The sequence below is a fragment of the Hyperoodon ampullatus genome (assembly GCF_949752795.1).
Source record: "Hyperoodon ampullatus genome assembly, chromosome: 7".
NCBI lineage: Eukaryota > Metazoa > Chordata > Mammalia > Artiodactyla > Ziphiidae > Hyperoodon > Hyperoodon ampullatus.
This window is the reverse complement of record NC_136920.1, coordinates 2,767,732-2,837,211: the sequence shown is the minus strand read 5'-3', so window position 1 is coordinate 2,837,211 and position 69,480 is coordinate 2,767,732. Positions and strand designations below refer to the sequence as shown.

At 54.1% G+C, this 69,480-nt stretch overlaps 4 protein-coding genes across 4 annotated transcripts; 2 read left to right on the top strand and 2 right to left on the bottom strand.

Moving 5' to 3' along the window:
- The first annotated feature begins 20,859 nt into the window (after positions 1-20,859).
- IFITM3 (interferon induced transmembrane protein 3) lies at positions 20,860-22,058 on the top strand. The gene is made up of 2 exons (XM_079707615.1): positions 20,860-21,167; positions 21,774-22,058. The coding sequence occupies exons 1-2, from the start codon at positions 20,910-20,912 to the stop codon at positions 21,963-21,965; spliced, it is 450 nt and encodes a 149-aa protein (XP_079563741.1). The 5' UTR covers positions 20,860-20,909; the 3' UTR covers positions 21,966-22,058.
- Positions 22,059-41,306: 19,248 nt separating this feature from the next.
- On the top strand, positions 41,307-42,316 carry IFITM5 (interferon induced transmembrane protein 5; the record flags this gene model as incomplete). The annotated part of the gene is made up of 2 exons (XM_079707924.1): positions 41,307-41,498; positions 42,104-42,316. The coding sequence occupies 2 exons, from the start codon at positions 41,307-41,309 to the stop codon at positions 42,314-42,316; spliced, it is 405 nt and encodes a 134-aa protein (XP_079564050.1).
- Positions 42,317-45,839: 3,523 nt separating this feature from the next.
- PGGHG (protein-glucosylgalactosylhydroxylysine glucosidase) lies at positions 45,840-50,625 on the bottom strand (the record flags this gene model as incomplete). Its single annotated transcript, XM_079708751.1, has 13 exons — positions 45,840-45,920; positions 46,023-46,234; positions 46,309-46,406; positions 46,481-46,576; positions 46,703-46,836; positions 46,977-47,113; positions 47,207-47,279; positions 47,487-47,598; positions 47,821-47,952; positions 48,403-48,522; positions 49,326-49,761; positions 49,838-50,048; positions 50,367-50,625. The coding sequence occupies 13 exons, from the start codon at positions 50,623-50,625 to the stop codon at positions 45,865-45,867; spliced, it is 2,076 nt and encodes a 691-aa protein (XP_079564877.1). The 3' UTR covers positions 45,840-45,864.
- Positions 50,626-53,813: 3,188 nt separating this feature from the next.
- Positions 53,814-66,836, bottom strand: NLRP6 (NLR family pyrin domain containing 6; the record flags this gene model as incomplete). Its single annotated transcript, XM_079709445.1, is given in 13 exon segments — positions 53,814-53,952; positions 54,388-54,526; positions 54,529-54,554; positions 54,633-54,785; positions 55,868-55,960; positions 56,830-57,473; positions 57,476-57,723; positions 57,726-58,601; positions 58,876-58,914; positions 59,162-59,369; positions 59,373-59,442; positions 61,710-61,839; positions 66,737-66,836. Coding segments are annotated over 13 exon segments (2,865 nt in total).
- Between the last annotated feature and the right edge of the window lie 2,644 nt (positions 66,837-69,480).

Below are 69,480 nucleotides of genomic sequence, written 5' to 3'. Positions count from 1 at the left end.
GTTGAACACTTAAATGCTGTTAGTGCATTTGTTATCAGACCCAAGGACCTGCATGTTAGGATAAGTTGGTTACAGGACGGGCTCCATCAACTCTGGGTCACCTGACAACCTCAAGAAAACTTCCTAGCAGCAAGGTCACCACGTCACATGCACTGTCCCCAGCCCAGCGGCACATCCCTTTGAGGTAATAGTTTGACTCCAAGAAACCTGAAGCCTCAGCTCATGGGATCCTTGGGCTCTGAACAGTCAGGTGCCCGGCCTTCCCAAACACCCGCTGATTTTTTTTTTTTTTTTTTTTTTCCCCGGTACGCGGGCCTCTCACTGTTGTGGCCTCTCCCGTTGCGGAGCACAGGCTCCGGACGCGCAGGCTCAGCGGCCATGGCTCACGGGCCCAGCCGCTCCGCGGCACGTGGGATCTTCCCGGACTGGGGCACGAACCCGTGTCCCCTGCATCGGCAGGCGGACTCTCAACCACTGTGCCACAGGGAAGCCCACACCCGCTGATTTTACGTCTAATAACGATGGGCCCGGAAGCTGTAAATATCGACAAAAATGGCAAAATCTCACTAAACGCAACCTAGAATTACAGTGGCCATCATGGGGAACATTCCAGTTAGATAAGATCATTCATTTAAGAGGTGCGCTTCAGAGCAAGAGTTCCCAAGTCCCACAAACAGGTGGACAGCTATTTTAATTTGTGTACAGAAGCCTCCGAAAGTCTTCAAGACTCTAAAATAGCTTCTTTACAAGCCGTGTTACAGACGGTTAATGAACAATTAAAGACACCAGAGGTACCTGGAACGGTGACAGGACTGACGTGCCCCTCCCCCTTCCCCTCCCCCCTTCACCTGGGCACTTAGGTTGTACGAATCCTCTGTCTGGACGGACTTTCCACGCAGACGAGACTCTGACACAGGTACCTTTTAGAATAAAGCCGCCCGAGGTTGCAGGTGTCCCTACTCAGATAGCGTTCACTCTCTGGTCAAAGACCAAACCGAGGGCCGGAGTTTAAAAATTTCCTAAACCAGGGAGGATCCCCCAAAGTTTTTTGGGTTTAGAGTCCTTATTGGAGCCTCTAACCCCAGCTGCCAGATCTTTATCAGCTTGTGCCTGAGTTGGTAGGACCCTAGGGACACCCCAAACTGGATTCGGGAAGCAGAATGGTGTAGTCCTGAGGATGACATTCGAGATCCGTGGTCCTCTAATGGACCAGACAAAGCTCATGCAGTAGCAGCTGAAAGATCTTCCTATGGCATCCCAGTTTCTATACAATAAGCAAGGATGCCTAGCCTGCTCTGGCTGCCCTGTTTGTAAGTGGATTATCCCATGAGATTAGAGCGTTGATAAAAAGGCAGAAAATAGGATCGGGGGAGGCCACCCGTCTGACGGAACTCGTAACTGTGGCTGAGCACTTTGAAAGGACTTTGGATCAAGGTCATAAACAAAGGTCCTTCAAACTAATGGCCTCACAGCTACAACAGCTCCAAGGCCAGAAGCTGAAAATAATGCCCGGCCCTCACATCATACCCTTGGGGTCCACCATCAAAACGATGGCCCAAGATTGATATGATGTTCCATTTGTAATCACTGAAAAAGACTGTCCTCAAAGGTCCTATGCAAATTCATCAACGTCCACTCAACTGACCCAGTGTGTGTGGGGGCCCCCACATGGGCCCCTCCCAGGACTGACAGGGCCCCAAGGGACCCTCCAGTAAACTGCTACCAGGAAAATATCCTTAGACAGCCAAGGGGAAACTAGAATTAAAATGAATGGGAAACCTTGACAAATTCTGGTAGATACTGGGGCTGCCCTTTCTACTTTAAGCCCTACCCTCATAGGACAACAAACCCCTCAGAGTGAAAACAAGTTTCCATAGTGAGGTATCGGGGTCACAGGGAGATTCTACCTCAACTGGTACACATGACTCTGGGACCTCTTACTGAAAACATTCCTTTTTGCTACGTGACACAGTGCCAGTCAACCTATTAGGCAGAGGCCTCCTTTCTAAATGGAAAGGACTGATTGGCCTGCAGTGGAGGCCTCACCGTATAGTTTCCTGACCAACCTGAGCCTGACCTTTTATGGCCTTCACACTCTGTCCTTGATGCGGAAGAGGACGAAGTGCAGCAAAGTTCCCCTGACCTGCAGGCTACCTCTAACACGGACACCGGGAGAATAAAAAGGGCTGAGCCTATAAAAGTCCAGAGACGTAACCAAACCTCTCCTTCAATGACCTCACTGTCCATTAAACACTCAGGCCATATGAGGCCTCACACCTAGGAGAAGACTTAACCGCCAGGGGCTTCTTGGACCGGGTCCTGTAGCTGCCAGTCTGGAAGCCTGACCAATGGGGATGGTGGTTTGCCTGGGGTCTGAGCGCTATTGACAAGTCAGTGACGCCCCACCTCCCAGTTGTTCGAAACCGGAAGACCCTTTGCTGCATGTTCTGCCGGATTCAAAATGGCTCACCACTGTGGGCCTCTGGTCAGCCTTCTTCCGCATCCCTCAGACCCCAAAGGCCAATATCTGTTTGCCTTTGCTTGGAACAGTTAATCAGCAATGGGCCTGGACAGTCGTGCCTGAGAGGTTCACAGAGGCCCCTCCTGGTTTCTCCCAATGGCTCCACCATGACGTAAGCAGCCTCCAGGCCCCTTTAACAATATGCAGGTGACCTGCTGTGCTCAGTTACTGAAGAGCCGTCCATAAAAGACTCCGTGTATCTGCTGTAACAGGTGGCTGGAAAAGGACACAGAGCTGCTAAGGGAGAATTACAGTGATCTCTGGACACTGTCCATCACCTCGGTCATCACTTAAGCACCGAGGAATCCAGCCATCTCTGAAAAGAATGAAGCTAACCCAAGTACTTCGTAGACCCACAAGAAAGGGGCAGCCTCGTGAACTTCTAGGCCTGGCTGGATATCATAGACTGTGGGTTCCTAATTTTTCTCTATTTGCTTCCCTACTTTATGAACTTACATTTCAGTCCCCGAGCCCCTTCCCTGGGAAGATAAATGTAAACAGGCCTTTCTGAGACTGAAATGAGCAGTGAGAACCACGCTCCCTTGGGTACCCAACTCTCCCAAACCTTTCACCTTATTTGTGCAGCAGAGAGTGAGCCAGGCCCTGGGAGCCTCAGGCAGAAATGGCCATAAACACTGGCCTGTGGCCTCACAGCCTAACTCAGCGCTGGCTCCTCCCTGGAAGCTGCAAATTTGGCAGAAGCAGATTTGACCCTAGGAAATGACGTTTATTTGTAAACTCCTCACACTGTCCAAAGTCTTAACTCTGAATTGACTCAATATTTCTCAGCAAGGAGACCAACCCCCATGAGATCCCTCTGCTTCCACCTCCTAATCTGCTTCTTAAATGTTGCCCCATCCTTAATCCTGATTTGTTACTGCTCTGCCTGACAAGGGGACCCCCGTGACTGTGGGGTGATGACGTCCCATTTCGTGACACCACGTCCTGGTTCATGAGACACCCCTTTAACCAATCCTGATCTACTTTTGTTTGTTGACGGGCCATACCGTGGAAACCAGAAAGGGGATTTTCAAGGTGGTTATGCTGTTACTACCCTAGATGACCTACTGGAAAGCAGAAACCTCCCACCAGCTGAATCAGCCAACAGGCAGAGCTTCACGCCCTCACCTGAGCACACCAGCTCTCAGAAGGACAAACTGTCAATGTTTATACTGACAGCCAGTGTGCCCTTGGGGTCGCACATAATTTGGGGATGTTATGGAAGCAAAGGGATTTTCTTTCATCTTCTGGGACTCCAATAAAAAATGGGCAGAAAGTAAATGACCTTCTTACTGCTATTCTCTTATCTTATGAAGTTGCTGTCATCGAAATTAGGGTTCCCACTGGAAAGACTGACCCTGAGTATCAGGGGATGCCCCAGCTGATCTCCGCGCAAAGGCAGCAGCTTAACATCTGTGAAGACTGTAGCACCAGGTGGATGAAGTCATTCTGCTTCTGCAAAAAAACGGCCCTTTGTTGCCAGACTGTTTTCACCCTGATATCCTTGTAACATGGCAACAATCTGTTCCTGCATCAGAGAAATTAAGATGGATAAACAATGGCTGTGAATTAAGGGAACAGTCAGGGCTGTGGGAAACCCAAGACAGCCTCTTGGTTCTTCCCGGCTCCCTGGCGAACCCCATGTTCAGCTTTTGCATTCCTTCACCCCCATAGTGCATTTAATATGATTCAAATTATAAATAAGCATTGGTGGAGAGGCATCTATAAAATGGTGAAGACACTTTACCATCAGTGTCCGACCTGCCAGGTGCATAACCCTGGGAAAACTAGTTCTGTTCCCAGAGGCCTCAAACCCCCTCCCTCTGAACCCTTTGAACACCTGCAGCTGGATTCACTCAACTGCCACTCAGTAGGGTTATCAATGTTCTCATTATCACGTGCGTGGTTTCCTGAAGGGGTGAAGCCTTCCCTTGCTGCAGGGATGATGCCCTCACGGTGGCAAAGAAACTGTTAGAGGACGTGTCTCTCCACCACTCGGGGTGGACCTTCCACAGTTTCCAGTGACTGAGGGACCCACTTCACCAGTCAAGTTGTAACTGCTCAGGACCCTATGGGGCCCCCCTGGGGCAGGCCCTCCCCCTATATCCTCTGCTGTAGCTCCTCTCCGCAGTACCTGCCTAAGAGTATCTGATGTACATTCTTGAGTTGTTTTACAGATGTGAAAACCCCCACCAAGTGGAAGATATTAACTACATGGTGACCAGGAGCACGTAGCCCCCAGTCATCCTGGAGCCTCAGGGCTGATTATGTCACCCCCTGTGACCTCGCCATCAACCTATCAGAGAATTGCGCAGAAGCTGTTCACATATCCTGCGACCCCCTTCCCTCATCTGGGCTTTAAAAATGCTTTGCTGCAACCCTTCAGAGAGTTTGAGGTTTGGGGGGGCACGAGCCACCCATCTCCTTGCTGGGCCCTGAAATAAACCTCTCTCTGCTCCAAACTCCCACTTTTCAGTTTGTTTGTCTTCACTATGCATCGGGCACAGGAACTTGGGGTTGCTAACAAAATCACAAAAGCCTTAATGAAAACCTTGCAAACTACTTGGAATTAGTGAAACTGAGCAGGACCCTATGGGGTTCCTGGCCATGACAGCCTTTCTGTGTCCCCCGTTTCTTGACCTTCCCTGATTTCCAAAAAGCAGCTTCAAACCGTTGTTGATCAAGGGAGGGAGGGGATGCAGAGACAGGGGAGGAGCAGCCAAGAAACACTAGTGCAGCCTGGGGGCGGGGTCCTGGTCCCACCTCAAGGGATGCACATAACAATACCTTTGAGCTCTTCTGCAGAACTAAAACCCCCAAGAAATGGAAGATGTTAACTACCTGATGAAGCATTCTTCAATCCAGAGAAGGTCACAGTTTGATAACCTTGAGAACCAGAGAAGCTCATCAGGAGACCACCTGAGGCCAGATTAAAGGAGTGCAGGCCCTGCACACACCCTGGTCCTTATCAGCAACCCTGCCCTTGAATCACTGTTATAAAACTCCTCACCAAATCTGCCTGAGTTGGGACACAAAATTTTGAGGGGCACAAGCCTGCTGTGTCTCCCTTTACCTGGCAAAGCAATAAAGCTATTCTTTTCTACTTCACCCAAAGCTCTGTCTTTGAGGTTCAATTCAGCACCAGTGCACAGAGGCCAAGTTTTTGGCATCATTATCACTGTCCCTCTCACTCTCAATCATCAGACAAAGTTGAGAGAACTAAAGGGATCCTCAAATGTCTAAATTTGCCAAACCTACTGGACTCCTCTGGCCTAAGGTCTCACTGACTGTTCATAGGACCCCCTCTGGGAAACATAAACTCACTCCACAGGAGACAGTCACCGGCAGACCGATGTCAATTGGTATCCGACCTTCTGCTGATCCCTTGTCCCATGCTAGTGCGATCAGCTACTGTAAGTCTCCAATGTCTTAGGCTCAAGCTTCTCATCAACACTTTAAAGAAGATTTCCCAGTCCCAATTCAAAGAATCCTGTTGGTCAGTCTGGAGCCCCATGACTGGGTCTTCTGGAAACTTCACCAGAGGAATACAGCCCTCGATGTTGGTGGAAGTGACCTTACTAAGTGCTCCTGACCACTGACACTGCTGCAAAATTAGAAGGTACTGAGCCTTGGGTACACACCTCACAGCTAAAGAAGGTCCCACCTGACATCTGGTCCTGTGCAGACACTGGGGACCTCAGGATCAAACAGACAAGGAGAAGCAGCGGCTGCCACCCAAGACGCTGGATCAAGGTTTCTAATTAAAATGCAAAACCCTTTCTTATTCTTTCCTTTACTCTGGCATTGAAACCAAGTCCCCCTTAAACTGAATTTCTCTGCAGACTTTATGATGAACCTCTCTATCCAAAACTTTACTCCTTTTCTTGTCCCACCCCTTGTTCCCCTCAGGATAGAGGAGTATCAAAGAAAAGGGGGGATTGAAACTAAGCAGGGTCCTGTGGGGCCCTTCCAAGTACAAAAACCCCTCTGTGTCCTCCTGTTTCTTGTTTGTAGAAAAAGGCTTTGGTCTCCCAGGCCCTCCCTGAGTTCCAAAGAGCAGGGACAGGCAGTTACTAATTAAGGAAGTGAGGGAATGCAGAAACAGAGGAAAAGCAGTTAAATGAGAAAAGTAATGACAATAGTCCAGGATAAAACAGAGTCATAGCTTCTCCTCAAGGGATGTACACAACAGTCTGACAGAATTCTTTGTTCTTCAGGAACTAAGCCCTTGCCTTCCTCTTGTTTGTGGAATCTGGACATCCCCCTCTTCTGCTGCTTTAACCTCTGAGTCATAAGCCTCTGCTCAGCCCTGCACATACACGTTAGTCACTAAAGGAATTTTGCCCACAGCTTAGGGTGTATGTGACAGGCCCCTTTCAAAGAAACCCCCATGGTGATAAGGAAATATGAACAAGAAAAATTAACATTTGTCTTATCTTTCTCTGAAGGAACATCATGACCAGGCCAGGTTAATGTCAACCGGAGTCAGTCAACTGACCAAGAACAAAGACCTTGGACTGCAGCCTTCTCTGCTTCCTGACCTCACCTCTGCACGCTTACCCCTTCCCTGGCATGAAAGAAGCCTGGATTAAGATGGTTCTTTAGGACATTAGTTTGCCATCTTCTCAGTTTGCTCGCTCCTGAATAAAGTCGCTATTCTTCCCCAACACCTTGTCTCTCAACTCACTGGCCTGTTGTGCAAGCTTGGACTCGGTTATAGCTACAGGTGTCACCCTCATCTGTATCTCCCGGGCTTTGCTAAGGGGGTGGCCTTTTAGACGGCTGGCTCCGTCATCAAAGATTCTGACCCCGCCATGATGCTGGAGACCCCTGGTCCTCCCTGAGGCCAGTTTCTCTTCTATTCCAAATGTCACCACAAACTACAATTGACCCCTTAGAAATCTCTTATTGACTTCAACTCTTACTGTTACCGAGTCCAATCTCATACTGCTTACCACATGACAGGCCAACACATCAAGACATGAGGTGTTGGGACAAGGAATAGTGACTTTATTTGGAAAGCCAGCAGATTGAGAAGATGGCGGACTCGTGTCCCAAAGGACCACCTTCCCTGAGTTAGAATTCGGTTTTCTTTTATACTAAAAGGGGAGGGGGTGTGGCTGGCTGTTGCAAACTTCTTCCAGACCTTGGAGGGGGTGTGAAAATTCTTTGTTCTTGCAGCTGCCTGTGTAGGTCTGGTCACAATGTTTCTATAACCCTCCAACAAGACAAGTGTTATTCTCTGTTTGGCAACTTTTTATCTCTATATGAATGAAAACTTGTTATGCCTTTAAAGTTCAAACCTGGGAGGCAGAGCCTTGAGGAAGGCTCAAGGCTCAAATATTATGTATATTTCAGGCTACAGGCAACATTCTTTTATTTTTTTAATTAAAAAGAATTTTTTTTGGCCGTGCTGCTTGTCTTGAGGGATCTTAGTTCCCCAACCAGGGATTGAACCCATGCCCTCAGCAGTGAGGGCACTGAGTCCTAACCACTGGACCAACAGGGAGTTCCGAAGGCAACATTCACTTAGTGTTTGAGGAGACAGGATGCAGAGCCAGCATGACTAAGAACAGGCAACAGAGCACAAAGGTTAGAGCTAAAGGAATAGATCTGACACAGAGTCAGGTTTGTTCTTCTCTGTGACCTTATGCCAGAACACCTGGGCCTTGTTTTTAACCATTCTCCAGTTATAACTATACTTGCCCAGTTAGACACAAATACCTAACTAAATCTTAGCACTTTTGCATCCTCACCGTCTCATGATTATCTAGATCAGGGCTGCCCCCACCAACTAAGAGATCTCTCCAGCAGCACTCATATTTGCAAGATATTCAGAATGACGCCTTATTTCAGACTAGGAGATTTCTTACCACATGTGCTAAAAATCTGGCTGACCCCTAGCGTAAACGGGTAAACACAGCCAGCAATTCCTGTGAACAAATCCATGAACAATGGGCCCTAATGGGAATGGTCTGGGTTTATCTCTGTCTGTGATGGTTATCATTCTTCCTGGGTCTTTGGTTGTCCAGATGTCTGGCACACAGCCAGGTAATGCCGCTTAGGTTATGTAACTGTGCCCTTAGCTTTCCACAAACAAAGACCCCTCATTGGTGACTCCCCTGGGTTCACATTGTAGTTAGGGAGGACCTACCAGGAGGACTTCATGAGTCAGGATGCGTACCTCCCTGGTCAGGAGTAAATGTAAATGAGGATATGATCAGAAACCTCTCCTTAATGCTTGAAGATATTGCAGAATCTGTTGTTAGGTCAATAGCTGCCCAACAAGCATCCTTAGACTCTCTGGGCAGTGTTGTTCTTGGTAATAGGAAAGCCCCTGATTATCTTTGACCTGAGCCAGGAGGTGTCTGTGCATGGCCATCACCACCCCGCCCACCCAGGTTCACACTTCTGGGGAGGTTGTAACTCAGTTACATAAGATCACTGAGCAAACTGCGTGGCTTAAAAAGGTGACTTCTTCCATGGGTCTTTGATTTATGTGATTTTGATTTGTTTGGGTCTTAGGGACCAAGCTCCAAAGTGCCCTGCAGACACTGGAAATATTCCTGCTTATAATAATCATAGTAATCTCCCTGGTGCTCCATGTCCTCTCAAAAGCTTTAAATACATGTTCGCAGCTGCTGACCACTGAGCACTGATCTTCCTAAGACTGGACTATCAAAAAAGGAACAAAGAGCATTAACGACTCAAAAATTGTGAATCTGAAATTGTGACCTGTGAATATCACAGACACTGAGCAAAAACCATCAGGACCTGTGAATATGACATGAAGGATCCACAAAAACTGCAAGAACTTCAGAGTGGTAGCTGGGAGTGGTGTTTAAATTTTAGTTACATCTCCCAGTTAAGCTGAGAGTCTGAGCAAAAGGGGGGACTGTTAAAAAGAAACAACAGGCCCCAAATGGAGTCATTTGTGCTAAGCCCCACACCAGCCAACCAAGACTCAACACCCAACCTAATTGCAGTTTCAACCTTCCCCAGGAGAGTAATTTTTAACCAGTCAATTTGGAATTTCCTGGTCAGTCCTAGGAGGAAGTATGCTGATAGACCCCTTCCATTCCCCTTAGGGGGGCAACCTTGCCTAAAATAATGCATTCTTTGCTAATAATTTCCTTTTTTCTGCTCCCTTCCTACCTTTAAAAACTTTTTCTTTCTGCAGATATAATGGAGTTTCTTTCTATTGCTGGATGTGATGCTGCCTGATTCACGAATCACTTAACAAAGCCAATTAGATCCTCAAGTTTACTTTGTTGAATTTTTGTTATTAGCACCTCATTCCATACACCACACAAACACAAACTGAGGAATATTCTACACAATAACTGACGGATACTCTTCAAACGTTTTAGGGCAAGGCAAGAGTGAAGACTGTTATAGGCTGGAGGAGGCTGGGAGAAATAACAGCTCAATGCAACACGGGATCATGGAACAGAAAAAGGATGTTAGTCAAAAAACTGGTGACACTTGAATGAGGTCTTCAGTTTAGTCAATAGCATTGTACCAATGTTAATTTCCTGGTTTTGATCATGGTACCACAGGGAACCTGGCTGAGGAGGTACAGAAGCTCTCTCTGTATACTCTTGCAATTTTTCCATATGTCTGAAATTTCTTGAAAATACAAAGCCAGGAAAAAGTCAATGTTAGGCTTGTTCAAATAAGTAATAAAGAGGTGGGATAAGGCAGGTAGCATTGTGGCTGGAGCCTGGAGCCAGCCTGCCTTGGTGCCAAAGCCTGCTCTGCTACTGTCCAGCTGTGTGACATTGGGCAGTTTACCTAATGTCTCTGTGCCTCCATTTCTTCTTTTCTAAAATGAGGAAAATAACAGCACTTATCTGATCAGGTTGTTATGAGGTTTAAATCTATCAATATATGTGAAGCATTTAGAACAGTGCTTGGCACAGACTTACCACTCTTATGATGACCAGAACTGTAAACAGGGATGGACCCCCCGAAGGGCAGGTTAGTGTGTCGGACATCAATCTAGAGCGGTCCTGGGAGGTGATGTGGGAGAGGCAGATAGTGGGGATGACAAGGGAGCTGAGCCGTGTCAGGGAAGAAGTACCTCACGTCCTGGGACAGAAGAGGAAAGGAAATGAGAGGAAATATTCTTGAGGAAACAACGAAGCTAAGCTTCCCAGAACTGAAGAAAGATGAAGGGCTTCAGCCCACAAAGAGGCAAGATGAGCAATAACCCACACTTAGATATGCTGCAGTGAAATTTAAGAGTATCAGAGAAAAGTTTCCAAAAAGAGAAAGTTCCACAGAGAAAGAACAGACCACTTACCTGGGAACAAGAATCATATTGATACCAGATTTCTGAGCAAATCATATAAGAAGATACAGGGTGATATTTTAAAGAACTGAATTTAATCTAGAATTTAATATCCAGCCAAATTATTATTCAAATGTAAGAATATAATAAAGATATTTCCAGAAAGCCTCAGAATGTGCCCCCCTGATCACCTACACTGATAACATTTTTGGAGCAGGAACTGAAAATAGGAAAAACACACCCAGGAAAATCCATGAGTCGTAAAGGAAGTGAGGGAGCCAAACGCCTTTGTGAAGCCTTTTCCTATTTTAGGAACAAACCATCACCAATGAAAAGGTAGGAACAAAGGGCAAAAGTGCAGGATGTGGGCTTCCCTGATGGCACAGTGGTTAAGAATCCTCCTGCCAATGCAGGGGACACAGGTTCGAGCCCTAGTCCGGGAAGATCCCACATGCCGCGGAGCAACTAAGCCTGTGCACCACAACTACTGAGCCTGCACTCTAGAGCCTGTGAGCCACAACTACTGAGCCCGCATGCCACAACTACTGAAGCCTGCACGCCCAGAGCCCGTGCTCTGCATCAAGAGAAGCCACCGCAATGAGAAGCCCGCGCACCACAATGAGTAGCCCCCGCTCGCTGCAACTAGAGAAAGCCCGTGCGCAGCAACGAAGACCCAACGCAGCCCCCCCACAAAATAAATAAATAAATAAATAAATAAACAAATTAATTAATTTTTAAAAAAAGTGCAGGATGTGCAGCCATACAAACCCCACATAAAATTCTGGGTGATGCCAATGTGACAGGAGGGAAGATAAAGGGCCACAGGAAGGGACACCAAAGAGCAAAGGTGTCAGGGGCCTGGATGCTCAGTGCTGGGAGTGGACAGAGGCCAGCAGACACACCCAGAACATTCGTGTCCGCCACAGCTCTGGGCAAAGTAGGTACTTAGCATTTGGTGAATAAATGAATGAATATATCTTCTTATAAAAGTTATAAGAAGAGGGCTTCCCTGGTGGCGCAGTGGTTGAGAGTCCGCCTGCCAATGTAGGGGACACGGGTTCGTGCCCTGGTCCGGTAGGATCCCACATGCCGCGGAGCGGCTGGGCCCGTGAGCCATGGCCGCTGAGCCTGCGCATCCGGAGCCTGTGCTCCGCAACGGGAGAGGCCACAGCAGTGAGAGGCCCGTGTACTGCAAAAAAAAAAAGTTATAAGAAGAAAAAAAAATCCACCAAATGACAATCAACAGAAATGATAAAAGAAACAAAAAAGTAGAGCAAATAGCAAATATGAAAAATATGACAGAAATAAGTCCTAACAGAAGAATTATTATGTGAATTAAAAGACAGAGATCCAAAAAGGGATACAATTTAAGAAAAGACCCAGAAATATGGAGAAATCTCAGTCTCTGAAATTGGATTTCTTTTTCTTCTTTTTTTTTTGATGTGGACCATTTTTAAAGTCTTTATTGAATTTGTTACAATATTGCTTCTGTTTTATGTTTGGTTTTTTTTTTGGCCCCAAGGCATGTGGGATCTTAGCTCCTTGACCAGGGATCCAGCCCGCACCTCCTGCATTGGAAGGTGAAGTCTTAACCACTGGACCACTAGGGAAGTCCCTGAAATTGGATTTAGGTGATTCCTTGCCAGAATCATCAGGATCTTCTCTGGGGTGAGACACCATCTCAGGCCTGAAATTAGCTCTGAACCCAGAACCCAAAGATAAATAGGCACCCAAAGAGACAAGAAAACTTGCTTGGGGATCAGCAGGAAAAACAGATGATGGAAACTCTGGATACTGGAATTTCCAGATAATGAACTAGCTGTGCTTGCTAAGCTCTTGGAGGTGAAAGGTAAACTTAAACATTTTAGCAGGAATGGGAAGCCATAAAAAGTGACATTGCAGATCTGAAAAGGAATTAATTAGAAATCATAGTACTGCAAGATACGGTAACAGAAATTAAGAACTCAGTGGGTGGTTTACAACATGTGGAGCACACCTGGAGAGAACATGCAGTGAGTCCTGGATCTCTCAAAATACTGCTCCCAGGTGAGGCCAACGCTGCTGCTCAAGGACCTCACTTGGAGAAGATGGATGAGAAGAAACCATTCAGACAGTGGAGGAAACCACAGACAGCAGGAAGAGATACTGAGGACAGTGAAAAGCTTTAATCTATGTTTAATTGGAGTTCCAGAAGGAGAGGATGTGGAAGATGGGGGAAAATCAATATCTGAAAATACAATGGATGAGAATTTTCTATAACTGTTGGAAGATATTAACCCACAGGTGTAAGCAATTCAAGAAGTCTCTACTAGAATAAATAAAAATGAATCCACACCTCTACACATCACAGTAAATCTGTAGCAAACAAAAGGTGTAAACAAAATCATAAACAGCCTGATAAAAACCCAGATTTCCTAATAAGGAGTAACAGCTCATTGGTAGCTGACTTCATAGTAACTGCAGAAGCAGAAAACAGTGGATTTGTATCTTCAGCGCTGACCTAAAATTCTTTATCGAGTGAAAACACTCTTCAAGAATGAGGTGAAATAAAGATTTTTTTTTGGAAAACAAAAACTGATGGGCTTTGGCCACCAGTAAGCCCCCACTAAAGGGGGCTCTTCACGCTGCAGAAAACGACCTGGATGGACTGGGCATGAAGGAAGGGGTGAGAAGCTGCGAAACCTGCGTGTCAGTAAGTAGTAGTTGCACCAAACAATGACAACATCTTGATTTGTCAGAAAATGAAAAATTAAAGAGCATGGCAACAGCGGCATAAGCAGGAGGGAGGTGAGGCCCTTGTGTCGTTGGACAGTAAAAGCACCTAAGGGTCTCAGAGTGACGTCATAATTTACTAGTAACAAGTAAGATAATAGGAAAGGAGTGTTGAGTATCCACACTATCAGATGAAATCATAAAACAATAAACACCAGCCAAAGTAGAGATATTACTGGAATTAGTAAGAGAGTCTGGCGAAGTTGCTGGATGCAAAGTTCATATCCAAACACTGGTTGTATTTCTTTAGCCAGCAAATGGCCATCAAGCATAAGGAAAGGTGTCAAACTTCTTCGGTGGGTGGATTGCAGAAGTGGCCCCTAGTCTCCAGCCCACCCCCTTCACCCCAACAAGGGTCCTGGATGCAGGGCTGGGAGCCACTGTGGCCATTTTTGCAAACTGCCTTCAACACTTGTCTGGTTAATGAATGGACGAAGTGACACGACCAGTTCCCAGACCGGACTCCAGAGCCCCTCACACACCTCTGCTCTCTGTGGGGACCCTGCCATGGCCCTAAGAACAAGCCCAGCCTGACATCCTGGAAGGTGAGGGCTCCCATAGGAGAGCTGGCATTGTCCCCTCAACCCACAGCTGACAGCAGAAAATAAGGAGCCTGGTCAAGGCCAACCGAGGCAGTCCAGGTCAGCCGAAGCTCCTAGACTCTCGGGCAAAAGCAAATGCTTAGTGGTATAGACCACTGAGGTTTTGTGGTTTGTCATTATGCAACCTTATTGTGACAATAGTTAACTGCTACAATCTCATTGAAATCACAAAGAGACAGCATTACACAACCCCCAGAGCGGCTACCCTTGGGGTCAGGGGCACTCTCAACAGCAGCAGCATCCCTCGTAGCCACAAACGGCAAGTGACACTGCCCATGGACAGGAGAGCAGATAAGCTGTTATACAATGGACACAGTTATACAATGGACACAACACAAATCAGAATAAATGAACTACAGCTGCAACCTCGGCGAGGCTCATGAATGTAATGTTGAGTGAAGGACTATGGGCACCAAAGAAGACAGCATCGTTTCATTTACATGAGTTCAAAACAGGCAGCAGTAAACCATAGTGTTCAGATTCAACCTCCACTCAATCAGGTTCAGTCTAACCCACACTTGGGGGTTAAACCTCGTATGAAAAGCAAGAATATACACAGCATAATGACCCACAGAGTGGTGACCTTCCTGGGGCAGGCATGGCAGTTACCGGCAGGGTGGCAGCAGTGCACTACTTGTGACTTGGTAGTTTTGTAGGCATTTGCATTTTAGCAATTTGCTAGGCAGAACGTTCATGTTTAATGCATTTTGCTGTGTATTTGTGAAATTTCACAATAAGGAAAGGTTAAAAGTATATGCACCTAACAACACAGACCGAACACATCAGGCACCAACAAATGGAAACGCTGGGAGCAGTGGATTTGTTAGTAACTGTGCTTCTGAAGTCATCAAAATTCTGCCAGGAAAAGGCCTGGGACACATGTGAAGGCAAGGCTAGGGTCTCCCGTGGGTGGGGGATGAGCTGGGGGCCTGCAGGCGACCACCTGGAAGGACGCATTGCTTAGGACAGGCTGGGTTAGGCTGTGGAACGGACAACCCCAAATCCCTACGTCCTGACCTGACTACACCCCCAGGAGGGGCACGGGGGCTCTGCTTCCCTCGGTCAGGCAGGGACCAGGGGAGGTGCCACCTCCAGGTTGGAGGCACAGGAAGGCCACTCGGGGACTCACACCCTGGCTACGCCTGGACTGGGTGGCACTAAGGAACCCCACATTCACACCTGGTCAGGAAGACCTGGGGGCACTCCTTCCTGTGTGCGAAATACACTCTCCCCCAGGGGGACCATCCCAAAGTCTCCTCCAGCCCCATGAAGATCAAAAGTGATGCAAAGGAGGCCTAGCCATGCCTCCTGGCAAGCAGCATGGCTAAAAGGCCAAATCACTGACCCCCAAACCCGCAGTGTCAACTGATGAGCAGAAAGGCAGTGGACACGGACGTGGGGTCCCGAAGTCCCTCCGGGTGGCTGTGCTGAGGACCCCGGCCCAGGGTGGATGCATTCCTGGACTAGACTGGCGGGGGCACACCACCTGCCGTTCTCCATGGCTTTTGGCCATGGGGTGGCCGTCCTCGGGGTGCTGAGGTGGGCACTGGAGACCCCAAAGCTTTCCCATCCCCTTTTCGCCCACAGAGGGTCGGGGTCCCAGGGTTATTTTAAGTCTCGAGCCAGCACAGTCTCTTCGGGTCCAGGCCGATGTTTTTGGGGGGACAGTATCACTCTTTCATATATGTAATCGACTTTTAAACCTTTGACTTAATTTCAGTCAGGTTCAGATGTCAAAGTCATGCCCGGAGCTCCTTTTCCCACAGTTCTCGATTCTGCTGCTTTTCTTGGCATTTTCACCCCCTGCCCCTCCCGCCCGCCTTCCCCCTGCGTGAGGCAGGTGACCGGGCGTGTCAGGCTGAGGTGGACAAGCTGTGCCCTGACTCGAGTATAACTCGAGAGCTTTGTAATTTTATCTTTTACTGCTTCTGGTTGAGAAGCTATCGCTCTTCTAACCCCCCAAGTCCCTGCCCTGGACTTTCTCTATTTCCGTTCATTCCTGCCCACCCGCCAGCCCTTCTCTCTGAGCCCAGAGGCCAAAACACGCAGCCAACAGTGAACAGCATGAGATGGGCCTTTGGCAGCCAGCGCCTGGGGGTTCTAGGGTTACAGGGTTCTAGGTTCTTGGTCCGCCTTCCAAATATCACAGGGAGCCAGCTGACCCTCCCTTTCCTCGCTGCTTGTATTAGTCGGGGTTCCCCAGAGAAACAGACCCCTGTATACTAAGAAGAGACTTGTCATAGGGAGGGGGACCAGGGTAGCCGCGGGGCCGCCAGGCTGAGGCCAGGGCCCAGTCGGAAGGAGCTTCTCCCCTCTTCCGCCCTCTCCTACTTGGCCCTCGGAGGGGTTGGACAGACGGCCCGCACCGTGGAGGGGGTCTGCTTTACTCAGCCCACCTTTCAAAGTGAAGCTCATCCAGAAAGACCCCCGAGACACGCCAGGATAACCTCTGACCCAGCGTCTGGGCCTTGCGCCCCAGTCGGGCTGACACAGGAAATTCACATCACGCTTTTCCACGTGGGTTGAATCTTTCCCGCCTCGGGAACACGGCTTTTCGTTGCGGTTACGGCGGTTACGGCGTTTACGGCGTTTACGGCGCTGCGCCGCGGCGGTCGGGGCGAGCTGCACGTGTTCTGACGACGAGTGATCTCGGATCTTAACGGCGTCCAAGAAAGCTCTGTTCCTGCTTCTGCCGCCGCCTGACGTGGGCTGGCGGCCGTCAGCGGCGGGTCCCCCTCACCCCCCGGGGCCCAGGGTGAAGCTCCCATCGCGGGCTTCGTGACCGCCACAGGGATGTGCGGAGTCCGCGTGATGCCCGCGAGTGACCCCGCACCTGCGCCCGCGTCCCAGGTGCTGCGGGACTTGGGTGGGGGAGGGGTGGCGGGGGTGGGGGAGGGGTGGCGGGGGTGGGGTGTTGGCGGGCTTCTGGAGGAGACGATGCGGCTCCGCGCTCCGCGCACTGGGAACGAGGGTGTGAGGGGCCAGAGCCTCCCCCCAAACTCCCGGAAGACGGCGGCCCTGCCGACCCTGCCTCCAGCTGCTCTCAGGTCTGTGCCGATTGCCCGCAGTCCCCGGGCAGCTGGTCTGTGAGCGTGGGCTCCCTGCCCTCTGTCGCTCCGCCGTGTACCAGCTGCGACTGGGCGCTGCAGCATCAGCACCACCCCGAGGGGCTGGACCTCACGCCTCCAAGAGAGGGGACCTCCTCAAGGACAGCGTGTCAGAGTGCCTGTGGCCAAGACGGATGCTATGTGCTCCTGATTTCTCTGTAAAGCAAAACTCTGTTTATTCTCTACTCCGTTTTGGCCAGCAAGAGGCCCTGTAGAGACTTGCTTTTTCCTTAAAATGTTAATTCATGAAACTCCAGAGGCTAGGCTTAACAAAAGGAAGATATATCTTTCTACATCCTAGACATGTTCAAAAATCTGGTTTTATACCGTGTTAATCTGAGCAGGTTCACAGGAGTATGGATCTTACTTCCCTGTGTAGTTAGAAAGCTAGGTGACCCTAACTGTTACAGGTTGTTCTGGTCTCTCTGATTATTGGTCCTTGGAAATTCATTGGGAAAAGTCATGTAAAACCCCTAAAACTTTGCAGAAGAATGGCACCTTCCAAGGGGATCAGACAGTGTGGGCCAGCTGTACCATCCCTTCCTGCCTCCACCACCTTGCCTGCTGCACAGGGACCCAGCACAGACTCCGAGAGACCCTGCCCCGCCTGAGAAAGGACCTCAGACTTGGGCAGCTGGCGGAGGGGGATCTCCACAAGATGACATGTCCCTGCTGGGGCCTACCGTTGCAAGTAGGAGGGGTCAGGCCCTCTTTTCTATTGCCCACAGATCACCAGGGCATGAGCATAGTAGAGTGTGAGCTGCAAACCCAATTTAAAATATTCCTGTAGCCACGTTAAGAAAGAAAAAAAAGGTGAGATTTATTTTAAGGATCTATTTTCTTTGAACCGATATATAGAAAATATTATAACAACATATAATTAATGAAAGGTATTATTTTTAAATAAATAAATAAATTTTTTAAAAATTTAACTTTGGGGCTTCCCTGGTGGCGCAGTGGTTGAGAGTCCGCCTGCCGATGCAGGGGACACGGGTTCGTGCCCCGGTCTGGGAAGATCCCACATGCCGCGGAGTGGCTGGGCCCGTGAGCCATGGCCGCTGAGCCTGCGCGTCCGGAGCCTGTGCTCCGCAACGGGAGAGGCCACAACAGTGAGAGGCCCGCATACCGCAAAAAAAAAAAAAAAAAAAAAAAAAAAAAATTTAACTTTGCCTGCGTTGGGTCCTCGTTGCTGCGTGCGGGCTTTCTCTAGTTGCGGTGAGCGGGGGCTACCCTTCGTTGCGGCGCGTGGCCTTCTCACTGCAGTGGCTTCTCTTGTTGTGGACTAGACGCACAGGCTTCAGTAGTTGTGGCTCGCGGCTTCAGTAGTTGTGGCATGCGGGCTCTAGAGAGCAGGCTCAGTAGTTGTGGCGCCCGGGGGCTTAGCTGCTCCGTGGCATGTGGGATCTTCCCGGACCAGGGCTCGAACCCGTGTCCCCTCCATTGGCAGGCGGATTCTTCACCACTGTGCCACCAGGGAAGCCCCATGAAAGATATCATTGATGAAATAATTTATATCTTAACAAAAAATTCTTTTTTTCTCACCAAGCTTTCAAAGTCTGATATGAGACTTATGCATACATCTTTTCTCCACTGGAACTCGCCACGCTCCCGGGCCTGGTGGTGGCCACTGTGAAGCTCTGGAGCAGAGCCAGCCTGGAGGCTGTTGGAGGCATGGGAGCCGGCAGGGAGGACCCCCAGGTGGGGCAGCAGGAGGGCGGCCGCCAAGTTCACTCCCCCAGCCTGACAAGGAGGAGGGCACAGGGGACTTGGAAGCTCCCGGAGAAAAGGCAGCCACCCTGCCCTGGGTGGGGGGCTCTCAGACGGCAGAGCAGGAGGGGCTGGGGGGAGCCAGATGGATGTCGGCACGGAGCGGGGCTGCGGGAGAGGCGGGTCAGGGGTCAGGCCTACTATGTGCGTTACTTCTTTGTGACAGGGAAACAGCACAGCGCTCATTGCCCCTGAGACACCGGCACGGCCTCACCGCAAGACACACACCGCTCTCTGCTCTGATGTCACCGTTTTGCCGTGGGGTGGACAGAGTCAGTAAGAGGAAAGCGTGTAATTCAGGAAGGCTCTGGGCGGTGGAGGCATTGCCCCTTCCCGAGGCCCCTGCATGCTGCCCCTTAAGCTCCTTGGTCGGTATATCAAATGGGGTGGGGGGGCGGGAGGGAGGAGGGAACGACGGGGCTGCGCAGATATGCAGGCCCTGGGCTCCCAGCTGCCGCCAGATGCCCTGGACCCTGGGGTCTCCCACCACAGCTGCCTCCTCAGGTCGTGCGGGACCCAGTGTCCCAGCACCCGGGAGCCCTTGGGAGACCATGGGAGGCTCCTTTGGGGCAGGCCACCCAGGCTCCTGGGTGCCGACCTGCAACCAGGAAGGACCCAAACCAGCCTGGAGCAGGGACTCAGGGCCAGGAAGGCCAGTGCATTTCCGAGGGGAGGGCGGTGCAGTGAGGGGTGGGCTGTGGGCCAGGGCTCGCTCTGGGGGCTGGGGTGTGGAGGCTGAGCGAGGGTCTGGGAGGGGCCCTGCGTGGCGACAGCGGGGCTGCAGCAGGCTTGGGCCTGAGACCCCCGGGCTGGGGAAGGGTCCCGGGGCCTGACCACACCCCTAAGTAGGGAGGTGGGGTGGCTGAGCCAGGGCCTGGCTCGGGTGTGAAGGGACGCAGAATTCATGACCCCAAAGGTGCCTCTTTGCCATATTGATTAGTTCAAGCTGGTTATTGTTAAGCAATAGGACACCTGGGAGAAGGTCTGAAACTGAGTAGAAGTCAGCCTTTTGAAAGACATTTACAGGGCTTCCCTGGTGGCGCAGTGGTTGAGAGTCCACCTGCCGATGCAGGGGATACAGGTTCATGCCCCGGTCCGGGAAGATCCCACATGCCACGGAGCAGCTGGGCCCGTGAGCCATGGCCGCTGAGCCTGCGCATCCAGAGCCTGTGCTCCGCAACGGGAGAGGCCACAACAGTGAGAGGCCCGCGTACCGCAAAAAAAAAAAAAAGTGAAAGACATTTACATGTACAAGGGAAACCGCCATGTAAGTGTGTCTCCTCTTGTATGGGGATGAGGGGGACGACCACATTTCTAGAGACTCTTGTGGATGGAGAAGCTCTGCAGGAATCCTTACCCTCGTTTGTGTGCTTTTCCTTGTCACCTCCCAGAGGGGCCTCTCTTCCCCACCCCGCAACACCTTCTGTCTTTAGCTGGAGGTGGCATTTAAGGTGGTGGCTTCAGCATTTCCGGGAGTCACTCAGTTTTCCTGGGTCTCTCCCATGTACACAGGAGGTCTACGTGTTATTAAACTTGGATTGGTTTTTCTCCTGTTAAACTGTCTTTGGATTCCAGTGGGGTCTCAACCAAGACCCTGGGAGGGTAGCAGGAAAGTCTTCTGCCCCTCTGCCCCCAGCCTCTGGGATGGGAAGCTCCCTCCAGGCCCTCAGCCTCCCTCCCACTCACGCTGGTGTAACCTGACACTCGGCGGTTCTCACCCCGCCTCCCAGGACCAGCCCATCCCCAGTCCCCCAACTTCCAGGAAACGGAAACTTCAGTGAAATCGAAACTACTGGGGAAAGGGAGGGCCCCTGAGAGTGTCCAGGCACCTGGACCACAGCTGCCTCATGCCCACCATGCACCGCACATCCCAGCCCTTCATCAATGGTGCCCACAGCGGGATCTCCCCGAGCTATGAGACGCTCAAGGAGGAGCACGAGGTGGCCGTGCTGGGGGCTCCCCAGAGCCAGGCCCCCGTGACGACCACGGTGATCAACATCCGCAGCGAGACCTCGGTGCCCGACCACATCGTCTGGTCCCTGTTCAACACGATCTTCATGAACTTGTGCTGCCTGGGCTTCGTGGCTTTTGCCTACTCCGTGAAGGTGGGTGGGCGCCTGGGAGGCTCTCCAAGGAAGTGTGTGTGAGCCTGGAGAGGCCCCCCCTGCCTGGCTGGCACGTGGGGTGTGGAGAGCCCTTGTGTGTACTGTTCTCTGTGTGTGTGTGTGTCTGTTTGTGGCTTGGGGGATCATTCCCAATGAGAGTTCACGGCGAAGCTGCAGGGGCGCACATGGGGATGGGGGGGCTGTGTCTCCACCACCCCAGGAAGTTCTCCTTCCCAGCCTTGTGAGAGAAGTTACATCCTTCACACTTCGGATTCAGACCTCGAGTCTGGTCCAGAAGAGAAAAAGTACTGAAAGGACACTGACCCCTGGTGGGGTGAGTGGCCGGCACAGGGGACAGAGCAGAGGGAGGGTGAGCCCTGGGGCCTCCCGGAGAGCTGAGAGTCAGTGAGGAAGCAGATTGAGGCCCCAGGAGGGGAGGGAGGCCCACCGGGCACTGTCCTGCTTGGGCTCCAGGGAACGGGCAGGGGTGGGTCCCCATCTTGGTGAATGGGCCCTGGGGGACCAGCAGGGGACGGCCTGAATCACAGCACCTGGCTGTCACCTGGCCCAGCTCCAGGTCCCCCTCACCGTCTCTTCCCCCCCCAGTCTAGGGACCGGAAGATGGTGGGCGATATCACTGGGGCCCAGAGCTACGCCTCCACCGCCAAGTGCCTGAACATCTGCGCCCTGGTCCTGGGCCTCCTCCTGATTGCCGTCTTCATCGTTATTTTCGCCACTGGCTCCCTGATGATTTTTCAAGCAGTTTCCCAGCTCATAAAGGATCATGGAGGCGAATAGTAGCTGCCGGCAGCCTGAGGCAGTCACCCCTTTTCACTGCAGTTTATACACGCATCTGTCCACAGTTGAATAAAATAAAGCATTTGTATGTGAGGGTGCTGTGTTTTTGTTTTTTGTTTTTGGTGGTACGCGGGCCTCTCACTGTTGTGGCCTCTCCCGTTGCGGAGCGCAGCGCGCAGGCTCAGCGGCCATGGCTCACGGGCCCAGCCGCTCCGTGGCATGTGGGATCTTCCCGGACCGGGGCACGAACCCGTGTCCCCTGCATCGGCAGGCGGACTCTCAACCATTGCGCCACCAGGGAAGCCCGGGTGCTGTGTTTTGACCTGGGGAGGGGGCCCTGTTGAGAGTCCCAGCCTGCCCCTGAGACTAAGCCCCACCCCCACCCCCCCATCCCATCTGCTCTGCTGCTCTGAGTGGGACCTGACAAGTCCTCAGGCCTTGCCTGTTTTTGGCCTCGAGCTGGGGCAGCAGCAACTGGACAGGGGTTTGGGGTGGTGGCTCCCTCTGGGGAAGGGTCATGCCGGGTCCAGAACACCCTTGGCCCTGTTGACAAAATAGAAAACAAAACAAACAAACAAAAACGCTTGGAAGCCCGCAAATAAGAAAAGAGTTTATTTGGAGTTTTAGGATTTACAGTCGGAGAAGTGCAGATTCAAGTAGCAATTCAAACGTGCTGCTAGGAAAGTACAAACACTGGGGGTTCTAAACACAACAAAGACATTCCAGAGAAGTTACAGGGGTTGTTTTACAAGCCGGATCGGTGCTAGCAGGCATTGGGTCACATGTCGGCAGCTGATTGGCTGCTAAAGTGAGGTTTCCAGGGAGTAAAGACAACAGGTTCCAGGTGGTCCCTGACGTGTGCAAATTCCAGGTCCGCAGTGGCTCCCTTGCTCCCTTGCAGACCCTTTGACATGTGTCTCCACTTTGCTCTTCCTAGTCCGTGGCCCCAAGGACCCCGTCAGCTCAGGAAGGCTACAAGAGTGCACGGGCCACCGCTGCAGAGACAGCCCCCAGGAGGAGGAGAAACCCCTGCCCTGCCCTGGAAATCAGCCCCCATCCCTGGTTCTGTGAGGCCTCCAGATGTGTGGGCACTTGGGGTGCCCCAGGGCAGACCCTGCCCACAACCAGCTGGGCAGGTGCGGTGTGAGGTGGGGTGGCCCTAGCCTCCCCTTCGTCCCCTGACACCCGACCCCAGCTGTGGATCCCCTCCCGACCAGCACCCACGGCCCTTTTTCTGTCCCCAGCTGCAGTCCCCTGACTCCAGGAGATGACCGAGGGGCTGGGGTCTCAGGGTGGCCACGAGGGAGCCCCTCTCCCCAGGGGTCTGTCACACGTGAGCAGGGAGGGGACAGCCCCAAGGAAGTCCTGGAGGAGGGGCGGCAGCCAGTAAAGCCCTGGAGTCCGGCGGGGGGCGCTGCCCAGCGACTCAGACCTCTGCTGGGTGGGCTGGGCAGGGGGAAGCTTCCCGGACCAGCAGCGCTCAGGAAGGAAGCCAGGGGCGAGGCCAGGAGAGATGTTCGTCCCCCCAGGAGCGCATCTGTCCTGCTCTGCCCTCCCTCCCTCCCTCGGGACCAAACGTGGGCGGGGCATCTTCAGGAACCCTAACAGCAGACTTCCTCCAGGCCAGACTCCAGGCAAAGCGAAAACAGAGACTTCTCTCCTGAGGGCTACTGGGAGAAAGGACCAGAAACGCCTCTCAGCCTTGCTGCCGGCCCACCTGTGCGGCCCTGCCCAGGGCTCTGACGTCCCAGTTCTGTGTCTTCCCAGCTCTGGTCCTCCCAGCTCTGCGTCCTCTCAGCTCCCTGAATGCTCTCCGCCCAGCCCAGGTCACCCACCCCAACCAGCACCGCCCACCCACAGGTGACCCAGGACACTGTGGCCACCCACATCAGAACCAGAGCTGGGGTGGCTCTGAGAACTAAGCTGCTCATGACCCAGTAGTCCATGCCCAGGACCTTCGAAGGACCCTCAGTTCCCCTTCTTGATGCCTCGGGCCTCCTGTGAATTTTCGGAAGCTCCAGACCACAGGATCTTTGCTGCTGGCACCAGCTGGTCTCCCACCTAGCAGGACCCTCACCCCAAATCCGTGAAGATTGATGGGGTTACACTCAGTGCCACCACACTTCGTGACCGCTGTCCACCCGACAGGGGAATGTGGGACGTGCCTAGTCAGCCAGCCGGGGTCGGGGGTTTGGGGGGTTGCGGTCACACGTCTGTCCTCGCACCCCCTGCCTGGGAGAGTGTCCTTCCTAGACTCAGAGAGGCAGGTCTGCCAGCCTCCCCTCTTCCGGGACCCAGCTTCCCTGGGGCCGAGCCTCCTGAGCTCACATGTGGGACCCAAGAGAGAGTGGGCAACCTCGTCTGAGTCACCGTCCTCCAGGGAGGACCCCAACCTACATAGCCCCTGAGGTAGGGCCTTGTGAGGGTTTGGTGTCTATAGTCCTAGGTGCCAGGACGGAAGGAAATCCACTGTGAAGAGTGCTGAATTCAATGAGAGCCGGAGAGGACTGGACCTCAGCCCGGTGAGGGAGCCCAGAAGAGCCTGGATCCCCAAGGGGCCTGTGGAGAAGGGGTCACTGCCCCAGCACCAGCCTGTGGCTTCCTGGAGTCCTCCAGCCTCTCCTGGGTGATGCATAGCACACCTGGGATACTGTGCAGGGCGCGGTGGGTCAGCCGGTAGGGTGCGTCCCCTGCGCCCACTCTCTCTGGGGTTCAGAGACAGGAATGCCTGCCTGGGGTGTCCCTCCCTGTATTGGGCTGAGGCGGGTCCCCACCTCCCCGTGTACAGCCCAGGCTCACACCCAATGCCCCAGGGTCCCCAGTGTCTGCGAGACACTTCCACCCAGCAGGGCAGCCACGTTTGTGTGGGAGGGAGTGGTCTTTCCTCTGGGGGTTTCTGTCGACTGGGGCGGCGTCACCAGCTCTGCTCTGGGCTTCTGCTGTCAGCCCACAGCTGAGCGCTCTGTGCTTCCCCGAGGCCACCGGGGACTCACAGCACTGTCCCCTCCCAGGGGACGTCACAGCACCTTCACAGATGAGTGCACTTTATTGAATTCAGCTGTCGACAGCTCTGTCTCCATAAACTGCTGTATAAAAGGGTGGGGGGAGGGGGCGGGCCCACAGCCCCAGGCGCAGGGCCGGCCATGGACGGCGGAGGAACTGGGTTGCCTGCATGTCCAGCGGCTACTAGCCTCTATTATTCGCCATCTGTAAAGCCATCTGGTAGGCTTTCAGGTAAGCAAACACCAATCCAATGATCAGAAAGATGCCCAGGACCAGAGCACAGATGTTCAGGCACTTGGCGGTGGAACCATAGCTCTGGGCCCCAGTGACATCGCCCACCATCTTCCGGTCCCTAGACTGGGGGAGAAGAGACGGTGAGGGGGACCTGGAGCTGGGCCAGGTGACAACCAGGTGTTGTGACTCAGGCCGTCCCCTGCTGGTCCCCCAGGGCCCATTCACCAAGATGGGGACCCACCCCTGCCCATTCCCTGGAGCCCAAGCAGGACAGTGCCCGGTGGGCCCCCGTCCCCTCCTGGGGCCTCAATCTGCTTCCTCACTGACTCTCAGCTCTCCGGGAGGCCCCAGGGCTCACCCTCCCTCTGCTCTGTCCCCTGTGCCGGCCACTCACCCCACCAGGGGTCAGTGCCCTTTCAGTACCTTTTTCTCTTCTGGACCAGACTCGAGGTCTGAATCCGAAGTGTGAAGGATGTAACTTCTCTAATGAGGCTGGGAAGGAGAACTTCTTGGGGTGGTGGAGACACAGCCCCCCCATCCCCGTGTGTGCCCCTGCAGCCTCGCTGTGAGCTCTCACTGGGAATGATCCCCCAAGCCACAGGTTCCACAGTTCCCTTGAATCTGCGTCTACATCTACATGGGAACTGTAAGTGGCCGTGCACAGTTTCCCATCCGCGTGGAGCCCCCGGGCTGCCGTCCTCACGTGTGGAGTTCTTCTGGTACAATCCTCGACGAGTCCTCAGCCTCCACATTAGGAACTGTTGGTGTTTACCAGCTGGAGTCGGACTGGGTCTGATTTAAAAACTGAACAGGGTTTCGAAATGAACTAGGTCCAATTTAAGCTGGACTGGGTCCAGTGCCGGTCCACGGGCGAGTAAAATCTTAAGCAAAGGCTAACTGCGAATGTGAAATTTGCAAGTTAAAAAAAAAGGCTCAAAAATTGGTAGTGCAGGTGGAGCATTTAAAGGCTGTTAGACCACTTGTCTCCTAACCCAAGGACTCCCATGTTAGGATAAGTTGATCGTGGAACAGATTATATTGACTCCAGGTCACCCACCAACGTCAAGAAAATTTCTGAGCAGAGCAGCGAGGTGCACAGTGAACCACACACAATGTGCATCCCAGAGGCACATCCCTTTGAGGTTTTAGTTTGGCTCAGAGAGAACCCAAGTCTTAGCTAGAAGAAAGGAACTTGACACCTGCCGGCACAACCGTTTATTGTATATCTAAGAACTGTTGTCCCAGAGCTGTAGATATCACAAAAATGGGAAAAGTCTTACTAAAACAACCTAGAATTACAATGGGCGTTTATGAGGACTATTCCAATTAGATAAAATCATTTAAGAGGTGTACTTGAAAGCAAAGTTTCCCAAATCAAACAGAGCAAACGGGATACCTGTTTTTATTGGTATGTGGAAGCTTCCAAAAGCCTTCAAAAGTCCAAAATACCTTCCTTAAAAAATTATTTGCAAAAAGCTAATGAAAATTTAAAGACATAGGTCATAATCAAAAGTCCACCAAAGCATTAACGTTACAGCTACTACAGCTCCAAGACCAGACACCTAGGGGCCCAGGGAGTGATGTGTCAGTTGTAGTCAACTGTGGCAACGGAAAAGAGATTGTCCTCAAAGGGGATTTTTCAACATCGACTCGAATGCCCTCCTATCTATCCCCAAAGGAGGCCCCATCTAGGCCCCTCCCAGAACTGACGGGACGCTGAGGGGTCTTGGGTAAACTGCTACACTATTCCCTTAGACAGCCAAGGAACCTAAAATTAAAATTAATGCAAAACTGGAGCCTGCACAGGGGATCCTGGGAAAGCTGACAGAAGCCAGAGAAAGGTGAGGGTTCTTAGCAGAGTCAGCTCTCCTGAATCTTTGTCTTTATTGCCTGGGCGAGAGAGGAAAACAAAATTTCATGGTGTTCTTTCCTTTCCAAACCAGACCTACGGACTATGGATCCTTTCTCTCCCAAGGACTGCTGTTGTCTTTTTGTTTGTCTCATTTTGTGTCCTAGGAGGGTGGCTTGGCTTTCTGCCTGCCTGGGACATGCAGGTTGCCAGCTCTTTTTTTTGGCTGTCTTTGAGAGTGACTCTGGATCTTGGGGAGGTAGTAACCTGTTCCCCCTCTTTGAGGATGCCTCTTGGGTCCATGGAGTTGTTTGATATTGCCAGGAATATTTACTGTTTGTCCTGGCTGAGACCTGACAATATATTTAAAAGGATACTCTAGTGTTGATGAAAAATTAATCAGTCAAACTAAGAAAGAAATGAAAAGTCTTATTTGAGCCAAATTTGAGGCTTATAACCTGGGAAGAACGTCTCAGAAAGTACAGAGGACTGTTCTGCCCATTAGAAGTCCAGGCACAGTTACATAAGTTTTTTGAGACAAGAGGGCTCTACATTAAATGACGTAGTATCGACAGTTTACACAATCCAGAGCTCAGCGACATTGTGGCTCCTTACAAGGTCAAGAAGGAATGTTATCTTTAAGGAGCTGTCTTGTTGATGGGTGAATGTTGCTCTTTATGGTTGAACCAATATTTCTGCCGATGGGGGAGGTTGGTTGATGCGTAATGTGGATACACAATGCACAGCGCAGGGAGAGAGGAGGCCAAAGGGCAGAGAAAATTTTTTATGTTTAAATTTTTCTTGTCTTTCCATAAAATATGAATTTAACTTCACACTAGGATCAGAAATTTGGCTATATTGGAAGCTGATATTCAAAGCCTGAGAGAAATTTTTAGGCCTCCTCCCCTAAGATGCAAGAATTGGGCTCCTAAAATCTCCTGGAAGTATCTAACTATCTGAAGACCTGTCCTGCCAGTTTTTCCTAGAGCACAGAGGGCCTCACTACTGATCTCCACCCTGAACTCCTTTCAGGGGGTGTTAAATGAAGGTCTGCAGCTGCAGTGGCTCCTGATTTAATCCTCATAGAGGCAGACGGCAAGTGCCCATATGTAGTTGGCAAGTCCACTGGAGCTCCTTTCTACTTGTTGGATGGGACACTACCCCATTCGTGAATCATTCAGTAAAGACAATTAGATCTTCAAATTTACACCGTTGAATTTTTTGGTATTTAATAGGTTCCTGGACCCAATTTCAACGTGTGTGTGTGTGGAGGGGGAGGGGGCTTCCCGCAAGGTGTCTGAGAATTCTACTCAATTCAACTGAATTCTGACACTGTTTGCCCAGACACAGCTCCAGATCCCACAGGCTAGGGTCTCAGCTCCACAGGACAGTCCCCCGGCCACTTCAGACACTAGGTTATCACCTGAGCTTCTGACCCCAGCTGTAAATCAGAGGGGCCCACGAGTCCCTCCTTCGGTTCAATTAATTTGCCACAGAAGCTCGCAGAACTCAGAGGAACATTTTACTTATTTATTATGAAGAATATGACTCAGGAACAGCCAGAGGGAAGAGACACACAGGGCAATTATGGGGGACGGGGCACAGAGCTTTCCTGCCCTCTCCAGGAATCTCCATGTGTTCACCAACCTGGAAGCTCTTGGAACCCTGTCCTTCTGGGGGTTTTGGAGACTTCATTACATAGGCATATTGATTAAATCATAGATTATTAGCAATTGACTCAACCTCCAGACCCTCTCCTCTCCCTGGAGGCCTGGAGACTGGGACTGAGAATTCCAAGCGTCTAAACACATGGTTGGTTCCCCTGAGAAGCGCTCATCCTCAAGTGCGGTCCAAAAGTCACCTCATTACATATGAGGATACCTTTGTCATTCTCATCACTTAAGAAATTGTAAGAGTTTTAGGAGTTCTTTGCAAGAAACAGGAAGAAGGTCGAATACATATTTCTTAATATAAATCACAATAACTCAACAGGCAAAGTATCACTTGGCTGCCCTTTCACGCAGGGCACATGGGGCTAAGGAATCAGGGGGCTCCAGGCCCTAATCAAACTCTGAGTGGGGCCCGGCCCCGTCCAGGCATTTCCCACCCTTGGGGTGGAACGGAAATGGAAGCAAGTGGTGCTCGGCACATCCTCACATGGGGTCGGTGGCTTCTGGGTAGGAGCCACGGTCATGGGGCTGGCTGGTGGGGACACTGGAATTGCTCCCCATTGCCCACCCCAGCAGGAAGGAAAATCAAAACCAGTAAGTAAGTCCCCTACATAAGAATCTTCAAGTTGTGAACTTAAAATTATGCGAAGGTGTGTTCGCATATCCAGTCACGTAAGTTAGTTCACGTGTCTGGTGTCCATTGTCATGTGCGTGCATCCTCTACAAGTGGTGGTGCTTTTGTGTACTTTACCGTACGGTACTGTTGCTGTGCATCACGAGAGCTTACTAACAAAGACCTGATGGAATTGGAGGCCCAGAGAAAGGACGAAGAGAGACAAGAGGAGAAAGAAGTAGCTGAAGATTCACAGCGCAGGAAACAGCAAGGGGAGTTTCTTTAGTTGAGGAGGCACTGTTAGTGTTTGAGGTACAGGACCCGAATGTAGAACGGTACATGAAGGTTTCAGTAGCCGTTCAGAATGTAATCCAGTGCTACCATGTCACCTATGATAAGAAAAAAAGAGCTACTACCCAGACATCACTGGATCATTTTTTCAAGAGGGTAGATAGAGTTGAATCCAGCAAGGAACCAGAACCTGTGCCATCAACGTCAGGCATGAGTGAAATTGCAGCTTGCCCTGCGTCTCCTATGGCTGATGATCCTTCAGCTCTACCATCTCCCACCTCCTCTCCCTCCTCCAGTCAATAACTTTTCCTTCCTGTTCCCTCGATGCCAGCCCCTGTATGCCAGCTGTTGTGCTGCACTACTGTACTTTTCAAGGTATTGCACTGTAAGATTAAAAATCTTTTAAAATTTAAAAGAAAAAATCTTTTCTTTATTTTTTGTGTTTGTTTTTTATGTATTATTTGTGTAAAAAGTATTATAAACCTATTACAGTACAGTACTATATTGCTGATTGTGTTAGTTGGGTACCTAGGCTAACTTTGCTGGACTTAGAAAAAATTGGACTTACGAACACACTCTTGGAACAGAACCCATTCGTATGTAAGGGACTTACTGTATCCCAGACTGGAAGTGAAGCAGAAATTAAGCCACCTCAAAGCCTAAAGGGTGCAGGGGTGTCACCCCCACCAAACCTCCATTTCGTTCACCTGTCTGGCCCCAAACCCAGATGGACCTGGTGGAGACTCTGGGCTGCGGCAGACCAAGCCGTGGGAGTCCAAGTGCAGCTGCTGTGCCAGACATACGTCAACCGGGCCCGGGGCTAGGGTGTGTGGACAGTGATCTGGGGAAGGCGGTCTTTCCTATCCTGTCTCTAAAGCTGAACACGACCACCCAGCGACCTCGTGGCAGATCTGCCAGCCTTAGGAGGGTTGTGTCAGACCCACCAAAACAGAGCTTTGTGTGTGAAACAAAGAATATCCACCACTCAATGCTACACGGGTCAGGTTGTCAGCCACTGCAGTTGTGGACCAACCGGGCGTCCTGAAAGGAGTTCGGGACAAAGATCAGGAAGAGGCTCCTTGGATGTAGAGAAATCTCTGGAAAAAATTTTAATGAACCCAATTTCTCGTATCTTCCTGAAACTGTGCACCTCAGGTTGGGACTTGAACCCACGGTCTCTTAATTAGAATCACTCACCTGGTGTCTGGACTTACTGAGGCTCAGCACAGAAGGAATTCAGTGAGAGAGAGGCAAAGTGATAGACTTATTAATATAGGGCGCTTGTGAGGGATACAGGCGGGCAGGTGAGGGGGTTCTGCCCCAAGAATTAAGCAGGCTACATGTTTATAACCAAAGGGAAGCAGGGAGGGGGGAAGACCGCCTTCTTCCTCGTTCTGTGAGTAGACATCACTAGCTCTTCCTTCGTATCGGGCAGGAAAGTGTTTGACCCTATGACTTCAAACTACGACTGTCATAGCGCTCATTCAAATCAGCAGAAGGGTGGTAACATACACTAAAATATGTTGAATCATCTCAGATTTCCGTATAATGAAGGTCTCCTGCTTTGGAATGTCATCTTTCCCTTAAATTCCTGTCCTTGGTCCTAAGGATCACTGTCTTGCTGAACTCGACCAGCAGAATGCAGGCCTCATTCTTTCACTTAATGACCTGGGGCATATCTCATACTTTTATTTATGGCTTTAGAAGTTAAGCAAGACTGCTTCGTTCCATTAAGTTCCGATAGCTTCCTTGAGTGATCATTAACTTACAGTGGTCTCCCAAATTTCCCTAGGTTTCCCTCTCTGTCTATAATTCCCTAGTGGGACTTCTACAACTACCTGTGTAACTATCCTGCTCTATCCCTATCATTCCCATACATGGAAAAGCCCTAAATCATTAACTGAGATATCTGATCCTCTCTCGTGACTAGCAGGAACTTTTACTGTGATGTGCGCTTCACTGCATTTCCTAGCCAAAATCATGTGTATACTGGCTTCTCCCCTACCTCGTAGTTTCTCAGAGCTACTGAGAGGCTGTTTCCCAGTCTATAGTCCTCAGTAAGGTCCCTGAATAAAACTCATCTCATAGCTCTTACGTTGTACATTTTTCTTTCAGTCGACAGTTTGGGTGACCACGAAGGGACCCAGAGCAGACGTCTCTCCTTGCCTGAACTCCGAGAGGATCGGCAGCCTTGGTACTATAGCGAGGGCCCCTTGTGCCCATCCACCTCCTTGGTGAGTCAGAGGAATGGACAAGTTTCTCCTGAGTCTCAGGTCTCCCATTCTGGTTGGCAATCCTGAGTTTTACAATATTTGGTGGTTATTAAACTCCTTGTTATAAGGAGTAGTTCTTTCTTTGAACTTAAGTTCAAGAAGGGGTACCTGGATTCCCCAGTTGAAAGACACTGAAAAGGTTTAGACTGGGTGATTAGGTAGGAGGCTGGCCTTGTGTCTTTCCTTGAATTGGCTACTTTAACAAAGTTTGTCTGAATAAAAGTGATGATATCACATGAGAGCTTTCAGCTCCAAAGATAAGGGACCCAGCTTCTCCCAGACAGCTATGGCTTTGTTTTCTCAGGCAACTGAGAAAGTTATAGGAGTGGTGGAGCCGAATCTTCATACCATGCAGTGGTCCCAAAGGGACAGCCTCTCATTAAGCAAAAAAACAAACAAAAACAAAAACAAAAACAAAAAGAACTCACTCGTCTGAAGATGCGCACAGAAGGATTGGCCATGTGGTGCTGAGGGTTTAGACTACTAGAGAGAGACCAAGACACGTGAGAGAGCTAAATGACTCTGTGGTAACACCTGAAGGAGTTAAGCTCACAAATAGCACACCAACCCACACAGAGGTTTTTTTTTTTTTTTCGGTACACGGGCCTCTCACTGTTGTGGCCTCTCCCGTTGCGGAGCACAGGCTCCGGACGCACAGGCTCAGCGGCCATGGCTCACGGGCCCAGCCGCTCCACGGCATGTGGGATCTTCCTGGACCGGGGCACGAACCCGTGTCCCCTGCATCGGCAGGCGGACTCCCAACCACTGCGCCACCAGGGAAGACCCACACAGAGTTTTTAATAGCAGTTTTATCTCAACTGACCATGAAATGGGAAACAAAGCCTTCAGAACAGAAGAAAAAGGTGTGCCAAATAACCTCCAACTAACCCCCCAGCTGGGTTTATGTACTTTTGGGACTTATACTTGCAAGTACGTACTTAATTGGGAAATTCAAAATTCTCTCCCTGCAATGGCCAAGATGGAGCTCTTTCAACATTCCAAAACTGTTTTTCGCATAAGCAGTTAGAGAAAGCTGGCTTGATAAAATATCTTTTCAGAAGTCTGACCCTAAGGGAACAAAAGTCCTTCTAGAAGAAGCTTGCATTTCTCTCCCTGTGCCTTTGAGATATAAATGTTCTACCAGGTCAGGGAACACTTATCCAGGCCATCTCCAGTTCCTGATACTAACGGAAAAAAGGGGGAAGGGAAGAAACCTTTTTAAAAGCTCAAGCAAGTAGACTTAGTCTATTTCAACTGTTATTTATAAACTAGTGAGTTTTATATTTTAATACCTGATTCATGACTGTTTTAAAATGAAAATGATGAGATCTCTGTCTATCTGAATGTATGTACATTATAAATGTTTCTACCTCTAGGTGGTATTTTCAAATTTAATTTGTAAATGAGCTCTATTTAATTGACTTAAAAGAAGTTAAGTGCTTACATAAATTCTCAGAAATATAATAGAAACTAACCCAAATGCATCTCATGTTGTGTGATCAGGGAAATATCCAGTATTAAATTAATATTCAGTATTAAGTTTTGTTTGTTTCATTTAATTAATACAGACATGTCTTTAGAGTCATCAACACTAAGTATACTACTTTTATTGTACCTAGATTTACTAAAAGTCAGATAAGTTTATGTTACATCTGTTACAAAATTTGTCAGCAAGAAAAATAGCTTCAGATGATGGCTGACTTGTTCTAATGTCTCATGAAGTTTTCATGGGTAATCTAAACATAATTGTTGGGAACAAGTGAATTAAAGAGATATAAATGGGGTAAGAGCTTTCAGGTAAAACTTTTAAGAATAATTATGTTTTATGATATGTCTACTTACCAGATTTTTCATAACTTGAAACTTGAGAGTTTTGCTAAATAAAGCTACATGATGAAAATTTATTGAATGTCTCTATTATTTCCAAATAAGATAAAATACTGAAACATTAATTACAAAACATAGGCTTCCTTTTACAGAAAAATTAAAGATATTAGTAAATATGTTTGGTGCCATACTGAGGCATATTCTATAAAAAAGCACACATTTTTTGAAATTATAAATAATATTTATAAATTTGCCAATTTACAGAGTGCTAAGGTAAAAGACAGCTCGTAATTGCTTACTTCTTAGTTTTCACTAGAAATTAAGGTTTTTAAAGGTTAAGGATTCTAATTAAAAATGTAATTAAACTACTAAAAGTTAATGAGGAAAACATCTTTGTATGCAAGGAAAAAGAAAGTGTAAGTAATGGAAATGCATTTTGTTAAGGGAAAAGAAAGTAATTTTGTTCTCAAGAGAGGTTAAAAGAGAGAGAGAAAAAAGGGGAAAGCATAGGACAAAATCTGAAGGTAAAAAATTTCCGATAGCTTTCAGATCATACCACTGAACTGGGTAAGAAATGACAGAATTCTAACAAAAAACCTGATGGCTTCATAAAACTGTTAACAGAAGGTCAAGATCAAGAGGAATTAGTACATAGGGCTGAATGATAACTTTTATGAGTTTCTGTCCGAAATGTTACTGGTTTTTCATCTTTGTTTTCCAGATCTAAGGAAACCCTTCTCCTGAAGGTTGCTATGACTTATGGCAATTTGGTAAATTACACCTGTATAAGCAGAATTGAATCATTTATCTTTTCTCTCTACCTGATCCCTCCGGAGTTTGGAAACTTCTAGTGAGTATTCTTATTTTCATGGCAATATAGTTATTTGTATAAGTTCAGTGAGAATATGTTCGCCTTATAACAAGACACAATTGGGAACACTGGTTGTATTAACCTGGCTTTGAAATGTCATGTTGGACAATATGCACAGAATCAGATATGACCAGACAGCTTTAAAGAACTAAGGTGAACTTCATGGAGCCTGAAGTCCTTTGGAAAAGCAACCTGGTACCTTGTTTACAGGGTTCCTAGCAGCCTTATCAGGTGAATAAGGAAGGCCACTTCCTGGCAGGTGCAGGAATCTCAAGATATTTTGGGGGACCTTGACAAGAGAAGAATCTACCTCAATCTGTAGGTATTACAGGCAGACTCTGATGGCAACTGTTTGGTGTGATTTTCCCGGCCTTGAGAGGACTTTTAAAGTTCACTCTGAGATTCCTTATAAAAAGTTCCAGCAGGGACGTCCCTGCTGGCCCGGTGGCTAAGAATCCGCCTGCCAGTGCAGGGGACATGGGTTCGATCCTTGGTCTGGGAAGATTCCACATGCTGCGGAGCAACTAAGCCCATGGGCCACATCAACTGAGCCCGCGTGCCACAACTGCGGAAGCCCGCGCGCCTAGAACCTGTTCTCTGCAACAGGAGAAGTCACCGCAATGAGAAGCCCATGGAGCGCAACGAAGAGTAGCCCCTGCTCGCCACAGCTAGAGAAAGCCTGCGCACAGCGACGAAGACCCAACGCAGCCAAAAATAAATTTAAAAAATTAAAAAAAAAGTTCCAACAAGGGCAATTTAAAAGAGCCTATGTGATCAATTACACTTATGTAAATAATCAGGTCATATTTATTGAAACCAGGCTTATTTTGTAAACAAATTAGTCTTAATTTGGCTATATTTTGTAGAAATGAGGGTAATTTTAGAGAGAAAAAAATTATGTTTCAGTGGATATTAAGTTCTAGTGTTGTTAGTTGTCTTTGCGGTTTTGTATTTACTGCCTGAGACTCACCGCCTAGAGAGCTCCTTGTTACTGTGTTGCATTACCATAAGGTTTAATTAAATTGTTAAAAGGACACTCTAAGCTTGTTTCTGAAGCTTATCACAGTAATCTATCTTTGGATGAACATCAGATGCCCCATGACCTGCAACCAGGAGATTATACATACTGGAAAAGACATAATTTAAAGGATTCTCTCCAACCCAGATAGAAGGACCCTCAGCGGGTGCTCTTAACTAGCTCACACACAGCAAAACTGAAGGGAATTAGATCTTGGATTCATATTTCCCATTTACAAAGGGCCCTTGCACCAGACTGACTGGTCTGTAGAGGACTGCTGACCTCAAACTCACCTTGAAACGATGCTCAATCAGAAGAGAAGCCATGCCCACACGGGGACAAGAAGAAGATGACATCAGAAGCAAACAGCTGGCCCAAGATGCCAGACCTGACCCGTATGATCATTTATAGTGTTTTCTTAACTTCTTGAACTTTTGCCTATGAATCGAATGTTTTTCTATCATGGGCACAATCCTATGCAGAGTTCTAAAATCAATCCAGTTGTTGGGTTGATGGTCAATTAATGACATTCAGTACATCTGGTTATCTTGGTGGATTTCTCCTAAGGCTCTGACTGAATGGTCCTTAGGAGATTTATTCTAGAAGAAAAAAATCATAGTTCTGTTCAGGCCACTATCGAATTACTAGATGGGACCCCCTCACTTGGCTGATTAATCGCACCTGCTCTGACCGTGGCCAGAAATATGAATTTTCTGTAAAAGTTACTCACGTTCAGTCAGAGCAGTGAGCTCAATTTCAGTCAAAACCCATAACCACCTGCTTATTAGGAGCGACCCTCCCTCAGTTACAGGGCAGATTCACCAGGTCACAGTCATTTAGGCTTAAGGGTCCCCTTGTGCTGCTGGGAGCAATTAAATCGTACTAAGGATAATCAGCCTAATAACACTAGGAAATCGGGCTGACTGTCTATGAACAATGCCAATACATCATTACCCCTAGAGATAGCGACTGGTTCGGAGCAAACTGTCAGCCGACTGGGAGTGTACTCGGCCATGGCTAATGGAAATTCTTGGCCTAACTTCTTACTTACGACTTTATGAATGCTACTAGCTATAGCACTTGTTTTCTGCCTGTTCTACAAGACTGTTATTTCTTGTATTGACCAATGTGTAAATGAGCTTCCAACAAAAATAATAACTAAGCCACTTGAAATGGTTGACCAGATATATAGTTCTATATGAGGTTACAACGATCGTAATGGTGTAACTCTAGATATGGGAAGAAGTAACATGGGAGAGTCACCTTCTGGACTGTAACAGACTAGAGTGACAGGGTGTCCAGAGACTTCACGAACACCTCTGACAGGGCCTGGTCCAGCAATAGCGCATGGAGCCCTCTGGGCACCATGGGGCAGATGGTCATGACATGCCTCCCAAACCTTGGTTAAATTTATGACCAAAAGGGGCAAATTGTAAAACAAATATGATTGCCCACCATCCAGTTCTACAAGGATCAGGCCATTAGCCACTGTAGTCTCGGACTGACAGTGCACTCTGAGGGCAATTCAGGACGAAGAACAGGACGAAGAACAGGATGAAGAACAGGATGAAGAACAGGACAAGGCTCTCTGTGCTTTGGAAAACCAGGCCCCTTAGACAGAGTAATCTCAAGAAGAAATCTTTTTTTTTTTGCAGTACGCGGGCCTCTCCCCGCTGTGGCCTCTCCCATTGCGGAGCACAGGCTCCGGATGCGCAGGCTCAGCGGCCATGGCTCACGGGCCCAGCCGCTCCGCGGCATGTGGGATCCTCCCGGACCGGGGCACGAACCCGTGTCCCCTGCATCGGCAGACGGACTCTCAACCACTGCGCCACCAGGGAAGACCGAAAATTTTTTTTTAAGACTTTTTTTTGATGTGGACCATTTTTAAAGTCTTTATTGAATTTGTTATAATATTGCTTCTGTTTTATGTTTTGGTTTTTGGCCCCGAGGCATGTGGGATCTCAGCTCCCCGACCAGGGATCAAACCCGCGCCCCCTGCATTGGAAGGTGAAGTCTTAAGCACCGGACTGCCAGGGAAGTCCCAAGAAGAAATTTTAATGAACCCAATTTCTTGCACTTTCTCATATAGAAAAGCACTAACATCATTAACTGAGATGTCTGATCCTCGTGACTACCAGGAACCTTTTACCGAGCTGTGTGCTTCACTGCACGCATTTCCTAGCTAAAACCATACGTGCACTGGCTTCTCCCCTACCTCTTCGGAGCAGTTCTATTACCGAGTCCAGAGTCCAAGTTCGTAATGCTCCCGCACGACAGGCCGATGAGTCAAGAGACAAGGTGATGGGGAAGAAATAGTGACTTTATTCAGAGGCCAGCAAACCAAGAAGATGGTTCCTAAAGAACCATCTTAATTCGGGGTAGAATTCGGGCCTCTTTTGTGCGAAGGGGAAAAGGGAAGCAGGAAGATTTGAGATTAGAGGGTGAAGGCAGATTGCAGACTTCTTGGAGCCACCTGGCCTTCAAGGAAGCATAGCATTTCTTTGTTCTTCTGCTTGCTCCCGCAGGCTGGATCACAAGGCGTCTGCAGATCTTCAAGCCCTTAGCAGTTATTTTGACTTTACAGTCTTATCTCTGCTTATTTGCAAGGTTTCCAGGCTGAAAGCAAACTTACCTATAACAAGTAATGGCCATAAGTAACCCAGGACCGTGGGATGGGAACGTTCTTCAGGGAACTTAATGGGCTATTTGGGAACAAACAACGTTTCTCTACTGTTTAACTCTTGGCGTGTGCGGACGAAAGTGATGGACTACATGGGCTGAGGAATGGTGGGGGGGTGGTGGTGCCAGTTCTGTTCTTCCTGTTACAGTTTCTCAGAGGCACCAAGAGGCTGCTTCCCAGGCTCAGTGACACCGTTAATAAAGCTGACCTCACAGTTCTTGCATTGTGTGTTTGTCTTTCAGTTGACAGTTTAGTCCAGCAGCAGTGCACTCAAGGATGGAGGGGCAACATTCCAGGTCAAACAAGCAGGTTGTCCTGACCCTGTGTCATCCACCACTGCTTCCCAAGGCCTGTCTCTCTGCTCACACCTGGGGCTGCAGGGGGATCCCTTTGGGACCAGATGATGGGGAAGGAAGAATTCCCAGCCCCGTTCTCCATTGGTCAGCTCAGTGTGAGGGAGACAGCTGGCCGCAGGATGGGGTGGCCTGAACACCGGGGGGAGGGGCAGAGCTGCAAGCAAGTTACTTTCATTGGACCCTTGTCCCCAGAGGGGAAGCATGTACCTGGGTGTGGTTGCCAGTACTGCTCCCAGACCTCAGCTGCACCCCTCAGGAACTCGGAGCACTGACCCTGCACAGGAGTCCACATCATATGTCATCCCCAGTGATGGGAACACAGGCTCAGGTCTGCCAGTCACGTCCCACACCTTACCACCCCACTGGACCAAGCAGAGGGTGGGCACCCCTCCTGGCTGCAGTTAGCCCTCAGGTCAAAGGCCGTTATGAGGTGCCGTGTGGCTGTGGGTAGAATACATAGGTCCAGGGCCCCAGGGCAGGACTGGGCACCTCTGCCTCTTGTCACTTCCTGTACCACTGGTGCCTTCATGTTCTCCGGCTCTGTGGGTTCAGAAGTTCTATTTCCCAAAGCTTCCTTCAGGTGACACAAAAAGGTGCCATTGACCTAAGATCTCTGGATGCCCCTTTGTTTCTCATGCCTGGGTCACAGGCAGGGCCACTTGACTCTGGTCCGCAGGAAGAGGGAGGGCTGCTCCACACTGGGTCCCCTCTTGCTCAATGTTATGGTAAATGGCCATGCGCAGCACTCTTGCCTCAAGACGGTCATGGTGACCAAGGCCTAGGTCTCTCGGAGAAGGGGCCACATCACACAGTAATCCACTGGGCCTAGCAGAGCTGGTAGCTGAGGGTGAGCAGCATGTCGCCCTGCTTTGGACATCTCTCAAGTGTCCTCCAAGCTCCAGAGCTCCTGAGGGCTCAGCTCCGGTCTTTGCTGGGCCTTACTGCAGCTCAGCTTCTACTGCCACCCCATCGTGTTCCTTTTCCTCCCTTCTTCAGGGCTGGACACAAAGAGCCTCCCTATTCAATGTCCTTCTCCGAGTCCAGGAGTGTGGCCTGGAGTAACCCTGCAGGGCCTGTGAGCCACTGCAGTGACTCTGGATCTGGAGTGAGCGGGAGGCCCTTGCGGGGCACAACTTGTTTTCTCTTGTAACAGGATCACTCTGGCTGGAATAGTGAGAACGCCGAGGAGGGGGCCAAGCTAACCCAGGAGAAGATGAGGGTGGCTTGGTGTCAGAGGTCACAGTGGGGGTGAGATTCTGCACATTCTGGAAGGTGGGACCAAATGGATTCGGTGTGAGTGGCAGAAGGCACAGGCGTAAGCCGAGGCTTTTGGCCTGAGCAGTTGGACGGGTGGAGTGGCCACCACCTGTGCCAGCAGAGACCGGGCAGAGGGTGCAGTGGACTGAATGCTTGTGTCCCCCCCTCCTACTGAAATTCTAAAGTGACGGTGCTAGGAGGTGGTTAGGTCACGAGGGTGGACCCCTCATGGTAGGGTTAGTGCTCTTATAAAAGGGACCCCATAGAGCCCCGCAGCTCCTTCCACCAGTGAGGAGCCCTGAGAAGTCGGCCCTCTGCAACCAGGAAGCGGGTCTCAGCAGCACCCATCCACGCTGGCACCCTGATCTCAGACCTTCAGCCTCCGGAAATGTGAGAAATAAATTTCTATTACTTATGAGCCACTAGTCTAGGTACTTTGCTATGGGAGTCCCAACTCAGACAGAAGGTTTGGGAGAGCCTGAGGCTTCCTGTTGAGGAGTTAGGCTGGAGATCCCGGGAGCCCTCCTCCGCGGACCACGGCCATCTGGCCCTTTGACATAAATGTGATCGACGGGCACATAGATGGCATTTTTAGCCAAGAGGCTGCTGGGCCCTCTGGAGGGAGATGAGACCAGGGTGCAGACACCAGCTCAGCCCCGCCCTCCCCGCCCCCCAGCTCTGGATTCAGGAAGAGAAGCAACCAGCCAAGGAGCCTGAGAAGACCCGCACAGTAACAGTCCAGGTCACAGCGGGTGCCCTCACAGGCCACACCCCCTGGCTCTCTCTCTTCCCCGCTGTTCTCTCCTGAGCACCGTTCTTTTCCACCCGGCAGGGTGGACACTGGTGACCAGGTGATGCGGGCAGTTCCGGGGACAGAGGAGCTGTGCTTTCAGCAGCCCTGGTCCTGAGGAGCCCCGCCTAGCCCTGCCCTCAAGCCGAGGCAGCGGCCCACCCACCATGGCCCTGAGCTGGTGCGTCCAACTCCTTTCGTCCGCGGGGGCGGGGGCTCTGGGGGGCAGACCGCAGCCACCGCATGGCCCCACCAACAGCCTTGGAGGGGGCTCCCTAGGCTGGACTACCCGGACAGGAGGGGCTCTGGTGGCCCCGCACCGGCCCCCAGCCTCTACGGGGCCAGTTTCTCCGCGGGGGGCGGGGCTTTCTGTGGGGGAGGTGGACTCTGCGGGGGGTGGGGGGTAGGGGGTGGGGGGTGGGCTCGCTCAGGCGGGGCGGCGGGGCGGCGGGGCGGCGGGGCGGGCGGGGCCGACCGCTCAGCTCCGGGCTGTCATTTGTCGTTAAATTTAGCCGCGGGCCGGTCAGCCGGGCGGCGGCGGGGACTATAAGCGGCCGGGGCGCCCACCCTCGAAGCAGGAGTCCGAGCGAGGAGACGGCGCTGGAACCCATGGACACGTCGTACCCCCGCGAGGACCCCCGGGCCCCGACGCCCAGCAAGGCCGACGGCACCGCCCACACGGCCCTCACGCTGGGGGCGCCGCGACCCCCACCTCGAGACCACTTGATCTGGTCGGTGTTCAGCACCCTCTACCTGAACCTGTGCTGCCTCGGCTTCCTGGCGCTGGCTTACTCCATCAAGGTGGGCCTTGGGGCGCTTCGAGGGGGCCCAAGAGCGTTTCATGGGGGCTGCTTATCAAGTTGGGGTGCGGGAGTCTCCACGGGGCCGTCCGTCACCCTGACGGTGGTGGGAGCCCCTCCCTCATGAGGGCTTCTCCACTGAGGCTGGGGTGCTGTTCATAAAAACGAAAGGGGGGTCTAGTTTGTCCCAAAGAACCCAGGGCCGATGGGGCCTTACCCAAGGGGGTCTCTTCCATCAAACGCTCTCCGCACCGCTGAGGACTCCCTACCCTCGGAGGTCCTTGGAGGCTGATGCTGGCCTGGGAGGGCCACTGGGTCCATAGCTGGAGTGGGAGGATGCAGGGTCCCCTTTCAGCCCCACTTTAGGCTGAGCCCCTCATGACCCAAGGCCCCCTGGGCGGGCCAAGCCCATGTGCCCAGCTGGGGACAGTGAAGGGAGTGGGTGGAGCCCAGGCAATATCCCCTCAGGCCACACCCCTCCATCTAGATTTTGGGTCCAGCTCGGGTCCTCCAAGGTGTGGACCCAGCGGCTGCCTGGGACCGGGTGGCAGGCCCCACCCAGGCCCCAAGCACGTGTAGAGAGCTGGCCCTGCTGCTGGCCCGCAGGCCCGAGACCAGAAGGTGACTGGAGATCTGGAAGCAGCTCGGCGGCTCGGCTCCAAAGCCAAGTGCTACAACATCCTGGCCATGGTGTGGGCTCTGGTGCCACCTCTGCTGCTCCTGGCGCTGGTGGTGACTGGCGCCCTGCACCTGTCCCGGCTGGCCCAGGGCTCCGCTGCCTTCTTCAGCACCAAGTTCGACGACTCAGACTATGACTGACAGGCTGGGCCCTGTCCCCGCCCTGACCCAGGGACCCCAACCCCAGGGGCTCCACCCTAATCGCCTGGAACCCTGACTTGCCCACGGGCCTGAGGCCCACCCTCCAGCCCCAGCCTGGGCACCTAACACTGACTCTGAAGATCCTCCACGGGGACCCCAGGGCCTTACCCTCACCTCGATGCCCCCAGTCCCCTAACCCCCCGCCCCCAGGCCAGCTCCTCCCTCCCCAGTCGCCAGGCTCAGCCTCACAATTAAAAGCGCCTGGCTCCAGAAAGTGCCTTCCAGGACTGTTCCTGGCTGGGGTGGGGGAGGGTGTCTTCCTGAGGGGAGCTACCCTAGGGACCACTGCAGCCAAATCCCCCTGGACTGCCCCCAGCGTCCATGGTGGACGCCCTGCCCTGTTGGCTTGGTGCCCCGACTGTCCCCTTTGCTCAGGCACTGGGCAGCCTGCGGCTTCTGGGTGGAGGTGCCCAAGTATTTTAGAATGAAGTTTGGGAAGCTGGGCTTTGATCTCTGCCGCTCTGTGGTTTAGTGGCCTGTCTTTCAGAATGTGTGTGGTGTGTCTCCGAGTCCACGTGTCTGCCCATCCCCGAGTCAGCGTGTGTGCACACGTGTTAAGAGGAGTCCCTGGCCAGTGAGACTTGTCCTTGTCCTGCACGTTCCTGTCCGTGGCTGGGCCTGTGCTGACCTCCTTCTTTGGGTCACTCTGTCCTTGTGACCCTGCGTCCCTTTAATTCTGATCAATCTCTGTCCCAGCAGTGGGTTCCCTCCTTCCTGGATCAGTGGGGCTGGACACAGACACACAAGCACACAGACATGGTCACACCATCATCCGTGCACACGTCCATCACGCACACGTGCACAGGAGCACCTTCCGCACACGCACGATTGTACAGAAAGGGAGACACGTGGGGGGTGAGGGCATTGTCCGAGTGCTTGTGGTGCGAGTGCACGTCCTCGTGTCAGTTTACCTCCCTTATGTAACCCCCCACCAGCCCCAGCAGAGCCTGGCAGAGTGGGGGCTGCCAAAGACACACGCACACCCTGTGTGGCTGGGGGGAGGCCCCTGGGCCTTGCTGTGGCCAGGCCAATGACAGGGCAGGCTAATTGCAGGGGCCTCAACCACAGGGTGGCTCAGGGCTCTGATTACCCCACCCATGGTCCCTTCCCTCCCTTTGCCTGCCCACCCTGCCTCGGGTGGGGGCGTGGGTCGGTCTCTGTCTAGCTGCTGTACTTGGAGCCCCCCGAGTAGCCCCCCTCTTGTGACAGCCAACAGTTGGTCCAGCTATCTCCAAAGCATGCCAGCAGAGATGAGTCCCGGCTGCAGGCCAGTGGTACCCCAGCCCCATGCTCAGTGTGCACTGCTCTGAGCCAGCCCCTGAGGCAGAGGTTGTGCTGGCCGGGGCCTGGGGTGCAGATGGAGCACGGCTCCTTCCCGGGCACTGGTCCTACATTGGACTAAGGACAAGGCCAGTGCTCGGACTAGGATGGAGACAGTGTTCCAACACTGAGCTCCAGGTTTGGCCCAGGAAGGGAATCAACCCATGCTGGACACAGAGGCTGGGAGCAGGGGTCAGCCTGTGTGTAGCCGGGTACATGTCTCCAAGCAGGGGATGGTCTTCTGGTCTCCACATTTCGTGGGGAGAGCAGACATTGTCCAGCCCTTGCCCAGTTGCTGAGGACAGAGAATACGCGGTCAAGCCAGGCACAGAGGAAGGTCACCAGCAACCCTTCCAGCCTGTCTCCTGGGCAGGTTGAAGGACCCTGGTCAAGTTCAGGCAGTTGGCTGTCATGGGCCGGATCAGCCAGGCCAGCACACACATGCTGCCACCCTGTCACGGCCCCTTGGAGGGTTACCCCTCCACAGGCACAGGTGGGTGTGCGTGCGTGCGTGCGCGCACACACACACGGCACACACACGCGGCACGTATCAAGCTATGTCAGCCCTGTGGGTGAAGGGCCACCTACCACCCCCACCTGACGCCTGTGCCCACATCTGGCTCCAGGGCTGCAAAGGCAAGTGTCTTGCTTCATGGGGACAGTCCCTGGCCAACATGCTCTGCTTCAGCAGACCTGCCTGGGCCTCTGCGGCACTGCCACCGGTTGAGCGAGAGACTGTGGGCCCCTGGGGGAGCCCCACCAAGTCGCGGGATCCATTCTGAGGCCACAGGCCCTCAGGGAGCTGGTCTGCAGCTCGGCCGCACTCCCTGCAGCCACCCCCTTCCCTCTCCCCCTCACGGGGCTTCAGCCCATCACAGTTTGTCTGCCTGGTGTCTGCTTCTTGGAGAACTTGGACTAACTCTCCACTGAGAACAGAGAGCAGCGGTTTGCAGATGAAGGAGGGGCGCAGACGTTGACGGGACCCGCTTACTTGCTCTACGCGAGCACGTGACTGTGCTTCCCAGCCGCGTGGAAGGGAAACTTGATCCTTTACGAAATCCTCACGTTCAGGAGGGAGCCCGTCAGCTCCTCAGAGCAGACAAAGCTTGCCCATTCCTCAGGCAGATCTGCTGCAGCAGGCTCGGCCCCCGCCAGGATTTCCATGGCAGACACCATCTCGCCTCACCCTGGGGAAACCCAAGTCTGCTGTGCCAACTGAGGGGCTGAAGCCCAGGAGGAGACAGTGGGCAGAGCCTCGGCTGAGGGCAGCCTGCCCAGGACAGGCGGGCCCAGGGCCATGGCCTTGAACTCACGCACACTTGGCCCCAGTCCTTCTGGCTGCTCAGAGGAAATGCAGGGTCTTGCTCCACACCCCACTCCCCTCCCTTCCTGGCTGAGGAAAGGCATGTGACAGAGACCATCCAACTTGACTGAAGTGGCCCAGAGGCAAGAGGACCCAAGGACTGAGGATGCTGAGTGCTCACAACAGCCCAAGAGCACCTGGACCCAGCCATACCTGATGCGCCCTCGTGTGACACCGAAGGTTCCTTTGTGAAGCTGCGACTCAGTGTCCCAAGTAATCCCACAGGAGACTGAGTCTCCCCCACGCCCCTCATCCTGCTGTGCTCCCCATCAAGGCCGGCATCTGCCTCTGTCTTCTCCGCAGAACCGTTGGCCATTCCCCCACCTCACCCTGTGGGGTCCTAGGGAAGGGGCACTGAGGGAGGGCGGGAGCAGACATGCTGTGTGAGGCTGCAAGAAAGCGGCCCATCTATGGGGGGTTACGCTGGGGAGGGGATCAGGCTAGAGGCAGAGTCTTGAACTTAGGCCAAAGAATCCAGACTTTCCTTGGAACCCGTGAGCCTGGCTGCCATGTGGAGGAGGGCGGGAGGGGGCGGCAGGCTGGGAGGGCGTTGAGGAGGGGTGGGTGCAGCCAGCGGGGGCACCCACAGAGGGAGTGGCCGGGGCGAGGACCCGAGAGACACCGCTGAAGCCAATAGCCCTGGTCGTTTTGGGGGAGGGGGCTGGACTGGGCCGATGAGGGGGACTCGGTGGGGCTGGAGGGCCCAAGGGTGTTCCAGAGGGGGTCCTGTGGGCTCTGCGCAGATGTTTAATGTCTTCAAAAAATCTTCCCAGGAAACTCTTGGAGCAGAACTTGCCCCTGCTTCCTACAGGTGTGACCTTTGTATCCGGCCAGCTGAGCAGGGAAAGGAGACCTTGTGCCCTGCAGGGAGAGGAGGCATTGTGGGGTGACGGCACACACTGGGGGCTACCTTGGGGGTCACGTGCCCCGGACCCCAGGGTGGGTCTGGGAGTAACGGCCTACCTGGGGACAGGGGGAGCCGATTCTGTGACGGCCACAGCTCAGCCTCCAGCGGGGGGGCCCAGGGCCCTGCTCGGGCAGTGACCTCAACTGTCACAGAGCCCTCGGAGAAGGAAAAGTCAAGCTTGCTCCCCTGGTAGGAGATGCCAGAGACGCACACTCCGGAGACCCCCGCTGGACACATGGGGTCGAAGGTCAAACCGACCTCAGTGATCCTGCGGCGAGGGGAAGGTTCCGTGAGGAGGGGGGTGGCGGCAGGTGGTTGCCCTTTGCCTGCCACTGCACTCACCTGAATCCCGTGACCCCAAAGAGCACCGCCTGCAGGAAGCCCCCCATGCCTGTCAGGAAGTTCACGGCACCCGACCTGTCTGCATTCTCTGTCCACACCTGCAGGGGGCAAGGCAGTCAGTGCAGGAGATGGGCGTGGTCGGCGTGTAGGTCGAGGCTCTGGCCAGGCTGACCTTGAAGGGCTCCGTGATGTTGGCGAAGCTCCTCTCCAGGAGGTCCCACGCCCGCCCGGGTTCCTTCAGCTCCATCCAACCCACTGCAAACATGCTCTGGGGACAGAGATCAGAGGTCAAGCTGGGGTGAGGCCCACTGTGGGGGTAAGGAAGACTGAGGCCAGTGGGACAGGGCTGGGGCTGCCACGAGGACCACCACCCCACACCCTGCAGTTTCCTTACCCAGGTCATGGCAGGGCCCTGGGGGGACGTCACAGCCTCATACATCTCCAGGTTTTGCCTGCGAACTTGAGGACTCAGGGGGAAGGGGACGGGGTACCCCAGGAGCACAACATCTGCCTGCTTCACCTCCTCTCCTGGGGGGGAGGGGGAGGTGCTGCTGATGGGGTAAGGTGGGGAGCGCGGGGACCGCTCTGTTGGAAAGGGGGCATCCAGGGCGGACACGAGGTCCTGTGGGAGGGGACAAGGGCCCTGAAGGAGCTCCAAGTCCACTCACCAGGCTGGTACCCGTCAAACTCAGGGTGGAAGTTCAGTTTCGGGTCAAAGGGCACCTTGATCTTATCAGCCACCACCAGCCACTGGTTGGGGACGGGCTGACCCAGGTCCTGGGCCAGGGCAGCAGCAAAGCGTAGGCTAGGAGTAGAGATGGGGAGAGGTGGGCTGCAGCCCCAGCACTCCTGGCTGGCCCCCTGCATGGTGGAGGTGGGGCGGGTTCTTGGGTCTGACCTGTTCTGGACCAGGACGTTGGTGTACACGGAGTTGTTGACCCCTGAATGGTATTCGTCAGGGGGCATGACTCCTGGGCACATAAGTACAAGGTGGTATTCAGTGCAGGGTCTTAGGGACCTGCCCCTGATGCCAGTCGCCAGTGTGGGCCCGGCAGCATCAGTGCTGGTGACCACATGCTGAACTGAGAAGCATCCACCTGCTCCCCCACTTGGGACCATCCACTCTCCCTGCCCCTTCCCCGTCATCCACACTCCTCCCACCATGGCCACGCTCTCACCCTTCAGGTGGAACTTCTCCTCCCCAGGGCTCCACTCTACGCGGCTGCACCAAAACTCAGCCACGGCACTGACCACATCCCAGCCCCCAGCCTCTCGGAAGAGCTGCAAGTCCTGAAGAGCAGAAGGTGGTGCATCAGAGGCCGTGGCACCTGTGATTCTAGTTCCCACAGGTCACTGCATTTCTTGCCAACGCCCACCCTTCTGAGTGCCCAGAAATGGAGGCCTGGCTCTGAGAGGCTCCACCGGACTGGCCCAGACAGGAAGTCATGGCAGCGTGGAGGGCGTGGCCTCGCTAGGTAGGGGGTCACACGTGGTGGCACAGTGACACCTCACCTGGGTGGTGTGGTAGTACAGCCAGAAGGCCAGCACCACGGCCCCGTTGATGTGGATCTCCTGGGTCCCATAAATAGCCTCAGGGCAGACCTCCAGGCCGGAGCCCGCGCTCTCCCAGGCAAACTTGGCTCCCTGGGGGGTTGGGAGGGGATGGAGTAGACTTGACTCCGCTCTCGGGGGGCCGGGGGTAGCCCACCCCGGTTCTCGACGCTCTCAGCCTTCAGCCATGGAGGGCAGACAGAGGCGGGGGCACCAGTTGTCCCGGGTGCCCTCGTGGGGGCCTGCGGGCTCTGAGTGCCCTCTGTGTGGCCCCATCGTGGGCCAGGTGGCTTCTGCCCCGTTTCCACTGTGTACTGACCCTGGGGCAGGGCAGTGAGGGGACCCCCTGCTGGGTCCCGGTCAGGCTGTTGTTCCCACATGTACAGGACAGGCTGAGGATGCCACAAAGCCTCTATAAGAATCCAGGACATTCCAGCCCCACCCACGGAGGGGGCTGGGGTGAGGGATGAAGGCCTGGAGGGGTAGTATGGGACATCAGCCCTTTGGGGGGGCCCCGTAGGGTAGGTGCTCAGTTCCCCTCACCTGGTAGCCTAGGTTCTGGGCGTTGTACAGGGCGCCACCGAGCGTCCGGATGCGGTACTGCAGGAGAGCCCTGGCGGCCTCTGGGTGGAACATCAGGATACTGGGGAACATCCAGAGGTCCTGCGGGCACAGCCGAAGAGCCCCCTTCTTATGGCGCTCTCACTCCTCTCCCCCCACGGGCCACATCCAGCTCCCTCCTCTACTGCCCCATCTGGGTCTGTCCTGGGCCCTCTGCCTGCCAACCCCACAGTCCCATCCCCAGCGCAGACGCTCCTCAGGCCTGGTCCCCAGCGGGCATCTGCGTCTGCTCAGGGCTCAGGCCAGAGTCTGGGCGTGGGCAGCCTGGGCGGGGTGGGGTGGGGTGGGGTGCCTGCTCTGTTGTTCACTAGCTGCCCGACCCAGAGTGAGCAACTTAGCCTGAGCCTCACCTGTAAAGGGAGCACAGCACCAGCTTCTCCAGCATCAGGAAATGTGCAGCAGCACCCCGGCCCCTCCCAAGCCCAGCCGTCAGCTGGTCCTGGCTCCCTCACCTCGCTCCACCCTCGCTCCACTCAGCAGCCACGAGGGTCTTCCCAGAGCCCACGGCTGCCCATGCCCTTCCCCAGGTAAAGTCTCCACGGCCTCCTCGGCCCCCTCTACAACTGCTCTTGCTGCAGTGGTGAGGGCACCCTGGACAGATGCCCTGCACCTGCTCAGTTCTGGGCCTCTGAACCTTCTGGTCCCCTTGCCTGAATCACATCACTCGTTTTCACCAAATGCCTACACAGCCTTCAGCCGAGACACTACTTCCTCCAGGAAGCCTTCCGTCTGCCACGGTCCCTGTGCCTCCCCAACCACAGCCCCATCCCACGCAAGACAGAGGCAGCAGCTCTGTGTACAGCCGGCTCTGCAGCAGGTGCGCGTTAAGGGTGGAAGGTGCACACCTGGTCCCAGAAGACGTGGCCCCAGTAGCATTCCTCACGGCTCCCGTTGGAGAGGCCCCCTGGGCTGAGGCCGTGGCAGATGTATCCTGGGGCCCCGGGCTGGGGCAGGGCACTGAGCAGGTAGTAGAGAGCTCCACGCAGGGCCTGGCGCAGACGCAGGGGCCCCTCCACATCCAGGCCACAGCCTGCCCAGAGCTGGGCCCAGGCCTGTGCATGGGCCATGTAGAGAGTGCGCCTGGCCTGCAGCTGCAGGGCATCGGCGAGGCAGGCCTGGGCTTCGGCCTGGCTGCCACCCACCACCGTCAGGAACTCCCATGTCCCATCCTCCTCCCCTTCCCCAAGGGTCAAGGCGGGGGGCACTGGCGTCCACAGCATGTGCACCTCCTGCTGTGCCCCACCAGGCTGCTCGGGGGTGAGTGTGTGGCCGTACAGGTACCTGCAACAGGATGGCCGTGTCTCAGGGACGGGCTCCCTCCTCGGGCCACCCAGCCGGCCCCCCGCCCCCTCCTCACCGGGCTCCCTGGAAGTCAGGACCCAGATGCAGGTCCAGGTCCGGGCTTTCTGGGGAGAAGGCTGACTGCAGCAACACAGTGATGGGCCAGCTCCCTGTGGCCAAGCGGGTGATGGACACACTGAAGGCCAGGACGTGAGGCAGCGTGCGGTGGGCATAGATGCGCTGGGAGGCCCGGAAGCTGGGGCCCTCCAGGGTGTGCAGAAAGGAGCCTGGGGTTGGGGGAGAAGACAGGACAACTCGCACACCCCACTCGGGGCTGCCGAGGACAGTTCCAAAGCTGTCGGCCTTTCTGGGCGGGGAGTGGAGTCACCTCGAAGCCCCATATGCCCTGTCTGGGAAGCGACAGCTGCACAGGGGCCGCCAGCTCCTGCCAGCCCAGGAGGCCCGTCCGGCTGAAGGCCTCACAAAGTGGCCTCTCAGGGCTTCCTCTTCTTTGGGAGTTGGCATCCTCTGGATGGGACCTCTGTCGGGTCTCCCACTCGCTTGGAACAATGGCGGAGGGGAGAGGGAGGTCAGGCAGTGGCTACCTGTGTTAGTGTCCAGGACAAAGGTCTTGGTCAGCTGCTCTCCTGATCCTGCAGGGGCCTCCAGCTGGACATTGAGGGGACTGGGCAGAATGGCCCGGTGCGTATCCCCCCAAGCCCCATTGTACACGCCGCTCACATGCAGTGTCTCATGATACACGCGTGTGCCCAAGTAGGCATTGGTCACGGTGGCCAAGAGCCGGGGGTCACTGGGCAGAGAATGGGCAGTGAATCTGGTGGCGTCCTTGCCAGCATCCTCCATGGAAAGGTTGGCTCAGCGGAGGGGCCTGCAAAAGGGGGAGTCAGAGGCCCCCACCATTGGTTGGGCCTCCCTTTTCTGTAAACCCCGAAGCTCGCCTTGGAACCTGGCTAATGCCCCCACGGGTGGAGGGACGGGCATGACCCACCTGGGCAGCCCCGACTGTCCAGAACCCCACTCTCAAGCCACCCCAGGAAACATCCTCAACCCTCAGAGACCCTCGCCCCCAATACTGATCTCCGGGGACACAGCAGAGGCCCCGGACTCCCACCTTAGGGCCTCAGTCCCTTCCAGCTCTCTCAGGGCGCACCGCCTCGAAGCCGTCCGGCTGGCGGGAAGGGAGGAGGCCTCAGCCGGCGGGCCTCACCCTCCAGGAGGCCGGCTGGGTACGGGGTGGGGTGCCGGCAGCAGCTGGGGGTTGGGGGGCAGGCGGGCCGTCGGCCGCGTCCCTGGGGCTCGCCGCAGCCCAGCCGCGTCCCTCGGCTCCAGCGGGTGGGCGCCGGACCGGAGGGAGAAGTAGCCAGCGGCGGCCTTGTCACCGGAAGGCCCCGCGGTCCCCGCCCCAGGGAGCGCAGGGCGGGCCGGATGGAACGTCCCCACCCCCGGGGCGGGCGGGCCGCCTCGACCAGCCGTGCCTGCGAGGCCGCGAGGAGCCCAGCTCCAACTCTGCCTTGAGTCTTCTCCAAGGGTGGATCTGAGAGGGACGGGGTTTCGCCTTAGGTGTCCCCTCTCTTGCCGCCGGGTCCTGCTTCTCTCCCTGAACCCCCGTCCGGCCCGGAGAGGTGAGGCAGGTCCCCCTCCTGGAGCCCCGCCTTCCTTTGTCCCCGCCCCACTTTCTGGCTCTCCCCAGCCTCCTCTCTCAGCCTGTCTACCCACTTGCCCCCTGCCCCGCTGCAGGCTCCAGGCCCTGGGCCTGTCTGGACCTCGTCTCTCTGGCCCTGGTCTGACCCGAATGACTGTGCTCTGACCACTCGCCCAGCCAGAGACACTCGGATTCAACGTGGCCCTGAAACCTGCTCTTGCCGTGGCCTGCCCAGCACAGGCCATGGTGACTTCACCCATCCCGCTGCTCAGGCCCGCTGTCCCCACACCTGCATCCACCGACGCGCCCCCCTTCCAGGGCGTGCCCGCTCTCACCGTCCACCCTCAGTCCAGGCCGTGCTCCTGGGTTAATGCAGTCCTTGTTCTGGCCCCACAGCCCTTGTCAGCAGAGCCAGAGCCACATCTACCCCAGGAGTGGTCAAGTTCTCAAAGCCTGCAGTGGTGCCCACCTCACCTGCGGGACAAGCCACCCAGGGCGCCCTCCCCACCCTCAGCCCCTCCCGCATCCCGCTGCTGCCACCCTGGCTTCCTTGCTGCTTCTGCACCATTCCAAGCACGCTCCCTGTCATGGATTGAATGTGATCCCCCCACCAAACCTATCCGTTGAATTCTAATCCCCAGTGTGATGGTATTTGGAGGTGGGGCCTTTGGGACATAATTAGGTCAAGAGCTGTCAAGAACGGGATTACTGGGCTTCCCTGGTGGCGCAGTGGTTGAGAGTCCGCCTGCCGATGCGGGGGACGCGGGTTCGTGCCCTGGTCCGGGAGGATCCCACATGCCGCAGAGCGGCTGGGCCCGTGAGCCATGGCCGCTGAGCCTGCGCGTCCGGAGCCTGTGCTCCGCAACGGGAGAGGCCACAACAGTGAGAGGCAAAAAACCCCCCAAAAAACAAAAAAACGGGATTACTGCCCCTATAAGAAGAGGCCCAAGAGCTCGCCCTTTTCCTACCCTGTGAGGACACAGCCAGAAGACAGCCACCTGCAGGGAGAGGGTCCTCACCAGACACCAAATTGACTGGCATCTTAACCTTGGACATCCCAGCCTCCAGAACTGTGAGAAATAAACCTCTCTTGTTGACAAGCCACCCGGTGTGTGGTATTTTGTTATAGCAGCACGAGCCAACCAAGACAGGCCCCTTGGTGGCCTTTACACTTGCTATCCCACTGCCTTTTCCTCAGGACATCCTTAGGGTTGATCCCTCCCTTCCTTCCGTTTTCAAATGCCTCGTCCACAACCAGATTTTCCCAGACTACTTACATGTAAGAGGAAACCATTGGCTCCAGCCCCCCAGTCCCCTGCTTTCCCTTCCTCCTAGAATGCCAGCTCCAGGAGGGCAGGGATTTTTTGTCTGTTCTGTGGCATGAATAACTGGATTATGGAAGGGAATTTGGGGAAGTGAAGGGGCTGACTGGGGTCCCAGAAGCTGGCCAAGTCCAGCAGGGTTGAGCAGAGAAGACTTCAGGATTCGGGGGCTGTCAGTCGCTGGCCCTGCCCATGGAGGCCAAGCCTCACGTCAGAGCTTCCTGCATCAGGTTGTTCCCCTGAGCTCACCCAGGAAACGGGGGCTACAACCCTGTCCCACTGAAATGGGCTGGGGACCAAAGGAAAGAGTATGAGCACCTGTTAGGATGCCTGGCTAAGTGCAACAGAAACCAACAAAAACAAATCCCAAGGAGAATTTATCATCAGTGCATGGGGGCGCTGCCCACCACCTGTGCCATCACAGCTCCCATCTGGAGCAGGGGCTACTGCTCCATGTCCACTCTCCTCTGGCCTGTTTCTGAAGTCCTCAGACAACGAGTGGACACCTCTGGGCTCAGACCACACAGCCTCAGGGATGGCTTCACTCCTAATGCTGAGACCCAAATTCCTGAGGAGGGAAGGTGACCTACCTAGCTTCAGCCAAGGGTCAGCCCCTGCTTGATCCCCTATGGCTGGAGCCAAGTAGTGGGCTATGGGTGCCCATACTGCGCATGGGCACAGGATCAGCAAATGGGTCATCCTGCACCAGGTAAAGGCCAACACACTGTAGGTTCTCAATTCCTGGGGCGCTCAGCATCACCCTTGTTGCTGAGGGGCGCCTGCGATGGGAGGGCTGGAGGGTCCCAGTAGAGGAACGTGGGTGGGGCAGCAGTGGGGTTAGGGGAGGGGAGCCCCTCCTCCTGGTGGGGAGGACCTGCCCCCAGGGTGTGGGGAGGTCTCGGGGGCTGTCCAGGAGCAGGTAAGGGGCCGTGTCCGTCTGGGTCTCCCACCTGCCTGTCCAGAGCCCCTCAGGCTCAAGAGTTGCCCACAGCAGAGAGCGCCAACCTCTCGCCCTTGGAGTGGGGAGGGCTACTCCGTAGGGCTGACTAGAGCCCTCCCCCGGGGCCTCAGGGGTCACTGCCGAGCCCTTTGTGAGGCTGGGGGTCGCTGTCCAATGCTGGGTGGGTGATGGCCAGTCCCGCCTTTGCTGTCCCCACAGCCCACAGCTCCTGCAGTGACCGCTCGCTCAGCTCCACGGAGGTTAGACTGTAGCCGTGTGCAGAGGACGGAAGTGGAGTTGGTGGGGGAACAGGGCTCGGGGAGGCAGTGATGGGGAGCTGTTGGCCTGGGTTATGCCAAGGCACACAGCGACGGGAGGTGGCCACTAAGGGGGGCTGTCAGAGGCTGGGGGAGCGGGTAGGGACTAGGGGCCAGAGCCTTGAGGGGAGTAAAAGCGTGTCAGTCCAGACTGTGGCCACGTGCACCAGACACTAGATGGACATTTGGTCTGGCGGAGTGGTTGAAGCCCAGGGCTGGGGCCAGGGATTTAGGGGGTGGGTCTCCAGGGGCTGAGTTTCAGCGGGTCCCTCGGGAGGGCCCTGGGCGGGGCTCCTCTGTGAGGTCTGGGGGAAGCCCCTGGTGCCCACCCCAAGCCACGGTGGAGATGCTGTGTTCCTGCACCTTTCCCGGCGCTGCCCCCACCTGAGGCTTTGCAGGCGGCACCCTGGGAGCTGCAGGACGGCACACAAGTAGGTCGCCATAGTCCCCGACAGCTGGCAGCCACTGAGGTCCAGGGTAGTCGGCACTGGGCTCTGCTGGAGCAGGCCAAACACGTACTGGGAACCTCCTGGAGGCCCAGCTGCTGCACCCTAGCGGGCAGTGCTGACCGCAGGAGCTGCTCTGGGAGCCCCCGTCCCCTCCTTGGTCCCTTCCAGGCCGGCCCTCACCTGAGTGTCTGCAGCCGGCACTGGGGCCAGGCCAGGCCCTCACTCAGTGCACGCAGGGCGGCCTCGCTGAGCCAGCTGTGGAAGAGGCCCAGCTCCGTCGGGGCCTCAGAGAGGTCTCTGCAGACCAAGTCGGGAAGTTTGCAGTGGGACAGCCTGTGTCAGGAAGTACATGGGTGCCCAGCTGTGCAAGCTGCCCACTCCCTGGGGGCTGAGGTTCAGTCTGCAGACGTGCTGGCTCCACACCTGCCTCCCTGGGCCCCACAGAGCTTCTCCTGCCCTTTGTCACCATGTGTGTCCCTGCTGGACTGCACTCCCCTCTTCCCTCAGGACATTCTCCACCAGCTTTTGGATGAGCCAATAAGAGACCTTTTTCTCAACACGTCTAACTCCATATAATTACCCACCAAGTGCAGGTGGGCTGAGCTTATCTAGTTAGCCAGTCCCTAACACTTGGGCATTATAAATAACGCTGCGATGAACAGCTTATGCATTTAGCTGGGCAGTAGAACTGATGGGCCAAGTGAGCTGATCACTGTTTTGGCTCCTGATGTTTATGCCAAGTTAAGTCACCCTGTCACCACTGACACGTGACTGTACCTATTTCACCATATGCCCCATCGGTATGAGTTCTTACAGTCTTTCTTACTTTCTGTTTACTTGGTGGTAGTGAACAGTAATTGGAAAGTTTATGTACTAAGTACTGCCTCATTAATTCTCACTCACATCAGCCTTCTGAGGTGGAAGCTACTGGCTCCATTTCCCAGGGGAGGAAACTGAAGCTCAGACAGACTGGCCTGTCAAGGGCACAGAGGCAGGCAGACTGGCCTCAGAGCCCGCGCCCTGAACACCTTCCATATCTGCTTGTAAGAATCCAGAGGGACCACCCAGCAGTTTACAATAGCACTTAGCAGCCCTCCTTGGGAAGGAAAACACAATCTGGCCTTCTTTATCCCTCCCCCAGAATGCTCAGCTGTACTCTGCTTCCCACTCAGACTGGGGCCAAGCCCTCCGTCCTAACTAGCACCTAAGCTGTTGCCGGAGCCCTGCGCCCATCCCCTCTTCCCCCTTCTGTCCTGTGTGGGCAGAGCCTGTCGACCCCAGCAAGGGACACCAGAGGCCACAGGTTCTCAGCCTGTCCTCTCAGCCTCCCCAGAGAGGGCCACACCTCTGTCCCTGCCCAGGGTGTCCTGCTCTGCATCCCTTCCAGGGGAAGGGCCGGGGGCACGTTCACTCACATCAGGGTGTTCAGACCACACTGTCGGTCGGTCCACTCGCAGAGTGGATGCATTGGGGAGCCCGGGGCTTTTCTCATGGTGGTTCGAGAACTACTAAGAGAGAAAGGAAGGTGAAGGCCCCAGCTCCTTCCAATCCCTCACTCCCGCAAAGGACTCCTTCCTACGGTCCTGAGGTATTGGAGCTGCTTCTGCCCTCACCCCCAAGCTGGGCCAGGACCCTCCTCCCTCTTCATCCCAAGCCCAGAGTGAAACCACTCAACTGTGACCACAAGCACCTCCCCACTGAAGCTGTCTATGTGAGTCCCATGGAGGCATGTCACCTGCACACACCAGGTGGGCCTGTCCTTGCACCTGCAGTGGTCATCCCCAGCCCCAGCCCCTGTCAACGTCCTGACATTCGTTCTCCCAACAGATGCTGAGCACCTGAGTCAGGTGCTGGGTTGGAATTGACTGCACAGAAACAACGGCACGAGCTTTGCCCCTGGAGGAGCAGAAGGTCTGGTGGAGGAGATGGGCATGGGCAGATGTCATGGCATATGGTGGTCAGTGGGGCATGTCTCAGGCCAAAATGGTCTCAGGCCAGCTGGGATGGTTTGGAAAGGCTTTGAGGATAGGCAGTGAACAGTATTCTGGGTGGAGGGAACAGTAGAAGCAAAGGCTCAGGGCACAGAGGGCGTGGTGTACGCCAGAACTTATGAGAAGGCATCATGGTGGGTGGGGGCAGTGCTGGGAGGGTTGCCTCGGATGTGGGTGCTGAGGTGTGGGGCATGGTGAGGACACCTTGGGAGCTGCCTTGCAAAGAGGTGGGAAAAAACAGCCTGAAGTCGTGCCTCTCCTCTGGGGAGCAGGTGTCAGGTCTGGACACACTCCCCAGGCCCAGATGGACACTTCAGTGCATAAGATGCACACACGCCACACACAGAGGGCCTGCAGAAGAGGGCCGCCCTGCTCTGGGGACTCACGAGCTGCCTCCCAGGCTGCCCTGTAGCCGCTTCGTCAGGCTCTTCTTTTTCTTCTCCTGTGCAGTGGGCAGTCTGCAGCTAACCAGCTGCAGGGCCTGCCCCGCCGGGCAGCACCGCACGCAGTAGCTCAGGACGGCCAGGTCCATTCTGCTGAAGTGCACTCGCTCCAGTGCCAGCTCAGGGAGGCCGCGCAGGGCCTGGTGCACAAGGGCGCCCTCCTGCGTCTCGTACCGGCAGTACAGCAGCTCCAGCAGGTCGCTGAGCTCTTCGCCCTCCTCCTCCTCTGACTCCCCGGCGTCCTGGAGCGCTTGGGTCCCCTCCGTCCCCTCTGGCGCCGCCCTGGGGCAGCCCTGGCCCTGATCCTGCACCCACCTCAGGACATCCTGCTTCCCGCGTTCTGAAACCGCGCAGCCGAAGTGGTGCTCGATGTCGCGCATCCTCTCTGTGTTCAGTAGCCCGAAAAGGAAGCGCGTAGTGAGCGCGAGGTGGCCAAGCAGCTCCGGGTCCCCCCGCAGAAGTGCCCCTACGCCGCCAGCAGGTGGGGGAGCCCCTTCGTCCTCCAGCAGGTAGGACAGCACGGCTAAGAATTCCTGGAAGGTCTGGTCGATGAACCGGTAGGTGACCTCGGTTTCCAGCACGCCTGGCACATCTCCTTCTTGCTGAGAACCTGCGCCTGGACTTTGGAGCCGCAAAGCTCCAGTCGTTCCATGTCCTTCTCAGAGAACTGCGCCCTGCCCCCGAGGACGCCTTCGCAGGCCAGGCGGCACAGCTCGTGCAGCTCTTCCTGCAGGCGGGGTCGGTCGGCCGCGGGCGCCGAGCTCAGGACGCTGCCGATGAAAAGCAGGTACACGGACGTGGTGGTCTTGGAGGTGCGCGACAGGTCAGGACCTGGAGCAGCTGGCGCAGAACGGGACACACGATCCAGCACACGGCGAAGCACAGCGAGAACAGCGTCTCATTCTCCTTCGCGAAGCGGTAGGCAGGCCCCGCCCTCCACTCGTCCTGGAAGAACTTGTAGAAGTACTTCTTCTTGTCCTTGTCGGAGGGGCCGCGCACCTCGGGGCGCTGCGGGGAGCACAGGCGGCGCTGCAGCCTCCCGGGGGCTGCGGCGAGCGCGGTTACCAGCACGCGGGCCGTGGGCAGCAGCGCCTCGCTCGGCAGGCCGCCCAGCATCCGCGCGCCGCTCGCGGCCTCAAGGGGGTCTGTGCAGGGCGCGGCCTCAAGGGGGTCTGTGCAGGGCGCGGCCTCGGCGGGTCCTGGCGCCGGCAGTTCGTCCACGCCGTCCAGAATGAAGAGCAGCCGCTTGGACTGCGCTAGCATCTGCCAAACCGGCGCGCTGCGGTCGGGGTACTGGTCTAGGATCCGGTCGGCCAGGCTGCACGTGCGCGGTCGCTCCAGCACCTCGCGGCAAGACACAAAGAAGGCGAAGTCCACCTGGCCGTGGTACAGCTTGCCCGCCGTCCAGTCGTACAGGATTTTCCTGGCCGCCATGGTGTTGCCGATGCCCGCCGGGCCCTGCAGCACCACGGTCGGCGGTCTCTGGCCCTCCCCGTCGCGGCCGAGCAGGCGGTTGAAGGTGTGGGTGTCGGATCGCCGAGCGCGCTCCGGCTCCGGCTCCTCCGAGGGCCCCAGAGCCTTGTGCTCCAGGCCAGCGCTTTCGGGCGCGATGCGCAGTTTGATGAAGCGCTCGCTCATCTTCACGGAGCGACCGTCCCTCTCCTCCACCTTGGCGCGCTGCCCGAGCACGTGCTCTCGGTATTTCTTCTTGTACTCTTGGGGGCAGGGAAGGGCCAGGCAGAGGAGAGGGGAACAGGGGGTCGAGGAGGAGGCGGGCTGTGTCAGCCGCCTCTCAGGGGCCTGTTGCCCTCCCCGCCGGGCTCAGACCTCTGTTTCCCCTGTTGCGCCACAGTCCCCCTCCCATCCGCGCTCCTCCCTGGGACCAGCTGTCAGGAAACTCCGAGTGATTTCGAGGACACTCGTACTCCAAACCCAGGGCTCAAGGCCCGGACAGCACGGGGCCTGCGCCTCCCACCGAGAGAGACCTACCGGACACGGAGAGCAGCGCCGAGGAGCTGGGGCCGAGCCCTGAAAGGGAGGACTGCGGTGAGGCCCCGCCGACTGTGCGGTGTGGGGAGGGGCGCAATCACGGCTCGGGGCCACCCGCAGGATCGGAGCCCTGGGGCCCGCGAATTTGTGGATGAAGCGCGCCCAGGCCGGAAGAGCTCCGGGGCTTTTCTGGGGAAGCGGAAGGATGGAGGCCTGTGGCCAGGACTCTGCCCAGGCGGGAGGGAACGGAGGGCGGGGACCCTGGCGAGCCCCACCCCGCGCTCACTCCGCAACCGCTGCTCCTTGAGCCGCGCCGCCACATCTCGCACGCCCGTCCTCTTTAGGGTCTTTCGCGCCGCGTCCAGCGCGCGCTCCGGCCCGTCGAAATGGATCAGGTGCTCCGCGAGGTCCACGGCGTCCGCGCCCTCCAGCCGCCCCCACGGTTTGCGGCGGCCGTCCAGCGGCGCGTCCCGCAGCTTGTGGCGGAAGCGCTTCTACCGCTCCTGGCTCAGGTCTTCGAGCGCAGCCAGGAGCGGCTCCCGGGCGGCGGCAAGGAGGGGCTCCGTGCTGACGGCGGGCGCACGGGGTTAGCACGCGTGCCGTGCCCCGGTGACCCCGGCCCCTCCCCGCCGCTCCGGACCCCAGCCCCGGGCGCCCACGAGCGACAGGGGCTTAGACGCGGCCCCCATCTATCCAGGTGGCTCCAGGCCGACGCTCGATAGCGCTCTACCGGGAGGGTCGTCCTCTCCTCCCAGAACCCCTACCGAGGACTTCGCTCCAAGGCGTTCCAAAGCTTTGGGCGGGCACTGGCCGCCGCTGACCCAAGAGTTAGGGGGTGCCTTCCTGCTCCGCACCTCCCTTTCTGCTCATTCTTTCCACGCATCCAGGTCAAACGTCCAAGATAAGATGTCTACCAGGGCCTGTGCTCTCCCCTTTCCTCCTTTTCCCTCCTTTCCCTCCGTTCCCTTCCCCAGGAGCCCGGAGCAGTTGGCCTCAGCAAGGAGCTGGACTCACCACCTGGTCCAGGCTGTGTTCCGGAATTCCCCAGGACATCCGTGCTCACTGGACCCTTTGGTGAGGCCCAGCCTGAGGGCCTTGCACCAGAGGCTGAGACTGAGCCCCTGGTGGGGGACAGACTCCACAGATGCCCTCTGGGGGGATGGAGTCCCTAGAATACTGAGCCTGGGGGACAGCGGGGGAAGGATGTGTGAAGGACACGGGGTGTGAAGCCCCAGGAAGGCAGCAGGGTGAGGTGGAGGACCCAGAGGGCTGAGGCCAGCCGATTCCCAGCGACTGCTCTGAAAACCCACACGCATCCAGAGCGGGAGCCTCTGGCTGGTCTCCAGAGTCTGGCCCCGAGGTCTAGCACTCAGGGGCAGAGGTGGGGATCAGAGAGGCGACCCCTCCCTAGCCTGACTGGAGCCATATCCTAGGGGCATTGTCCGGCCCCGTCCATGCCCCAGACCCAGGTGCTCTAGCTCAGCCAACACGGAGATGTCTGTCCGGCAGTCACCAAGCTCCCAAACTCAGGCACTGTGGCACCTTCGCACGACCGGTGTTTAAGAGCTCTGCTCAGTGGCCTTTGGTTTTCTACTGTTCCTTTATTCAGTTCACGTTCTCTGAGAACCCATGGGGTGTGGCAGCGAAGCATGGTTGTGAGAAGTAACTGCAGAGCAAGGTGGGCTGTATGGAGGAGGTGGCTGGCTCAGAACAAGACCTTAAACTTTAAGGCCTCAAGATTGGTTAAATTCTGAAGGCAGAGGTGAGCGAGGGCTTCCTAGGTAGAGGGGGCAAAGGAGGGACATGCACAGTGTCACTGGGGAAAGGAAGGCTGTCACCCAGGAGCCAGGAGAAAATGGGACAGGGAAGTGCTCTGTGGCCTCCCAGACCTGGCTTAAGCAGGTTGATGGGAAGAGCTTTGGACATGAGGAGTGTGTGTGACTGATGGGTGACCACGTGGGACCCCATGAATGTGGGTTTCTACTGACAGTGTCTGCCTGTGTGTAGTGTGGGTGTGTGTGTATGTCTGTGTCTGTTGGTGTGACCACCCTAATACTGTGTTTGCGTAAGTGTATCTATGGTAGGCTATAGAATAGTCCCCAAAGGTATCAGCTCCTAGTTCCTGGAACCTGTGAATGTTCCCTGAAATGTCAAAAGGGGCTTTGCAAGTGTGGCTAAATTCAGGATCTTGAGATGGGGAGATTATCCTGCATAGTTATTATTGAATGTCATCACAAGGGTCATAGGATGGAGACAGAGGGCGCTTTGGCACACAGGCAGAAGGCAATGTGACACTGAGGCAAGAGGCCAGGCTGCTGGCTTTGAGGATAGAGGAAGGGGCCACGAGGCAAGGAGCACGAGGAACACAGCCCTAGAAGCTGGAGATTCAGCTGGAGAAGGAAGACATTCTCCCCTGGGGCCTCCAGAGGGAGAGCGGCCGAGCCATCACCTGGACCTCAGCCCAGTGAAGCTGACTTTGGGCTTCTGCCCTCCAGGACTGTAAGAGAATAAATGTGTGTCGTTTTCAGCCACCAAGTTTGTAGTAATGGCTAAGCAGCCACAGGAAACGAACACAGTATGTCTCTGAGTGTGCATTTCTGTGAGAGTGTGCCTGCAAGAACAGGGGCTGCGGCATCATCACTGCCTTTCAGGCTCCACAGGTCATCCCTGTGTTCAGTACCGCTTCCTTCAGGAGCCTGAGAGCTGCCCTTGGGGAGGGAACCCAGAGTCCTGGGAGCCTCTGTTCTGCTGCCCCTTCCCCAGGAGGAAAGAGTCCACAGAGGTGCCCATTCTACCTACGAGTTTTGTTTCTATTTAAGACAGACAGTCCCCACCTCTCCTTGAGGAAGGCGCAGGGAGAAGGAGGGGAAGGCTGTTTATCCGCGCTCACACCTCCCCCAAGGCACCCTCCTTGCTCCTTCTTGCTCCTAAACTCCTGCTGCTGCCCTGCACATGGGCAGCCTCCTGGGCACAGGCAGGATGGGTGGGGGGAGAGCCTGGAGGACACACCGCCAGCACACTTCCTGGTGGGAGGGGCACTCTGTGCTTTTTAAACAACGTGAACAAGTCTCTCTTGTTCCCACAGAGGCCTGAGAGGACGGAGCCGTGTGCCTGCCTGGTGTGTCGGAGCAGCCCCACCTGGGCCAGACCCAGAGCAGGGACGAGACCCTCCAGACCACAGTGTGGGCAGCGCCCAGCAAAGCAGAGGAGGGGGCAGCATCTCCGAAGAGTTAGGGTCCTGGAGACAAGCCCTGAGCAAAGTCTGGCCTCAGCTGCCAGAAGGACGACTGCTGTGAGCCCTGTGTGGGGTCCCAGATGCTTCGACTTGCCCCTGACTTAGCTCCTCTGACGCGCTGGGATTCTGCAGAGGGGGCTTTGCCAGGGAAAGCAGCAGCCTAGACCACAAAAGCAGATGTTTTAGAGCTCAGCTGTGGACAGAATCTGGCCCTGCACAGCGCTGGGCCATCACGGGGCCCCTGGCCACAACCCCATCCTGAAGACCCGGTGCGGCCCTCACTGATCCCCTCATTGAGCCCTGAGATGCTGCACAGACAGACTTCCCACACAGGCCACGGCTGTATTTCTCCTAAATGCACATTCACTTTTCTCTCTTAATAGTATGAATTCTTTTTTTTTTTTTTTTTTGCGGTACGCGGGCCTCTCACTGTTGTGGCCTCTCCCATTGCGGAGCACAGGCTCCGGACGCGCAGGCTCAGCGGCCATGGCTCACGGGCCCAGCCGCTCCGCGGCATGTGGGATCTTCCCGGACCGGGGCACGAACCCGTGTCCCCTGCATCGGCAGGCGGGCTCTCAACCACTGCGCCACCAGGGAAGCCCTATACTACAAGTTTTTATATGCTGTATTATTGTTATTTTTCATCTTAAAATGTGTTTTTTCACAGTCTTTTTTCTTTTTTCTTTCTTGCACAACCCTTTAACATGTAGAAAAACCATTCTTTACTCACTGCCGTACAAAAATAAGACATGGGCTGGATTTGACTCAAAGGCCACAGTTTGCCAACCTCTGAGACAGAATGTAGTTTTTTGAGCCTGGGTTCTTTCACTCAGCACAATGCATCCACGTGGTTGTGTCTTGGTAGTTTGTTCCTTTTCATTGTTGAGTAGTATCTCATTGTGTGGATTTTATATGATGCTTTTTAACTTGGTCTGTTCATTTAATAACCATTATGTTTTGGACCTCTTTTCACGCTAGTGTATATAAATACATCATTCTTTTTACCTTCATCATAGTTGCCCGTGGTACAGATGTAGAAGTGCTTTAACCAGGGTCCTATTAATAAACGTTGGATTAGTCACATTTCCCCTACTATAAAGAGTGCTGTAGGAAACAACCCGATGCATGAACATTTTTACGTGCAGATCAGGAAGTTATGCACCTCACTTCTACTCAGAATCATGTAGCCAATCCTAACAGCAGGAAAGAGTGGGAAATGTAGTCTAGCCATGTGCCGGGAAGACAGGAACAGGGAATCTGGAGCACGACTAGCAGTCTTGGCTGCACTACTCATTCGTGTGTTCTGCTGAGCTGTCTTTCTATTGCCACATGCATGGGTTATATATAATTATATATAAATATATATGTATATATATATACACCCTCATATATATGTTATATATAAATTATATATATTATTAATTTTTTTTTTTGCGGTACACAGGCCTCTCACTGTTGTGGCCTCTCCCGTTGCGGAACACAGGCTCCGGACGTGCAGGCTCAGCGGCCATGGCTCACGGGCCCAGCCGCTCCGCGGCATGTGGGATCTTCCCAGACCGGGGCAAGAACCCATGTCCCCTGCATTGACAGGCGGACTCTCAACCACTGTGCCACCAGGGAAGCCCTATATATTTATTTTATATAAAATTATATATAAACATATGTATATAAACATATATAAACATACACACACACTCCCACATGGGAAACTACTTTATAACCTAGAGTACAGTGCTTATTTGCAGTTTCTTTTGCCTTTATTCTTACAGAGTCCACTCATTTTTAAAAAATATTTATGTATTTATTTATTGTTTGCTGTGTCTGGTCTTGGTTGCGGCGTGAGGGCTCCTCATTGCGGTGCGCCGGCTTCTCTCTAGTTGTGGCACCCAGGCTCAGCAGTTGCGGCACGTGGGCTTAGTTGCCACGTGCCATGTGGGATCTTAGCTCCCCAACCAGGGATCGAATCCGCATCACCTGCATTGGAAGGTGGATTCTTAACCACTGGACCACCAGGGAAGTCCCAGACTCCACTCATTTCTGAAGTTACTTAAGTCACCATCTTTCCCCCACTCCCTTCCCTGAGATTCTTTCGTACATATGTAATATGGTTAGATTCTTTCATGACATACACTGCATTAGTCCTTGGATCCCCTGACATCCCAAGCGGTACTTTTAGTTTGCAGACATTAATGTTCACTCTTTGTGCTGTAAAGTTCTATGAATTTTGACAGGTGCATAATGTTGTATATCTACCTGGTGCCCAGATCCTGATTTCTAGTGCCATTCACCAATAAAAGGGACCAGGGTTCCTTGGCTTATTCTAGCACTGGGGCAGAAAATATACAAGGTGATTCTGGAGCATTTTACAGTGCCAGTAAGTAAGAATGTGTTCAAAACAACAAAACCCCCCCCCCCAAAAAAAACTCCATCATGAAAAGGGTATGCCAAAGGGACACAGAAGCCAAAAGAAAGAACTCCCAACACCAAATCTGGAAACATTTGAGGAACAAGATGAAGTAGTATTGATTATAACCAAGGCATAAGATAAATACCCATGAGTCCTTACTGATACGTCTGTGCCCTTGACATGATGTGACGAGAAGGGTGCTTTACCTCTGTGGTCGTCCTCCCAAACCCCATAACCAAAGAGAATCCTGAGAAAAACAGGAGACAAGTTCCAATAGAGGGGTACCCTATCACATACCTGAACAGTTCTCTTCAAAACTGTCCAGGTCATCAAAGACAAGGAAAGCCTGAGAAACTGTCATAGCCCAGAGGAGCCTAAGGAGATGTGACGAGTGACTGTCATGTGGGGCCCTGGATAGGGTCCTGGAATAGGAAAAGGACATCAGAGGGAAACTGAGGAAATATGAATAAAGTATGGACTTTATTTACTTAATAATGATGTATCAATATTGGTTCATTGATTGTGACAAGCGTAGCATACAGTTGTATTAGGGTTCTCCAGAGAAACAGAACAGGACATAGATATGGATAGAGATTGATTATAAGGAATTGGCTCACATGATCATGGAGGCTGAGAAGTCCTGAGAGCTGCAGCTGGAGAGCTGGACTCAGGACACCTGACTGTTAGCTCTGTCCTGAGAGCCGGCAGGCTTGAAACCCTACAAGGGCTGATGTTTCAGTTGAGTCCGAAGGTAAGAAAAGACCGATGTCCCCGACGAAGCAGCTGGGCAGGAGCCGCTCTCACTCCTGGGAGGGTCAACTTTTTGTTCTATTCAGTCCTCCGATTGGGCAAGGCTCACCCTCATTTTGGAGGGCAACCTGCTTTACCCAGTCCACCAAATGTTAATCTCCCCCAGAAACACCGTCACAGATACACCCAGAACAATGTTTGATCAAATATTGGGCATCATGGCCTAGCCAAGCTGACACATAAAATTAACCATCACACCAAGAGCACTGTGAAAATGCCCTATCGACTGGCACCAGTGTTTCTCTGTGAGCACGTCCCGTAGGAAGAGGGTAGAAGCTGAGTTTCAGAGGGGGGCATGCAAAGCAGGGAGGGAGGAGGAAAGGGGCAGCCCGCCTCTCACAGAATCTCTACCCATGAGCTTCACTTTCGGTAAATTCTGCAAAACTTAAGAAGTACTTAGTGGAAGTGTGTTTTTGTAGATTAAAGGAGGGGGCTGAGTTTTGCAACCTGGATGAGATTTTAATTTTTCTGAAAGTGCTCATTTAGTTTTGAATGAAGTTATGAAGCATAAAGTTTTTATATGACATGAAAATGGTTCTCAAACTTGATTGTGCATCAGAATTCCCTGGGTGGGGGAACTTCTTATAACAGATGACTGGGACCATCCTGGAGTTTCTAACGGATTTCTAACAAGTTCCCAGGTGATGCTGATGCTGCTGGTCTAGAGACCACACTTTGAGAACCTGCGTTTTATGTGGTGAAAATAGATTTCCAATGCGATAAAAATAAGATGCGAATGTTTGCATTTGTGTGCATTTTTTCTGGGTCCTTGATGCTAAAAATGCCTGCTGCAGAGGGCGGTGCCACACGGTCAGTGCCTTACTTCAAGAGCTTCTGTGGTTCCGAGTGTGGACACAGGGTGGTGCCATGCGTCCACAGTGTCCACCCCAGACCTTCCAGGTGGCCTCGCAGCTTTGCAGGGGAGGGTGTGCACGGTGGCTGGTCTAGCCCCCAATCCCCGCCTCTCCCCACCCATGGGCAGCAGGGACAGGTCTAGGGTCTAGATCTAGATCAGAGCTGGATCCATGGATATGTGCTGCGGATGAAGGAGGGACACTTCTGTCCACCAGAGCCCTGGAGAGCTCTTGCTAACCCTAACTTGTCCAGGACAGGCCAGAATAGGCCTGGCAGGCCCCAAGCCCTGTTCCCTCTCCATGGCCCAGTTTGTCCAGCTGTTACACGTGGCCCTCGTCCCCACCCTGCACCCCCAGGGCCTTTCACTACCTTGTTCAATGTGACCGCCACTTGGCCACTACTGCTTTCTCCATGGGGCACATCGTTTTCTTTCCAGGAAAAGGCAGACCCCAGTGGAGAAGGCTGGTCCAGTACACAGGGCTGCACTCTGTGTGGGGTGGGGGGGAGTCAGCACGGCCGTGGGCATGAGGGAGAGGCTGGGCCAGGCTTCCCACCCCTGGCAGCCTGGGTGTGGGTGCGGGCAGCAGGGATCTGCAGAGTTTGGTTCTGGGGACTAAAAACCCGGTTGGGGTGTGGCCTGAAGCGGGCTGCCATGGGTGGTAGGAGCCCCAGAAGCTGCATGAATGGGAGGCGAGCAGGGCAGGTTTGTGCTTGGAAAGGTTGGTGGGAGGTGGATGTGAAGGGGCTGGAGCTGGCGTGGCTAGGTTGAGCACAGGCCTGCGAAGTCTCTCTCCCCTGGAGGGCGGCCCCTAGCTCCCCGGTCCTGGTCCTCACTCAGACCTCACCCATCAGCGCGGGGCTGGCCAGGGCCTTGCTTGCTAGACTGGGGCTAACGCCCCGGAGCACAGGGGGCACTCTGCTGCCCGCCCCCCGCCTACACACCCACCCCACTCAAGCCGGGATGGGTGGAGAAGGAGGCCTGCCTCAGAGCCCCGCCTGCGTGAGGGGGGCGGGAGGTCTTATCTGTGAAAGAAGAAACACTGCAGGCTGGGTGATTGACCCTCTGATCCCCAGCCTTATCCCCAACTGGACCCCAAAGCTATAATTAAAGGTTCAGGCGGAAGGGATTATTACAGAGGCGGGGGAGAGCCCCCCACGGCCTGAGGCTGGCAACGAGGCCCAGTGTGGCTGGAACTAACATTCAGGACACACTCCCACCTCCAGCCTCCCAGGACTTGGCTCCTTCCTCGGAAACCAAGTCACAGGAAGATGGTCAGGCTGGGGCCCTGGAAGGCGGGGCTGGGAGCCCAGCAGCGAGTCCCGCAGTTAGAACAAGTGTGGTTTTTAGGGAAGAGCAAGGTAAGACGATGTTCCTTGCGGAATGTAGTCACATCACCGATCCGCCCGCAGACTGACTGGGGTGTGATTGTCCCTCGTGAGGGTGGAGACTGTGGCCGAGTCTGGGGGCTGAGGACTGGTGTGGTCATCATGTCCTGGGCTCGCCCCGATGCTGAGCTGGTCTGGAGACAGCTGAGGAGCACACTCTGGGATGTGGCCTTTGTCACTCTCACCGGTAACCTTAGTCATTCTGATGGTGGAGTGTGATCTGCAGTTTCCTGTCATGTCTGATTCGACTTTGCATTCCTCCAATGTAACCCAATGCCTGGCATGGAGCCAAGGCTCCACCCAGCCTCCTAGCTGCCCACCTGTCCGTCCATCCATCCATCCATCCATCCATCCAACACTGACTGAAAACCTTATCTAGGCCCCAAAGACTCCGTGGTGAACACACCAGTCCCTGACCTTGTGGGGCTGACACGCCAGCTAAAACAAGACATGTCTGAGGAGACGTCATTTGATCAGGGCCTGCATGACCTGAAAACACGTGAAAACATGAGGGAAGGGCTCCCAGGCTAAGGCACCAGCATCGGGTGGAGAGGGGCCACAGCAGGGATTGGGCCTGGAGGCTGCTGGTCTGAGGCCCCTTCTCTCCCAGTTCCAAGCAGGTCTCCTTCTGCCAAGTCCTGTGACAGGAGGGGACAGCTGCGGCTGCCTCCTTAAGCTATAAAAAGCCCCAACAAGCAAGCGAGCAGAGGCCACGCCAAGTGCACGTCGGAACTTCACTGGGCTAGGGAGGAGCTCGGCCCCGCAAGCATGCTGAGGTTGGCCCCCGCCGTCAGGCTGCTGAAAGCACCCCTGGGGGGCTGGGTGGTCCCCAAGGCACACATCTCTGCCAAGCCGGCCAAAACACCCACTTCTCCAACGGTAGGTCCCACCAAGGCAGCGGGGTGTGGTGGGGGCAGGGGTGGGGGAGTGGCCTGACCCGGGCAGGGGGAGTGGGCAGTACTGAGACGTTCTCAGGATGAGGTGGGTTTGGGGCAGGACACAGAGGGGAGAAGGGTGTCCTCAGGCCTGCTTGTAGAGGGGATCCTGGTGCTAGGTCTCAGTCCCTTGGCTGGAACAGTGTCCCAAGTCCAAGAAAGCGGTCCCTGCAGCCATCACCTGCAGGCCAGACTCCCAAGGCAGCCTGCAGAGTCAGTTGGGGGGTGGGAGGCTCTCTGTTCTCAGGCCCCTACTTGCCGTCTGGGAAACATTGGTGCTGACGGCTGGGCTTGGAGGGCACTCAGTGCATCTCGTTTACAACCCGTTAAAGGGGAAGAGTGGGCTGCTTTGAGGGTCTGTGAGAGTACAGGTGAAAATGCAAACCTGTGACCCTGGAGCTCCAGGAGAGTAACAACTATCTCTATTTTAAGCATAAACAAACCAAGGTCTAGAAGGTCATCTGCCCAAGGTCATAGGACTAGGACTGAACACAGCCTACTGCCCCTGTTCTGGAAACGCTGCTCTGAAACCTCTGGGAGTGAAAGTCGAAAGGAAGGATTGGTCTCCAACCTGGCGTCTGATTCACTTAGGGGAGGGGTGGGGCGACTGGTCCAGGCTGTTTCAGGAAGAAACAATGAAGGTGAAATATAGCTGGCACTGCAGAGCCTGGCTCTGAGGGTGCAGTCACTGAGAAAGAACACAGGGTGCCAGGTGGGATGGCATCTGAACACATGCATGCGAGAAAGGGCCCTGGACTTGTTCCAAGCAACTTAACACACGCCTGAAACGCAGTCCACAGGTGACCAGAAAGGAGGGTGCATGTAATGCCTGGTGGGAAGGAGTTCAAGGCCCAGGCACAGGCCAGGCTCTTGGGCAGGGGTTGGGGCTGTGATGAGAGGCCCCACCTACAGACTGGAGCCCAGGAGGCTGTCCTCCCTCATGACCGCAGGGGTCACTGCTCACACCTCGCAGGCCT

Coding starts and splice junctions, on each gene's coding strand:
- IFITM3 (XM_079707615.1), top strand. CDS start 20,910: ATGCCCACCATGCACCGCACATCCCAGCCCTTCATCAATGGTGCCCAC. Junction 21,168..21,773: donor CTTTTGCCTACTCCGTGAAG/GTGGGTGGGCGC, acceptor TTCCCCCCCCAG/TCTAGGGACCGGAAGATGGT.